Genomic DNA, 72,089 nt, shown 5'->3' with positions numbered 1-72,089 from the left:
GAACATCTAGGAAGCCAGTTTCTAACTGAAAAATCGATCTTTTATGTAAATGTCAGAGCATCCGGTGGATTTGGGATATCTCCAGAAAAAGATATCTGCTAAGGTTATGTGGAATGCAACATTCTGAAAATTAAAGGCCTTTCAGGATAGAGAACGTAAGGACATAAAAACTTGTTTATAATCATACTGGACTGTGCTCCATCTGTGACCTAAGGTTTGGACGAAGACCTGCTTACACTAGTGGGTGGTTCCACCGTGATCCCGCCTCGTCCTGCTTCGACTCACCGGACTACAGTATATAAGCCACTTCTCCGGCCATACGCTGCAGAGTGCAACAGACAAGTGAAGTAGTTGCAGCAGAAACACACACAGGAAGAAGCATTCTTGAGCATCCCCAGCGTTCGGGCTTAATGCCTAAAGCTGGGATGTGGCTCCAAAAGGATCCTGTAGTGCTTGCTACCTTTGCATATCCTGACATCGTCTGCTGTTATGCAGCTGCCCCACCCTTCGAGCCCAGTGTGGGCGGGGTTTGTGGCAGCTCAAGGTGCCTAGCTTCTCCCTCCGAGCCCCGTGGTGGCGGGGAATGGGGATAGGCCTAGGGACAGCTAGTCCCAGAAGATGAGAAGGTATTTGTACCTCCTCCCATGAGACATTGGTCTGATACACTCCCGCGACAGGGAGCGAAGGCCGGGCCATCTCATGGAAAAGGACCAGGCCGGGTGACTATACCGGCGAATCTACAAAGAAGAAGCCATATGCTGTATTTTCTACAAGAGTGATGAACTGAACACATCGATTCCAGGCTGAGGGACTGATTACTTCAAACTCCTCCTCTCCTTACCCTTTTCTGCTTTGTACTGGACAGATGAAGCCACTGTGTGGTGAAACGTTTCCCCCAATAAAGATTCCCATATGTTGCATAAGTATCTCAATCTTCAAATTGTAGGTTTTCAAAACCATTTATCACACAATCAGCTATTTTGTTTACTCATACAAACTTTGGTTGTAAATTGTAAGTTCACTGAACACCTATGAACATAAGAAAGAAGGAACACTGCAACAAGCCTACTGACCTATGCAAAGCAGGTCCATGCCACCCCCTGGCTTAGAACAATGACCACCTAATCAGGTCACTTCCACTTAAGGAAGGACCACGGCACCAGAATTGGTAGCATAAGCTAGTCAGGTCCAACTCGCACCCACCCACACTCACTCATGTATTTATCCAATCTATTTTAAAGCTACACAAGGCCTTTGCTTCTATGATGGTGCTCGGGAGTTTGTTCCACTTATTCACAACTCTATTACCAAACCAGTGCTTTCTTATGCCCTTTCTGAATCTGAACTTCTCCGACTTGAAACCAATTCTGCGAGTCCTGTCTTAGCTGGATATTTTCAGCACGCTATTTACATCCCCTTTATTTATTCCTGTTTTCCACTTATACACCTCAATCATATCCTCCCTAATTTTTCGCCTTTCTAGAGAGTGCAGATTCAGGGTCCTCAGCCTTTGTGATTCTCCTCTATACTTTTTCCAGTGCATTTATATCCATTCGGTAATATGATGACCAGAACTGTGCATCTTAATCTAAATGAGGCCTAACCAAGGATATATAGAATTGAAGAACAACCTGATGACTTTTAATATTTTTACTTCTTGATATGAAGCCAAGGATTCTGTTAGCTTCGCCGATAACACTTATGCACTGTTGTCTTGGTGTCAGATTACTGCTAACCAGAACTCCTAAATTCTTTTCGCAGTCAGTAGTATTAAGATCTACACTATTCAGTTTATAAGTGGCATGGTTATTGTCCTGCCCAATATATAGAACTCTGCATTTGTCTATATTAAACTGCATCTGCCACTTCTCCGACCACTGCATCAGTCTATTCAAATCATCCTGGAGTGGACTAATGTTCTCAATAGAATGAATTGGACGGCCTGTTATGATGTCATCAACAAATTTGCTTATGTCGCTATTTATTCCCTCATGTCGTTTATGTAGATTGTGAACATCAAGGGCCCCAATACTGACCCCTGTGGAACACCCCTCGTGACGTGCCCCCATACTTATTTCTCCCCATTCATGCAAACTCTTTGGTGCCTATTTGTCAACCATGCCTCTATCCAGGATAAAATTTCTCCTCCTATTCCGTGTGCCTTAAGTTTTCTCAAAAGCTTCTGATGTGGAACTCTATCGAAAGCCTTACTGAAGTCTATATACATAATAACATATTACCATGATCTACCTCTTAAAACAGCTTAGTGAAAAAAGTTAGTAAATTCGTAAGACAGGAACGCCCTTTGGTAAAACCGTGTTGAGATTTATTTATCAGTTAATGCCTATCAAGATGGCTACGAATTGCCTTGGCAATTACTGATTCCATAAATTTTTCCACTGTGGAGGTAAGGCTTATTGGTCCATAGTTAGAAGCTAAGGGCCTGTCACCTGCCTTGTAAATAGGTATTACATTTGCCATCTTTCACTTATCAGGCACTATGCCAGTATGTAGTGATATGTTGAGAAGATTAGCCAAAGGTATGCTAAGTTCCTCTTTACATACCTTTAAAGCCCTTGCAAACAATTCATCAGGGCCTGGGGATTTGTTAGGTTTTAATTTCTAAATTTGTCTGAGGGCCATGTCACTAGTTACCGCAATCGTGCATAGTTTATTATCGTCCTGTTCTACATAATTCATTATTTCTGGAATTTCGCTAGTATCTTCCTGAGTAAAAACTGAGAAGTAAGAATTGAAAATTTCACACCTATCCTTATCATTGTCAGTGATATGACCTGAGTTACTCTTAAGTGGGCCAATCTTGTCTCTAATCTTACTTCTGTATACCTGAAAGAACCCTTTTGGGTTATTCTTCAAATCCCTTGCGACCTTAGCCTCATAATCCCTTTTTGCTTTTCTTATTCATTTTTTTATTTTTCTCTCTAATTGAATATATTGATTTCTTAACTGCCCATCCCCTCTTTTGATACGCCTAAAAATGTCTCTCCTTTGACCAATGAGATGTTTTAATCTATTGTTCATCCATTTGGGATCATTTTTGTTAGATCTAATTTCCCTACTCGGAACAAAAGTTGACTAAGTACTTAGAACTATGCTCTGAAAAATGTTATATTGGCAACCAACACCAGCTACCTGACCCTTGGTCAGGTCATCCCAATTTAGCCCACCCAGGTAATTTTTCAGACCCATGAAATCGGCCAAGTGGAAGTCTGGGACAGAGACTTGTTTGCAGTTTACTGGGTAATTCCATGATATATTGAAACTAAGTGATTTGTGATCACTTTCCCCAAGCTCATCATTAACTTCAAGATTATTAATTAGTGATTCTTCGTTGGCAAGAACCAAGTCAAGCAGATTGTTTCGTCTAGTTCTGTCACAAACTGTTCTAAAAAGCAATCCTGAACTGTATCAAGAAAGTCACTAGACTCAAGATTTCCTGTCATATTGTTCCAATCAATTTGTCTAAAGTTAAAATCTCCCATTAACACAACATTTTCATATCTAGAAGCTTTATGAATTTCGTCCCATAGCAGCTTACTGCACTCCCTATCAAGGTTTGGGAGCCTATAAATCACACCCAAAATTAATTTTTCATGCCCCTTGAGAAACTATAGGCAAACAGATTATGTGTCCGATGTTTCTAACACAATTTAAATTATCTCTGACATACATCGCCACTCCACCACCCTTCCTGTTGACTGTCAGTGTGGAATAGTTTATAAACCTGTATGCTGCATTCAGAAGGCATTTCTCTATCCTTCAAGTTGAACAAGGTCTCTGTTATAGCAATAATATCTATTTTACCTGCACTTGCGAGTAATCTTGGCTCATCTATCTTATTTCTTAGACTCCTACTGCTTGTATAGTAAACCTAGTCACTCGTTGCTAGTCACTAGTCACTCGTTGCCCTCTACTATCTCTCTGTTGATCAGTTGCTTTGCCTATACTAGAAACTTTATTTTGAATATTATCTTTTAAACATATCCCTGAGGTATTCTGGTAATATCTGAAGTTTCCAGCAATAATACTGCAGCCTGATTGTTTCCCTCAAACACCCAAACCTCTATTATCTATCAGCTTAAAGTCCTAGACAAGTCATCAATGACCCCCTCAATCGACTTGGCTAATGCAACCACTCCAGCTCCACAGAAATGAACCCCATCCCTTGCACACACATCATGTTTGGCATAGGTTTAAGTTTAGGTTAGACATTTATTTAGCTGATTGAAAAAGATAGTTTATAAGAACATAAGAAAGAAGGAGCACTCCAGCAGGCCTATTGGAATATGCTCGGCAGGTCCGACTCACCCACTCATGTACTTGTCTGACCTATTTTTGAAACTACTCAAGTGACTAGATTCGGATGATTGTTCCACTAATCCCCAACTCTATTACCAAACCAATATTTTCCTATATCAGTTCTAAATGTAAATTGTTACAGCTTGAACCTATTTCTGCGAATCCTCTCTTGGTTAGATATTTTTAGCACGTTACTTACATCCCCTGTACATGAATTGTATGCAATACCGACAAGATGAAAATTAGACACATATGCAACATCTGAGTATCTTCAATGTAGACACTACAACATCATGGAATCTTCGTTCCTTTAGAACTCCTGCGTACAGCTCTTCAGGGCCCGGGGGTTTGTTAGGTTTTTATTTTTCTCTTTCACTAAGGACCTTGTCAGTTGCGACCCTAATCGTGCATAGTTTATTATCGCCCTATTCTACATAATTTATTATTTCTTTGATATCGCTAGTATCTTCCTGTGTAAAAACTGAGAGGAAGTAAGTGTTAAAAATTCTACACATTTCCTTATCACTGACGGTGAGCTGACCCGAGTAACTTTTGAGTGGGCCTATCTGGTCCCTAATCTTCGGTATACCTGAAAGAATCCTTTTGGGTTAGTCTTCGATTTCCGTGCAACTTTAACCTCATAATCCCTCTCTGTTTTTCTTATTCCCTTTTTCATTTTTATTTTTAACTGAATATATTGATTTCTTAACTGCCCCCCTCCTTTTTTGATTCGCCTATATGCCTCTCTTTTGACCAATGAGATGTTTTAATCTATTTTTTATGCATTTAGGATTATGTTTCATCTGATTTCCTTATTTGGAACATAAGTTGTTTGAGCAGCTAGAACTATGCTCTGAAAAACGTCATATCGGCAACCATCACCACCTAACTGACCCAGAGTCAGGTCATTCCAGTTCAGCCCACCCAGGCAATTTCTCAGTCCAATGAAATCAACCAAGCGGAAGTCAGGGCAGAGACTTGGTTGCCAGTATTACGGTAATTCCATGATTATATTAAAACTGAGTTATTTGTGATCACTCTCCCCAAGCTCATCATTAATGTAATAACATTCTTTATTTCTTTCTTGGCCGTGTTTTCATTTCCAACTTCTCTCACAAAGTTAACAAAAGAATATTTTTTGTTAGAATTATTATTCTATACAAAAAAATGTGTAAAAATACAATTTAAAGCTTACTGTGGGCTGTAAGTGATTCTCTCTTCTAAGTTATGTTAAAGCCTAATAATGCTGCAATTCACCTGTACACTAAAAATGACGAATTGATGTATCCATTCACTGAAATTAAAGTGAACTTAAATTGTCTATACAATGAGAAATAAACACCTTTCAGTGCACAGCCAGTGTTCGTGTACAGTTATTATTGAAGCATTTGAATACAGAACTGCTGTTATTTAACTAGAAAGGGAATAGTAACATTTCGTGTTTGTCATTATTAAAATGGCTGTGTTGAGGCAGCTTCGTGCAGCTAATGAGTTAACAGTTTGTTCGTTTTATCATGTTATCTAGTAACACTGTCACCCTGCTTGATGATTATGCTAAAATATTATAATGGTAACTTTATAAAATTGTGGGTAATGTTTTTGTTTTCGCGTGACGTCAGAGATTGACATTAGACCATGTGCCTACTAATTAATTCAGCTTGCATCCCCAGCAGGCACCTCATTCTCAGGCGATACTTGCTTATAATTTCTTTGTAATGAACCCATAACTAATACCATCCGTGATTATAGGGGATATATGGAATAGGTGCAGACGGAAAAACAAATTAGAATTTAGAGTGGCATGTATGAACCGTGAAGACATCCCCAGACATGAAAGCACTCACGGAAACAAAGCTTCCATAGTTGATAACAGACGCGATTTTGTTAAATGTCTATCACATCCTGAGAAAAGACGGAAGGAACAGGGTGGGAGAAGTGTCAATGATTCTCAGGCATGAGGCAATTTCTGTATGCAGTGCGGGGGGTAAAGCGATCTAAAGGGAATGACAGTAAATAAAATGTAGCATGTGGCCACAAAGTGCAGGGAAGCAGAAGAGAAATTCGCCAGCATGGAAAGAAATTAACAGAAGATATAAGTTAGTGAAAATGGCTATAAACTTAGATTGTAATAAAGTTGGTAGAATTACCGACAATATGTAAAGTAAAAGGACACAAGTGCAACTAATGTGGCATTTTATTGTGGCAACGTTTCGCTCTCCAGGAGCTTTATCAAGCCATTACGGTAATGGCTTGATAAAGCTCATGGAGAGCGAAACGTTGCCACAATAAAATGTCACATTAGTTGCACTTGTGTCCTTTTACTTTACATATAAACTTAAGAGTTCTTAGCAGTTTACACGTCATTGAATACTTTTCAAGTATTGATAAATTCCCTCTAAGAAATTCCGGAATCAATCCTCCAGGTTGGGATCTCCATTTTAAAATTTCAAAATACAGAAGTGTGTTGAACACATCAAAGCCAAAACAGATGAGAGAAATGTTACACAGGGGCGAAGACTAAGGATTTACGTGACAAGTTTGATGATAAAACTTTACCGTACTCGATGCGAATTTTAAGACCATGTCTGCAAAAATTATTTAGAGCAGAACAGATGATAAAAGAATCTCGCGAAATAAAATAAAATTAAAGAACAAAGACAACTAAAGGAGACCTGATATCAAAGGATTCTTGCCTAAGATGGATGTTTTCTTTCACACACAACAAGGATATGGAGAAAAATTATGGAAAAGTGGAAAGTTTCAACATTGATACAAGTCAGTAAACATTAAATTGCTTAGACTTTAAGCTGGTTAGTGAAAAAAAAAACTCTGGAGATAGTTTACTAGAACTGCTAAACGTGTCTAAGAAAGTATGGAGGGAAAACATGGTGGAAGAGACACTGAGAAAGGAGAGAGAGAGAAAGCGATTAGTTCATGTCAGGTAACCAGGACTTTAAAATAATCCAACCAGAAATAATTCCAGAATGGTAAAATAATTTATTCAAATGTTCGAAATTTTTCTTAAAAAATTGTCGAAATATCCACAAATTGTATCATTAGAGGGTCAATATATTACCGTTCTGGGTAAATCTTGGTATAATTCCATCTATTATATTACAGAAGATAGAGTTTTACTTCGATAAAACCATTTCAAAAAAGGACTGCACAAGCAAAAATAAAAATGCCCTGACATGAACCATTATACTGGTGCTTACAGTAAACTGGTCGGGATAAAAGTCCTACACAAAAAAATGTATATGCCGAAATTTATTTGCAATGAGAAGGAAATATACTTGGTGCAGTTTATCATCCCCAAAGTAAACTTGAGAAATATATAACCTCTTCCAAGAAATTAAATAATTCAAACAGGTATAACATGTAACTTTATTGTAATAATCTTTCACAGTTAGTAGCTTCAGATGCAGGATTTCATTCAGTTTCATGTGGTATAGGGTAGCATTAAAGGCACTCAATGTGCGCCCCTCTGGTTGCTCGGCAAACATCGATGTGATAGTCCAGTTCGGTCCAGACGCTCTGCAGCATATCTGGTGTTATCATGCGAACTGCTTCAGTGATCGAAATTTTCAGCTCCTCCAGGGTTGCAGGTAGTGGTGGTACGTAAACTGTGCTCTTCACGTACCCCCAAAGAAAGAAGTCACAAACAGTTAGGTCCGGTGACCTCTGCAAGTGGCCTGCGAGGTCACCGGACCTAACTGTTTGTGACTTCTTTCTTTGGGGGTACGTGAAGAGCACAGTTTACGTACCACCACTACCTGCAACCCTGGAGGAGCTGAAAATTTCGATCACTGAAGCAGTTCGCATGATAACACCAGATATGCTGCAGAGCGTCTGGACCGAACTGGACTATCACATCGATGTTTGCCGAGCAACCAGAGGGGCGCACATTGAGTGCCTTTAATGCTACCCTATACCACATGAAACTGAATGAAATCCTGCATCTGAAGCTACTAACTGTGAAAGATTATTACAATAAAGTTACATGTTATACCTGTTTGAAATCAGGGAGTGAGGAGTGGTGGTGACTAGAAGACAAGAATTTAGAGTGGTGTAGAGTGATAAACTTAGGCAAGTTCAGTGATTATATAGTACACACACTAAATATTGGAAGATCCAAGGTAGTAGTGACAGTAATCTACTGACGACTACCAAGCAGAAAATTACAGAGAAAAAAGGAATACAATAGGGCAGTGAGAAAAACGCAGAAGCAGAAACTGTAAACTTCTTGATCATGGGAGTTTTCAACTATACGGATATTAAACGAACGGATACGTGGAAATGGAATCTGTAAGGATAAAAGGAACATGAGATCATGTGTGTCTTCTAAAACACACGTGACTTTTAGGAGAATGCGAAATACTACTGGCCGCATGCAACTACAGAGTATTGAGTTTCGACTTTCTGGCTTAAGAAAATCAGAAGAGAGCAAGAAGATAAAGGAACAGATCAGACTACAAGAGAGAAGATAGATTATGCAGGGAGTACAAAGGGTAAAAAAAGGTTAACATCGAATAAGATGATGGAGCGCTTAGCCTGGAAGTACTGGAAAATTAAGGAATTCGCATTCAAAAGGAGTAGAGGTTATGGAAATAAAGAGGTACAGGGAGCATAACCAGTGAGCTGTGGCTTACGGGTTAGAGAAGTCTTGTTTAAACCAAAAGGACCGAGCGGTATATATGGGCAAGTCTCCTGACACCTGCTGCACATGTTTACCTATAAATAGTCGACTATTATGGGGTCGAATCCATGGGCAAAATAACAAATTATAATAATGGAGACGAGACACGCACTACTGATGCACCTCACCCCTCACCCCTACTAATGTACCTCACCCCTCCTAATGTACCTCATCCCTCACCCCTACTTATGCACCTCACCCCTCACCCCTACTAATGCACCTCACCCCTCACCCCTACTAATGCACCTCACCCCTACTAATGCACCTCACACCTCACCCCTACTAATGCACCTCACACCTCACCCCTACTAATGCACCTCACACCTCACCCCTACTAATGCACCTCACACCTCACCCCTACTAATGCACCTCACCCCTACTAATGCACCTCACACCTCATCCCTACTAATGCACCTCACCCCTACTAATGCACCTCACCCCTCACCCCTACTAATGTACCTAGCCCCTCACCCCTACTAATGCACCTCACCCCTCACCCCTACTAATGCACCTCACCCCTCACCCCTACTAATGCACCTCATCCCTACTAATGCACCTCACCCCTACTAATGCACCTCACCCCTCACCCCTACTAATGCACCTCACCCCTCATCCCTACTAATGCACCTAACCCCTACTAATGTACCTCATCCCTCACCCCTACTAATGCACCTCATCCCTCACCCCTACTAATGTACCTCATCCCTCACCCCTCACCCCTACTAATGCACCTCACCCCTCACCCCGAGTAATGTACCTCACCCCTACTAATGCACCTCACCCCTCACCCCTACTAATGCACCTCACCCCTCACCCCTACATAAGAACATAAGAATGTAGGAACACTGCAGAAGGCCTACTGGCCCATGCGAGGCAGGTCCTTATCAAAACGACCTCTACCTAAAGCTACCCAAGAAATAACTCCCGTACCCAATGACACCAATCAAACCCAGCCCCTCCCACTCATATATTTGTCCAGTCTCTTCTTAAAGCTACCCAAGGTCCTAGCCTCTATCACCCCACTGGGAAGACTGTTCCACGCATCTACAACTCTGTTAGAAAACCAGTACTTACCTATGTCCTTTCTAAATCTAAATTTATCCAACTTAAATCCATTATTCCTGGTTCTTACCTGGTTCGACACCCTCAGTACTTTATTAATATCTCCCTTGTTTATGCCCGTCATCCACTTATACACTTCAATGATATCTCCCCTCATTCTACGCCTCTCCAGAGAGTGGAGATTTAAGGCTTTAAGTCTATCTTCATACGGGAGGTTCCTTACACAGTAAATCATTTTAGTCATTCTTCTCTGTATGTTCTCTAATGAGTCTATATCCATCCTGTAGTAAGGGGACCAAAACTGAGCAGCATAATCTAAATGAGGCCTCACTAGTGATGTATAGAGCTGTAAAATAACTTTTGGACTTCTGTTACTTATACTTCTTGAGATAAATCCAAGTAATCTGTTGGCCTTGTTGCGCACACTAAGGCACTGCTGTCTTGGCTTTAGATTTCTGCTTACCATGACTCCCAAGTCTTTTTCACATTCTGTATGATCAAGCTCTACTTCACCTAGATTATAGCTTCGAGGGTTATTTTCATTACCAAGGGCAAGTACCTTACACTTATCCACATTGAACTTCATCTGCCATTTTTCAGACCAAGACATTAATTTGTCCAAATCGTCCTGGAGTTCATTGATATCCTCCTCAGAGTGAATTATACGGCCTATCTTTGTATCATCAGCAAACTTACTCATGTCACTCGTAATCCCTTCATCAAGGTCATTAATGTAAATTATGAACAAGAGAGGGCCTAAAACTGATCCTTGTGGAACGCCACTAGTGACTAATCCCCATTCAGATTTCACTCCATTAATGGTAACTCTCTGCTTTCTATTGGTAAGCCATGCCTCAATCCATGCTAGAACTTTACCTCCTATACCATGAGCTGCCACTTTTCTTAAGAGTCTCTTGTGAGGTACTCTATCGAAGGCTTTACTAAAATCCAAATAAACAATATCATATTCCTTATCACTGTCAACTGCCTCAAATGTTCTATTGAAGAACGTCAGTAAGTTTGTCAGGCAGGAACGACCTCTCGTGAATCCATGCTGAGATTCATTTATCAAGTTATGCTCTTCAAGGTGACTTCTGATAATGTCAGCTATAATTGATTCTAATAACTTGCCCACTATAGATGTCAGGCTTATTGGACGGTAATTTGAAGGAGTGGACTTATCCCCTGATTTGAATATAGGAACCACATTAGCCATCTTCCACAACTCTGGCACAACACCGGTAAGGATGGACGCATTGAATACACTCGTTAATGGCTGACTAAGCTCCATCTTGCATTCCTTAAGTACCCTGGAAAACAACTCATCGGGTCCCGGGGACTTATTTTGCTTCAGTTTGTCTATCTGTTTAATAACCATGTCCCTCGTGACAGTAATATTAGTTAACTTAAATTCATCAGGAACTAAATAATTGTTAATTACTGGAATCTCATTTACATCTTCCTGTGTAAAAACTGACAAAAAATAGTCATTAAATAAGGAACACATTTCCAGTTCATTATCCGTCAGCTGTCCATTCCCAGTTTTCAGAGGTCCTACTTTTTCCTTCACCTTCGTCCTATACACTTGAAAGAACCCCTTTGGATTAGTCTTTGATTCATTAGCAACTCTAATTTCATAGTCACGTTTAGCCTTTCTAATCGCCTTTTTTACTTCTCTTTTAAGCTGAACATATTGGTCAGTAAGGTTAACCTCTCCTCTTCTGATGCGCCTATAAATTCCCCTTTTCTCCCCTAATAGATGCTTTAGCCTCCTGTTAACCCATTTGGGATCGTTATTATTAGACCTAATTTCTCTCTGGGGAATGTATATACTCTGGGCACTGTGTACATTATTAAGAAAACAATCATAAAAGCAGATCCCTTCATATTCATAAGTATGATTATCGTCAATAAAATCATTAGCTAGATAACCCCAATCAAGATTAGACAGATGTTCCCTAAGTCCATTATAATCGGCAGAACGAAAATCAGGGATTTTTACTGTATTATCATTATTCTTGCATTCCCAATTAATGCTAAAAGTGATGGATTTGTGATCACTTGCGCCAAGCTCTTCAGTGATCTCCAGATTATTCACGAGTGTTTCCTTATTTGACAAGACTAGGTCTAGCAAATTATTACCCCTGGTAGGCTCAGTTACGCTCTGTTTCAGAAAACAGTCCTGAACTGTTTCCATAAAGTCACTGGACTCTAGATTACCTGTCAAAGAATTCCAGTCAATTTGACTAAAGTTAAAGTCCCCTACTATGACTATGTTACTGTGTCCAGAAGCCCTAACAATTTCGTCCCAAAGAAGTCTCCCTCTATCGTGATCCAAGCCTGGAGGTCGGTATATTACACCTAGAATTAGTTTTTCTTGACCCTCCACGAACTCTACCCAAACAGACTCTGTTACTGCTCCATCTATTTTTATACCTGTTTTTATGCAACAATTAATATTTTCTCGAACATACAATGCAACTCCTCCCCCCTTCCCATTACATCTATCCACATTGAACAACTTAAATCCCTGAATATTACACTCAGCAGTCATATCCCGACTCTTTAAATCATACCACGTTTCAGTTAATGCAATGATATCAAAGTTCCCAGCACATGCTACCAAACGTAGTTCATTAATTTTATTTCTTGCACTTCGACTGTTAGCATAAAATACCATCATATGTTTTTTCTTCTGCACATTTTTCCTATTCATCTTTGTTTTTACACAATTTCTGAAATTATCATTACCCAGAGTTACTCCATGACAGTTACTATTAAGATTCTTAATATCAGAGCATAAGTCAATATATCCATACTCATTATTCATATCATTTCTAAACCCATACCTCTAACTAATCCTAGTTTAAAGTCCTAACAACCCCCTCAACTGAGTTAGCAAGAAAACCCACACCTGCCCTGGATAAGTGAACCCCATCCCTGGCATACATGTCATTTCGGCCATAGAAGTTGTCCCAGTTGTCAATGAATGGTACTGCATTATCCTTACAGTGTTTATCCAGCCAACAATTAATACCAATTGCTCTGGACAACCATTCATTACCAACACCTCTTCTTGGCAAAATGCCACATATAACAGGGCGCCCCCCCTTCTTCCTAATTATGTCTATAGCTGTCCTGAACTTTCTAACTAAATCCTCACTTCTACGCTTGCCTACATCATTGCCTCCAGCACTGAGGCAAATAATAGGATTGATCCCATTACCGTTCATGATGTTGTCAAGCCGGCTAACAATGTCCTCCATCCCAGCCCCAGGAAAGCATACCCTCTGTCTCCTACTCCTGTCCTTCAAGCAGAATGCCCTATCCATGTATCTAACCTGGCTATCCCCAACAACAACAATATTCTTACCTTCCTTGTTGTCGTTCGTCGTGACGATCCCAGTAGTCGACTCACATTCGTCGGGTAGCACCGAGAATGCGTTGGAGGTTTCCACAGGAGTTTCCACAGCAGTCTCTTTCTTCTTCATCGTTTCTGGCTTTCCATTCGTCTTCTTGATCGTCAACTTCGTCGTCCCCTGCTGTCCAGCCACTGACCACGATCCCTTCTTGACCTGAGGACTCGAAACAGGAGGACTACTACGAATCCTCTTGTTTTCCTCGGTCAATCGCCGTATCTCCATCTTCGCTGCCCTCAATTCTTCCTTAAGTTGCTGGTAAAGTTGCTCGATGGAGGGCATCTTGGTTCAGTCCACGGGAGCACACAAGACACTTCTTCACAGAGTTAAGTACAGGTCACCACTGAGTTAAGTACAGGTCACCACTGAGTTAAGTACAGGTCACCACTGAGTTAAGTACAGGTCACCACTGAGTTAAGTACAGGTCACTGTATGCACGTGTATGATCGTAAGTGTGAGACATGTATGCTCACAAACTGACAACATTCATATATAAAATGTGGTAGAATTACACACAAGAAACATGTTTAAATGTACCTAACAACATTTATGTATTCTAGGTGGTATGATCACACAGACACAATGAGACACGCAAACAGGAAGAGACACAAGGAACAACAATGATTGGATTCGTAATCCTTAAATAGTGTTTATGATGGGCACGCGCGGGCCGTGCGCCTCTTCCTCTCACGCTAACTTACCATTACATTACTGCCCTCACATGACTTCCTAAACCTTCCTGACTTTACCTCATACCTGTCTCCCCTCGCCGCTTACAGCCTCCAATTATTCCTTTGCCTCTATACCCTTATTCCTTGCCGAACTTCCCTTTTTTCCTGCCACCCTTTGGTCCATAACTACATCCCCTTACTCCTTACCTGCCACCCTTTGGTCCATAACTACATCCCCTTACTCCTTACCTGCCACCCTTTGGTTCATACCTACATCCCCTTACTCCTTACCTGCCACCCTTCGGTCCATACCTACATCCCTTTACTCCTTATCTGCCACCCTTTGGTCCATAGCTACATCCCTTTGCTCCTTACCTGCCACCCTTTGGTCCATAGCTACATCCCCTTACTCCTTACCTGCCACCTTTGATCCATGCTTACATCCCCTTACTCCTTACCTGCCACCCTTTCGTCCATATCTACATCCCCTTACTCCTTACCTGCCACCCTTTGGTCCATAGCTACAACCCCTTACTCCTTAACTGCCACCCTTTGGTCCATACCTATACCTCCTTACTCCTTACCTGCCGTTCTTTGGTCCATAGCTACATCCCCTTACTCCTTACCTGCCATCCTTTGGTCCATAGCTACATCCCCTTACTCCTTACCTGCCATTCTTTGGTCCATAGCTACATCCCCTTACTCCTTACCTGCCACCCTTTGGTCCATAGCTACAACCCCTTACTCCTTACCTGCCACCCTTTGGTCCATACCTATATCCCCTTACTCCTTACCTGCCATCCTTTGGTCCATAGATACATCTCCTTACTCCCTACCTGCCCCCTTTGGTCCATAGCTACATTCCCTTACTCCTTACCTGCCTCTCTTTGGTCCATAGCTACATCCCCTTACTCCTTACCTGCCACCCTTTGGTCCATAGTTACATCCCCTTACTCATTACCTGCCACCCTTTGGTCCATCGCTACATCCCCTTACTCCTTACCTGCCACCCTTGGTCCATCGCTACATCCCTTACTCCTTACCTGCCACCCTTTGGTCCATCTCTACCCTCTCCTTACTCCTTACCTGCCACCCTTTGGTCCGTAGCTACATTCCCTTACTCCTTACCTGCCTCCCTTTGGTCCATAGCTACATCCCCTTACTCCTTACCTGCAACCCTTTGGTCCATCGCTACATCCCCTTACTCCTTACCTGCAACCCTTTGGTCCATCGCTACATCCCCTTACTCCTTACCTGCCACCCTTTGGTCCATAGTTACATCCCCTTACTCCTTACCTGCCACCCTGTGGTCCATAGTTACATCCCCTTACTCCTTACCTGCCACCCGTTGGTCCATAGTTACATCCCCTTACTCCTTTCCTGCCACCCTTTGGTCCATAGTTACATCCCCTTACTCCTTACCTCCTTCCCTTTACTCCATGTCTACCTCTCTTTACTCCATGTCTACCTCCCTTTACTCCATGCCTACCTCTCTTTACTCCATGCCTACCTCTCTTTACTCCATGCCTACCTCTCTTTACTCCATGTCTACCTCCCTTTACTCCATGCCTACCTCCCTTTACTCGTTAACTGTCACTCTTTACTCCACAACCTTCTTTTATCAATCACGCTAGCGTCTCCCACTAAGGTAGGGTTTCCCAAAATAGAAAATATTCTCCATCATCAATTCTTTAGTTTTCTTGTCAGAACTATGCGGTCGTCACACCTCAAATGCTTCTTTGAAGTAGAATATGGTCACACCTCCTTGAGAGTGCAGGCATCGTACTTCTTTGCTTTACCTGTATACTCTCATAAATATTACCTGGATCCTTCTCTAACAACACATCAAATCGTAAAAAGCAATTAGCTTTGCCTGCACCGATCAAACACGCTCGTACATGATTCCTGGGTGCTTAAGATTTCCGGTCTAGTGGAAATATTGAGCGTGTTTCCTTGCACCTGCTGTTTTCGTTTACCAAGCAAGTAGGTACCTGGGTATTAGTCGACCGGTGTGTATGGCATCCTGGGGGATAAGATTGAAGGACAACAACGGGAATAAGACAGACAATACTCGATGACTCACTGACTTTCTTTGGTTATTCTAGGTGCCTAACACTCCGGGTTAAAAATCTGAAAAAAAAAATCTTCTCTTATCTTACCTCTTTAAACATCCTTCACACCCTCCTTCCATCCCTTGATGCGACGTTCGAGACCCCTCCATCCTATCTCCCTAGATTTTTGCTTTTTCTATTCTGTCCCATCCACTCTGAATGTCAGAACCAACTCAGCTGTCCTTCCTCTGACATCTTAATTATATATTTCCAAATTCTCTTTCCTCTTCTTACTCCTTAATTAAGTAGTTCCATTTTCTCCTTACCAGCCTGTATTTACTCCTTACTTGAATCATCTTACTCCATACTTGACTTTTCTTCTCTCTTTCCTCCACTTACTCTTATCTGTCTTCTCTTACTCGTTATCTACCTCTCGTTTGTTACCAGAGTCCACTTAATCTTTAACTATCATCCTTTACTCCTTTCCCTACTCTTTCCTTGTCTCCTTAGTCCATTCTTGCATCCTCTAACTTTTTCCTGCATCGATTTTTAGGTCTATCTTCCCATACTTCTCTCTGGTCCCCTAACTCCTGTATATCTTCCCTTGCTTCCTTCCTCGCTCTTGCCTTGCCTTTTTCTCCATTTGTATTTTCTCTATTACTCTGTAACGGCTCACTTTTGTCTGCCTTCCCTTGCTCTTGCTTTCCTTCTTTTACCCCTGTCAACCTTCCTTAATTAATCCTTTCCTGTCTCCCCTAATTTTGTTTTTCTACGCTTCCACAGACTTCTGCCTGTCTCCCTTTACTTCAGTCTACTTTCCTTTGTTTTTATCATATGTTCCCTTATTCCTATCTGGCGCCTCTTACATTTAGGGATCCGCTCTTTTTTCACTCGCCCAGAAAGATTTCAGCGTCTGCATCTTTCAAGGATTCTCCTGTAAATTTACAATTAATTTTAGTTCTTTTGGAGTGTCTTTTTTTTAGGATTAACTATGTACACATCGTTTTCCTCGGAACTGCAGAATTTCTTCCATAAGTGGATTTTTTTGGAGTGCCAGCTGCATAAATGTCTTAAATCTTTTCTGTCTCCGACACGTATTTCTGCAAATGTATGTTTCATACCTTTAGACGAGCATTTTTACTACAGCCGATTATTATTCATTGACATGAATTTTTTGCAACAGTCTATTGTGAGCCTTCGAGGCGTATTTCTGCACCATCTCTTGATTGTATCCGCGTATTTTTGAACCAGTCCATATATGAGCGTCCACTTTAGTTTTATCAAGCCACTTCAGTGTCTTGATCTTCACGTAGTGTTTTTCCCCGGCTGATATTCCATAATGTGTGTTTTAAGGTAAACTAATGTCCCCGGTGGCGAGTACATTTGTTTACCTCAAGCATCATTTAATATTTTGGAATCGTTTCTCGTCTCATTATTTTATTCACAAATGCTGCAGTATATTCCATATAGGGAGGTCATTCCTTCTTACACTTGGTGGACTCTTGTCGACAGGGTCAGGTATAAATTAAGATTCCTTGGGCAGGATCTTTGACACTTTATGAGAGATAAGAAGATGGTGTGTGATGAAATTATTCACCCTTAGTAGTAGGTGACAGATAAGTATGGTCTACTCTATATGCAAGATATTGAAATGTCATACTATGAGACTTGTCAATCATAGGCTAGGATAGGTTAAGTTTGAATTGCGCAAATTAACCAATTTGTATGTGTAATTAACTGTCAACGTAAAAAAAAAAAGTCCTATGTTATGGAGTTCGGAACATAGGTCAGATAAAAGGAGTGTTGCATCTCAGAGCACCTAAGTTGATGGACGAGTTGTTTATTTACATAATGTACACATTGTAATGTGTGATGTGTGTGTATTAAAATGTGGCACGTGTCTGATAAGCCAAGTGTCTTATACTGTAAGATACGTTATTCACTCTGTAAGACACTTGTATTATTTGTTAAGATACTTATTATAATGCAACGAGACACTACGTATAGCGTAAAAATGTCTCGTGTGACACTTGATTCACACTGTAGGATAACTGTCTTGTACAGTAACATACGTGTCTTTTACTGTAAGACACGCGTCTTACACTATCTCAAAAGTTTTTTCTTCCTGTAACACATGTGTTTTATTTAGTATGATTCGTTTAGGCTAATAAGGCAGATAGTTCTTCAAGTACTGATAAGGAATGGCAAGCTTCGAACAAAGGAATTGAGGAGGGCATATCCCCATGGTCAGGTGAAGAGAGTATCTCCCCTGGTCTGGTGGAGATATTACCTCCCATGGTCTGGTGGAGAGAATATCCTCCATTGGTCTGATGGAGAGAGTATCCCCCATGGTCTGGTGGAGAGAGTATCCCCCATGGTCTGATAGAGGTAGTATCCCCATGGTGTGGTGGAGAGAAAGGTTACTGGGAGAGTATCCATCATGGTTTGGTGAAGAGAAAGACTGGAGACATATAATCCTCCACTATCTAGTAAAAGAGAGAGAGAGAGAGAGAGAGAGAGAGAGAGAGAGAGAGAGAGAGAGAGAGAGAGAGAGAGAGAGAGAGAGAGAGAGAGCATCCACTATGGTCTGGAATACAGTGTGACTGGTGAGAGAATATCTTCCCTGGTCTGGTGGAAACATTAAGTCATTTTATTTTTAATGGAGAACCGCTGAACCAGAGAGTGTCATAGAGCGCCTAGGAACGGTTTATACTTAGATTTATTTGATTTGCAGAAGAGGAGGGTAACTCTAATTCCTTGCATCAGAGTCACCGGTATCAAGGTTTGAAGGAACGTATCAAAATAGCTGTCTCCTGCTGCCGAGGCGAGACAAATCTGAACTATAAGTTTACAGGAACACAAAGCCTTTATAGCTGAATAATGTATTGAATAATAATATCCCCAATTAAGCTATATAAAATGGATAACTCTTGCAGCAGATTTTAAAGCTACTAAATATATATTTAGAAAAGGTCATGCGAATTAATCATGTACAATTATACATTTAAGTCATTAAAATTTCACTGTAGTGATGATACTAACTTTGTGAAGAAAACTAACATTTGTACTTAGTAAGTTTTTTTTTTTAGTTTTGAAGTTAAAGGTGAACTGTAAATTGTTTTAACAAATTTTGTTTATCTAATAATTATATTTACAACAGTAATGAAGTATTTACCGTTAGTGTACATTGCTTGACCTCTGTAGTGTTATTAGTGGTGGCAGATCAGCAGGGTGTGGTGTCCACTGTTGGTATTGTCAGCAGCTGATATTATCAGTATGTCAGTAGCTAGTGATGTCAGCAGCTAATAGCGTCGCCAGCAAGTGCTGTCAGCTATTGGAAGTGTCAACAGCCGGAGGTGTTAGCAGCACAGAAAGTCATCACCACCTGTAGCCACCTTCCACAGGGGGCTATACACAGTCTTTAACCTTAACTCGGGAAATCTAGGCTGAACACTACAATAAACCCTTATTATTCAAAAAACTGAAACCCGTAAATGGAATGGGAATAATAAGAGGTAATACAGAGAATTGAAGAGCTGAATGGGACGTGCGTATCCCCTGACTCCCACCATCACACTGGTCACTTCCCTCTCAGCTGACTACAACCATCCACCCCACCATTTTCCCCTTGGATGATAGCTTCCTCAGCTCACACAGTGAGGGTTCCGGAATCGATCCCGACGCTGCTGAAACGTTAGGCATGTTTCCTTACACCTGCTGACCCTGTTCACCTAGTGGTACGTAGGAACCTGGGAGATAGCCGACTCTTGTGGATAGCATCCTGAGGGACAAGATTAACAATAAGTTCCCCGAAATGTTCTGATTAACCAGGGGCTTTCAGTATGATGTCAGCTACGTTTGTAATAGATGAATGGTTCAGAGAACCGACACGTTGATAAATTAGACACATGTGCAACTTCTTGGGATCTTAATACTTGGGAATTCTTCGCTTGCCTAACCCTTGGGCACGATCTACTTCCACATTGAACAAATGTGACACCACCTACGACTGCTGCACCTCTCCTGCCTACGGTTTATAAGCTACCCAAGAGCTACACATGTCTAATTTATCAACGTGTCGGTTCTCTGAACCATTCATCTACAATCCTGTCAGACACTGCAACTTCTTGGGATCTTAATACTTGGGAATTCTTCGCTTGCCTAACCCTTGGGCACGATCTACTTCCACATTGAACAAATGTGACACCACCTACAACTGCTGCACCTCTCCTGCCTACGGTTTATATGCTGCTTCTCCGCACATATGCTGTATTCTATTCAATATTGATGGACTGACCACATCGACTCAAGGTTGAGGGACTGATTACCACATTCTCCTCCTGCTCTTCAAGTTTCTCCTTCGTATGGACTGATGCGAAACGTTTCCTCAATAAAGATACCCAAGAGTTGCACATGTGTCTAATTTAACTACGTTTGTAATAGTTGTATCATTTACTTGTAGAAGTAATGATTAATAAAAATAATATTATTAATATTGTTCATATTATTATTATTATTATTATTATTATTATTATTGCTGCTGCTGCTGCTGCAAGAGTCCCCCAATTTTAACGTTACCAGCCTCTTCCACCTCCACCAGCTTTCTCCCCTCCAATAAATACACCACAACCAGCTTTCTCCCCTCCAATAAATACACCACAACCAGCTCTCTCCCCTCCAATAAATACACCACAACCAGCTCTCTCCCCTCCAATAAATACACCACAACCAGCTCTCTCCCCTCCAAAAAAGACACCACAACCAGCACTCTCCCCTCCAATAAATACACCACAACCAGCTCTCCCCCTCCAATACACCATACACCATAACCAGCTCTCACCCCTCCAATACACCACAACCAGCTCTCTCCCCTCCGATACACCACAACCAGCTCTCACCGCTCCAATACACCACAACCAGCTCTCACCGCTCCAATACACCACAACCAGCTCTCACCGCTCCAATACACCACAACCGGCTCTCACCGCTCCAATACACCACAACCAGCTCTCACCCCTCCGATACACCATAACCAGCTCTCACCGCTCCAATACACCATAACCAGCTCTCACCCCTCCAATACACCACAACCAGCTCTCTCCCCTCCGATACACCACAACCAGCTCTCACCGCTCCAATACACCATAACCAGCTCTCACCGCTCCAATACACCATAACCAGCTCTCACTCCTCCAATACACCATAACTAGCTCTCATCCCTCCAATACACCATAACTAGCTCTCATCCCTCCAATACACCATAACTAGCTCTCATCCCTCCAATACACCATAACCAGCTCTCACCCCTCCAATACACCATAACCAGCTCTCACCCCTTCAATACACCATAACCAGCTCTCACCCCTTCAATACACCATAACCAGCTCTCACCCCTTCAATACACCACAACCAGCTCTCACCGCTCCAATACACCACAACCGGCTCTCACCGGTGCAATACACCACAACCAGCTCTCACCGCTCCAATACACCACAACCAGCTCTCACCGCTCCAATACACCACAACCAGCTCTCACCGCTCCAATACACCACAACCAGCTCTCTCCCCTCCAATAAATACACCACAACCAGCTCTCTCCCCTCCAATAAATACACCACAACCAGCTCTCTCCCCTCCAATAAATACACCACAACCAGCTCTCCCCCCTCCAATAAATACACCACAACCAGCTCTCTCCCCTCCAATAAATATACCACAACCAGCTCTCTCCCCTCCAATAAATGCACCACAACCAGCTCTCACCGCTCCAATACACCATAACCAGCTCTCACCCCTCCAATACACCACAACCAGCTCTCACCGCTCCAATACACCACAACCGGCTCTCACCGCTCCAATACACCACAACCAGCTCTCTCCCCTCCGATACACCATAACCAGCTCTCACCACTCCAATACACCATAACCAGCTTTCACCCCTCCAGTACACCACAACCAGCTCTCTCCCCTCCGATACACCACAACCGGCTCTCACCGCTCCAATACACCATAACCAGCTCTCACCGCTCCAATACACCATAACCAGCTCTCACTCCTCCAATACACCATAACTAGCTCTCATCCCTCCAATACACCATAACTAGCTCTCATCCCTCCAATACACCATAACTAGCTCTCATCCCTCCAATACACCATAACCAGCTCTCACCCCTCCAATACACCATAACCAGCTCTCACCCCTTCAATACACCATAACCAGCTCTCACCCCTTCAATACACCATAACCAGCTCTCACCCCTTCAATACACCACAACCAGCTCTCACCGCTCCAATACACCACAACCGGCTCTCACCGGTGCAATACACCACAACCAGCTCTCACCGCTCCAATACACCACAACCAGCTCTCACCGCTCCAATACACCACAACCAGCTCTCACCGCTCCAATACACCACAACCAGCTCTCACCGCTCCAATACACCACAACCAGCTCTCACCGCTCCAATACACCACAACCAGCTCTCACCGCTCCAATACACCACAACCGGCTCTCACCGCTCCAATACACCACAACCAGCTCTCACCGCTCCAATACACCACAACCAGCTCTCACCGCTCCAATACACCACAACCAGCTCTCACCGCTCCAATACACCACAACCGGCTCTCACCGCTCCAATACACCACAACCGGCTCTCACCCTCCAATACACCACAACCAGCTCTCACCGCTCCAATACACCACAACCAGCTCTCACCGCTCCAATACACCACAACCAGCTCTCACCGCTCCAATACACCACAACCAGCTCTCACCGCTCCAATACACCACAACCAGCTCTCACCGCTCCAATACACCACAACCAGCTCTCACCGCTCCAATACACCTCAACCGGCTCTCACCGCTCCAATACACCTCAACCGGCTCTCACCGCTCCAATACACAACAACCAGCTCTCACCCTCCAATACACCACAACCAGCTCTCACTCCTCCAATACACCACAACCAGCTCTCACTCCTCCAATACACCACAACCAGCTCTCACCCCTCCAATACACCACAACCAGCTCTCACCCCTCCAATACACCACAACCAGCTCTCACTCCTCCAATACACCACAACCAGCTCTCACTCCTCCAATACACCACAACCAGCTCTCACCCCTCCAATACACCACAACCAGCTCTCACCCCTCCAATACACCACAACCAGCTCTCACCCCTCCAATACACCACAACCAGCTCTCACTCCTCCAATACACCACAACCAGCTCTCACTCCTCCAATACACCACAACCAGCTCTCACCGCTCCAATACACCACAACCAGCTCTCACCCCTCCAATACACCACAACCAGCTCTCACCCCTCCAATACACCACAACCAGCTCTCACTCCTCCAATACACCACAACCAGCTCTCACCCCTCCAATACACCACAACCAGCTCTCACCCCTCCAATACACCACAACTAGCTCTCACCCCTCCAATACACCACAACTAGCTCTCCGCTCCAATACACCACAACTAGCTCTCACCCCTCCAATACACCACAACCAGCTCTCACCCCTCCAATACACCACAACCAGCTCTCACCGCTCCAATACACCACAACCAGCTCTCACCCCTCCAATACACCACAACTAGCTCTCACCCCTCCAATACACCACAACTAGCTCTCACCCCTCCAATACACCACAACTAGCTCTCCGCTCCAATACACCACAACCAGCTCTCACCCCTCCAATACACCACAACCAGCTCTCACCCCTCCAATACACCACAACTAGCTCTCACCCCACCAAAACACCACAACTAGCTCTCCGCTCCAATACACCACACCTAGCTCGCACCCCTCCAATAAAACACAACCAGCTCTCACCCCTCCAATACACCACAACCAGCTCTCACCGCTCCAATACACCACAACCGGCTCTCACCCCTCCAATACACCACAACTAGCTCTCCGCTCCAATACACCACAACTAGCTCTCACCCCTCCAATACACCACAACAAGCTCTCACCCTCCAATACACCACAACCATCTCTCACCCCTCCAATACACCACAACCATCTCTCACCCCTCCAATACACCACAACTAGCTCTCACCCCTCCAATACACCACAACTAGCTCTCCGCTCCAATACACCACAACTAGCTCTCACCCCTCCAATACACCACAACCAGCTCTCACCCCTCCAATACACCACAACTAGCTCACCCCTCCAAGACACCACAACTAGCTCTCCGCTCCAATACACCACAACCAGCTCTCACCCCTCCAATACACCACAATCAGCTCTCACCCCTCCAATACACCACAACCAGCTCTCACCGCTCCAATACACCACAACCGGCTCTCACCCCTCCAATACACCACAACTAGCTCTCACCCCTCCAATACACCACAACCAGCTCTCCGCTCCAATACACCACAACCAGCTCTCACCCCTCCAATACACCACAACCAGCTCTCCGCTCCAATACACCACAACCAGCTCTCACCCCTCCAATACACCACAACCAGCTCTCACCCCTCCAATACACCACAACCAGCTCTCACCCCTCCAATACACCACAACCAGCTCTCACCCCTCCAATACACCACAACCAGCTCTCACCCCTCCAATACACCACAACCAGCTCTCACCGCTCCAATACACCACAACCAGCTCTCACCCCTCCAATACACCACAACCAGCTCTCACCCCTCCAATACACCACAACCAGCTCTCCGCTCCAATACACCACAACCAGCTCTCACCCCTCCAATACACCACAACCAGCTCTCCGCTCCAATACACCACAACTAGCTCTCACCCCTCCAATACACCACAACCAGCTCTCCGCTCCAATACACCACAACTAGCTCTCACCCCTCCAATACACCACAACCAGCTCTCCGCTCCAATACACCACAACTAGCTCTCACCCCTCCAATACACCACAACCAGCTCTCACCCCTCCAATACACCACAACTAGCTCTCACCCCTCCGATACACCACAACCAGCTCTCACCGCTCCAATACACCACAACCAGCTCTCACCCCTCCAATACACCACAACCAGCTCTCACCCCTCCAATACACCACAACCAGCTCTCACCGCTCCAATACACCACAACCAGCTCTCACACCTCCAATACACCACAACTAGCTCTCACCCCTCCAATACACCACAACCAGCTCTCACCCCTCCAATACACCACAACTAGCTCTCACCCCTCCGATACACCACAACCAGCTCTCACCGCTCCAATACACCACAACCAGCTCTCACCGCTCCAATACACCACAACCAGCTCTCACCCCTCCAATACACCACAACCAGCTCTCACCCCTCCAATACACCACAACCAGCTCTCACCCCTCCAATACACCACAACCAGCTCTCACCCCTCCAATACACCACAACCAGCTCTCACCCCTCCAATACACCACAACCAGCTCTCACCCCTCCAATACACCACAACCAGCTCTCACCCCTCCAATACACCACAACCAGCTCTCACCCCTCCGATACACCACAACCAGCTCTCACCCCTCCAATACACCACAACCAGCTCTCACCCCTCCAATACACCACAACCAGCTCTCACCCCTCCAATACACCACAACCAGCTCTCCGCTCCAATACACCACAACCAGCTCTCACCCCTCCAATACACCACAACCAGCTCTCCGCTCCAATACACCACAACCAGCTCTCACCCCTCCAATACACCACAACCAGCTCTCACCCCTCCAATACACCACAACCAGCTCTCCGCTCCAATACACCACAACCAGCTCTCACCCCTCCAATACACCACAACCAGCTCTCACCCCTCCAATACACCACAACCGGCTCTCACCCTCCAATACACCACAACCGGCTCTCACCGCTCCAATACACCACAACCAGCTCTCCGCTCCAATACACCACAACCAGCTCTCACCCCTCCAATACACCACAACCAGCTCTCACCCCTCCAATACACCACAACCAGCTCTCCGCTCCAATACACCACAACCAGCTCTCACCCCTCCGATACACCACAACCAGCTCTCACCCCTCCAATACACCACAACCAGCTCTCACCCCTCCAATACACCACAACCAGCTCTCCGCTCCAATACACCACAACCAGCTCTCACCCCTCCGATACACCACAACCAGCTCTCACCCCTCCAATACACCACAACCAGCTCTCCGCTCCAATACACCACAACCAGCTCTCACCCCTCCAATACACCACAACCAGCTCTCACCCCTCCAATACACCACAACCAGCTTCCATCAACCAACAAAACCTGCCTATTCCTCCGAAGGAAATAAGTCATATTGTTAGAATAGAGAGAGTTTATTCTAGGTTAAATTCAATTCTTTTATTAAATCTTACCGTTACAAAATTTAAATTTGTTTTATATTAACTCGTCGGTCGTCCTACCGAGTCAGGGTGACACGAAAATGAAAAATCACTTTCATGATCATCACTCCATCACTGCCTTGTCAGAGGTGTGCCTACACTACAGTTTAAAAACTGCAACATATCTCCAGGTATACCCCTTCTTCAGAGCACACACACTGTACTTTCTACTTCTAGGACTCAAGTCCGGTTTACCTGGAGTTCGCCTGGAAAGGGTTTCGGGGGTCAACGCCCCCGCGGCCCGTTCAGAGACCAGGCCTCTTCGTGGATCAGGGTCTGATCAACCAGGCTGTTACTGCTGGCCGCACGCAAGCTGACGTACGAACCACAGCCTGGTTGGTCAGGTACTGACTTTACGTGCCTGTCCAGTGTCGTCTTGAAGACAGCCCAGGGGTCTATTGGCAATCCCCCTTATGTATGCTGGGAGGTAATTCAACAGTCTTTGGCCCCGGACACTTATTGCTTTGTCTCTCAATGTACTCGTGGCGCCCCTGCTTTTCATCGGGCGAATGTTGCATCTCCTGCCGAGTCTTCTGTTTTCATAGGGAGTGATTTTCGTGCGCAGGTTTCATGCCAATCCCTCCAGGACCTTGCAAATGTATATTATCATGTATCTCGCCTGCGTTCGAGGGAATACAGATCAAGGACTTTCAACCGTTTCCGGTAGTTTAGGTGCCTTATCGTACTTATGCGTGCCGTGAATGTTCCTTGCACACACTCCAGGTCTGCAATGTCGCCTGCCTTGAAGGGGGCCGTTATTGTACAGCAGTATTCCAGCCTAGAGAGCACAAGCGATTTGAAGAGAATCATGATGGGCTTGGCGTCCCTAGTTTTGAAGGTTCTCATTATCCGTATTATCATTTTCCTAGCGCATGAGGTAGATACATTGTTGTGGTGTTTGAAGGTGAGATCCTCTGACATTATTACTCCAAGGTCCTTCAAATTGCTTTTCCGCTCTAGTGTATGGTTAGAATTTGTCGTATACCCTGATACATTTTAAATTTCTTCAAGTTTTCCATATCTGAGTAGTTGAAATTTTTCATCGTTGAACTTCATACTGTTTTGAATAGCCCATTCGAAGATTTGGTTGCTGTCCGCTTTGAGTCTAGCGGTGTCATCGATGGAGGTCACTGCCATGGTAATCCGGGTGTCATCCGCAAAGGAAGACACGGAGCTATTTCTTACATCTCTGTCTATGTCAGAAATGAGGATGAGGAATAGAATGGGAGCGAGTTTTTTACCGTGGCTGCCTGGGACTTTACTCTGTTTCCTATTACTCTTTGTGTTCTATTTGTCAGGAAGTTGTAGAACCATCTACCAACTTTTCCCGTTATTCCTTCACGCATATTGTATGCTATTACACCATGGTCATACTTGTCGAAAGCTTTTCGCAAAGTCTGTGTATACTACATCTGTTGGTTTAGAAAGACACGTAAGCAAACACTATAACATATTAGAAAACATGGTGACCTGAAGAATGCCATGTTGGGATGAGGAAGGGTAGACGATGAGATCACGTGACTCCCGTGTTGTTAGAAGTGATCAAGGTCCCAGGACCGAAACGTTTTCTAATAAGTATGTTATAGTGTTTGCTTACGTGTCTTTCTAAACCAACTTGTCGGTATTTATTACCAAGGTTTATACCATACTACATCTGTATTTTGTTTATCCTCTATAGCATCCAGAACCTTGTCATAGTGGTCCAATAGCTGGGACAGGCAGGAGCGACCCGCTCTAAACCCGTGTTACCCTGGGCTGTGTAATTGCTTCTTAGAACCCTCTCGAAGATTTTTATATGGGATGTTAGTGCTATCAGTATATAGTTCTTTGCAATTGCTTTACTGCCACTTTTGTGGAATGGGGCTTCGTCTGTTGTTTTTAGTGTGTGCGCGGGGGACCCCTGTGTCCATGCTCCCTCTCCATAACATGCTGAAGGTTCGCGATAAGGGCTTCTCGCAGTTCTAGATGAACACGGATTTCCATGAGTCTGGGCCTGGGGCAGAGAGCATGGGCATGTCATTTATTGCCTCTTCAGAGTCTTGTGGAGCTAGAATAATATCCTTGATTTTGGAGATGACCAAATTCTGGGTTTCGTTGATAAAGAATTCATTTGGATTGTCGTCCCTTAGTCTGGGCAGTTGCTCGCTGAACACTGAGTCATATTGGGACTTTAGTATCTCTCATTTCTTGGCTGTCATCTGTGTATGTCCCACCCCGCCAAAGCAGGGGCCTAATACTGGATGTTGTTTTTCCCATGGATTTGGCATAAGAGAAGAAATAATTTGGGTTTTTCTCAATTTCCTTTATGGCTTTTAGTTCTTCCTGTGATTCTTGTCTCCTATAAAATTCCTTCAGCTTAAGTTCGATATTTGCAATTTCATTGACTAGTGCTTCCCTTCGTATTTCAGATGTATTGGCTCCACTCAGCAGCTCTGTGACTCTTCGCCTTCGTCTGTATAGGGAACGTCTCTCTCTAGTTTACATCTTCTCTTCCTTTTTCTTAATGGAATGAATCTTGAGCAGATCTCAAGAACCAAAGAATTCATTTTTCAAAGGCAAATGTTCGGATCTGTGTTGTTTAGGATATCTTCTCAGCTTGTTTCATTTAGGACATGGTTTACTTGATCCCATTGTATGTTTTTGTTATTGAAATTGAATTTCGTGAAGAGACCTTCATGACTGCTCACATTTTGCTGGTCACGAGACCTGTGCATACATGTCTGTACCTCTATTATATTGCGATCTGAGTGTATTGCCTTTGATACAGTTATATTACGTATCAGATCGTCATTGTTAGTGAAGATGAGGTCCAGCGTATTTTCTAGTCTTGTAGGCTGGTTTAAGGTGAAATTCGTGCACAGATTTAATAGTTCGTGTGTGTGTGAATTTTCATCTGAGCTGCTAAAACATTGCTATACTCAAGCTGTGTCTCGAGTTGAAATCTTCTAGTAGTAAGATGTTTGGGGCAGGAGTGGGGAGATTTTCCAGACAGTGGTCAATTTTCTCAAGCTGCTCCTGGAATTGCTGGGAAGTTGCATCTGGAGGCTTGTATACTACCACAATGACAAGGTTTTGGTTTTCAATCTTTACCACCAAAACTTCAATTACATCATTTGAGGTGTTTAGTAGTTCTGTGCAAATGAGCGACTCTGTGACACTTGTTGCCTGTTTAGTCTGTCGCGTCGGAATAGGTTATAACCTGGGATCCATATTTCGTTGTCATAATGATCCTTTATGCGAGTCTCTGTGAATGCAGCAAACATTGCATTTGACTCCGTGAGCAGTCCCTTGATGTAAGAAATTGTTTTTTGAGGGCTTTAGACCCTTTTATGTTTGCAAAGACAAATGTCATGGTATTGGTGGAATTTAGGGGGGTTTTTATTTGCTGGCTCTAATATCTGTTGTTCTGAAGTAGAGGCCAATGTCCGTGCCTCTGCTCCAGAAGTGTTTTCAGTTGGTGTAGGATTATTTTCATTTCTTGCCAGTCTTTTTTCCTTCCTGGTCCTAAAAAACCTCTGTCCCTGGAGAGGTTGTGGCTTCCCTTTTTTGTTTCCCATAGTCTGGCTGGTCTGTGTCTTCTATTCCACTTTAGATGTTCCTGGAAGTATGCATTGTAGCATTTTCTTTCATGGATTGATGAGTGACACATTTCTGGATGAAATAAGTTACAGTAGAGAAAGTTGCACTCTCCTGTTCTGTGGGTGCGGCATTTTTTGGGATGGTCAAAGGTGTATGGACCATCTGTTTTACCAGATATACCGTGCCTGCAGATACCCAAGGCATAGTATTTACATAGATTGTAATTCTGTTTGCTAGGATTTATTGTAGCTGCATTCGCTGCTGGTGCACTTAATTTTCCTGTTTCCTCCCTATCTTTCACCCCTGTATGGACATCAGTGTTTCCACCAGGATTTGCTGGTAGTGTGTTGACACTGTTCCCTGAGGCATCATCCCATTTTGATTCATCTCCAGCAGTATCTCTATTTTGAACCTCTGTGGACTGAATAACGTTGTCTTCACTGTTCTCCAGGACAACACTAGTACCCTCACGAGCACTGTCTTCTAAGACATCACTAGAACCCTCTGGAGCACTTTCCTCCAGTACAACACTAGAGCCCTTAGCACTGTCCTCCAGGACAGCACTAGCACCCTCAGGAGCACTGTCGAATACAGTTAACAGGTTTCCCTGAATCCCTTCATAAATGTTTCTTTGTTCACACTCCAACAGCACGAAAATTCATAAAAACCATTTGCCTCAAAACGCTCCTATGTAACACGCTCACAGATGCTTGTTGAAAGTCCAAGTCCCTCGCACACAAAACCTCCTTTACCCCCCCCCCCTTCAACTTTTTCCTAGGACGACCCCTACCCCGCCTTCCTTCAGCTACAGATTTAAAGGACCTCCATCTTTTCTAAATGTCCGAACCACCTAGACAATTCCTCCTCAGCCCACTGGATAATACTTTTAGAAACCCCAAACCTCCTCCTAATATCCAAGCTACGGATTCTCTTCATTATATTAACACCACACATTGCACTCAGACACGACATCTCAACTGTCTCCATCCTTCTACTTGTTGCAACATTCACGCCCCATGTTCACATCCATAAAAGAGCGTTGGTACAACTATACTCTCATACTTTCCCCTCTTTTTTCCATAGATAACGTTCTTTGTTTCTGCAGACTCATTTTTTCCCTCAACAATTCTATGGTTCACCTCGTCTTTCATTGACCTATCTGCTAACAAGTCCTCTCCCACATATCTGAATACATTCCTTTCCTCCATAGTTCCTCCCTCCAGTGTGGTATCCAGTCTTTTCTTACCTAGTTTTTATGTTATCCTCACCATCTAACTCTTTCTTATGTTCACATACCCTCCCAAACTCGTAAACCATCCTCTGCAACTTCTCTTCAGAATCTCCCAAAAGCACAGTGTCATCAGCAAAAAGTATCTGTGACAGCTCCCACTTTGTTAGTTTTTTATGTTTGTATTCCGCACCTCTTGCCAACACCCGAGCATTCACTTTTCTTACTTCACTTTCTTCAGTTGTGACATCACGCATCCCTAAGGCATAATTTTATTGGGAAATAATCTCCCAGTTTCCTACATGCTCTAACCGGAGCCTCACTACCCTCGTAAAATCTTTTACCTGCTTTCAGTTACCTACCACATCTGCAGTATTGCTCCCCTATCCACCCTATTATATAACTTTTCCAAATCCATAAATGCAACGAATACCTCTTTACACTTATCTAAATTCTGTTCACTTAAATGCTTCACTGTAAACATTTGGTCTGCGCACCCTCTACCTTTCTAAAGCCTCTATGATCATCTGAGATCCTGATCTTCGCTTTTCTCTAAATTATTTCATTGATAACAATGCCATACACCTTACCTTATATACTCAACAGGCTTTTCTCCTATAAGTCTTCCACTGTCTTTTGTCCCCTTTATGTTTATACAAAGGAACTAGTCAAGCTTTCTGTCATTCACTAGGTACCTTCCCTTCTTTAATAAATTTATTAAATGAAAGCAACAACAATTCCAAAACTATATCCTCACCTGCTTTTAACATATTAGTCATGATCCCGTCAGTTCCAGCAAGATTATCAACTTTCATTCTACCCACAAACTCACGCACCTTCACCCACACAGACATCTGGCTCTTCGTCACACCTACAAGATGTTATACCTCCTTGGTTAATACACAAAATCATGGCTTTATGTATGAGGCCTAAATATAAACTTAGCAGGTTTCAGACATCCACAGGATATATGCGCCAAGAGGTGTATGTCTCTCATTCTGTATACGCTGACATGTTATTTTAATAGCTATTTTAGAGATTATATTATTCTTGAATGGTGGGGAACAGGTTACATGAAGCCTTAATGAGCCTCGTGTAGTGATAAGCTTTAAACATTATTGTCTAAGCATTTCATTGACCTCCAGCTATAACGCAACTTTTCATTCACCCTCACCAACTTTTCTTCAACCTTCCATTCCCCATACCAGTCCCAGTCTACCACAAAAGCCTCACATCCATTCACCCCACGACACTAATTGACTTCCCAAAATAAAACTTATTTTTAGGTAAACGTCAGATTACGTTTATGTATCATAAAACGGTGATTCTAAAAACTTGCAGAGAAAATAAATTGAACTTGTGATTAAGTAGAGGCATACAATTAGAGGAAGTTACGAGACTCGCCAGTGCTGGCCGATCATTAACTGACGCCGTGACCATGGTAACAGGATTACGAGCTTCAGTGCACTGCTAAACTTAATTCTGTTAAATACTCTAATAATAGCAAGCGTTTTAATAATTATCTCTGCACAGACTCTTCCACCTAAACGTAACTTTCATTGCCCGCTCTCTCTCTCTCTCTCTCTCTCTCTCTCTCTCTCTCTCTCTCTCTCTCTCTCTCTCTCTCTCTCTCTCTCTCTCTCTCTCTCTCTCTCTCTCTCTCTCTCTCTCACACACACACACACACACACGCACACACGCACACACATGCACATATGAATATATTTTAAGAAATGCCCTGGGGATGCTTATCCTCAGAGAAGAGAATAAACGTACTTATTGAAAACTCAAGATTCTTCCTGGACATGTTTGTGGGTGTGTTATATATAATATATATATATATATATATATATATATATATATATATATATATATATATATATATATATATATATATATATATATATATATATAATGTGTGTAATATTGTAACCACGAACCCATGTTGCATTGGTCCGCCATTGTGAGCGAGAACCACATGACGCCTTAACCCACAGGACCACCGTACTATCCTACAAGAGCCAAGTACCTAGCCAATCTAGGTGTTACTCTTGGTCCGAGGACATACGGAGGTGTGGGAGCTTTAGGATTGCGTGGTCCTGCGGGTTAAAGCATCATGTGGTTCTCGCTCACAATGGCGGGCCAGTACAACATGGGTTCGAATCCTTGGCTAGCACAGTGCTGTTATTGATCAATAACACTCGTTCGTGGTTACAATATATATATGTGTATATATATATATATATATATATATATATATATATATATATATATATATATATATATATATATATATATATATATATATATATGAGCTAAAGGAGTAGCAATAATGTTGAAGGATAAGCTATGGCTGGAAAAGAGGGACTATAAATGATGTATTAATTCAAGGATTATGTGGAGTAAAATAAAGATTGGATGTGAAGAGTGGGTTATAGTAAGCGTGTATGCACCTGGAGAAGAGAGAAGTGTAGAGGAGAGAGAGAGACTTTGGGAAATGTTGAGTGAATGCGTAGGGAGTTTTGAATCGAGTGTGAGAGTAATGGTGGTTGGGGATTTCAATGCTAAAGTGGGTAAAAATGTTATGGAGGGAGTAGTAGGTAAATATAGGTCGTCCCTTCACCTTCCTGACGCCCATGAATAATTATTTTCCTTTATTATTTTCTATATTAACTTCTGGACACTCCAGTGGCCTGATATTACTTCTGCAAGAGACTCTGTAGTTCCTTCCTTTCCTTGAGTCCCCTCACTGTCTATTGATGTTTGCATTTCCACCAACTTCCTCCTTTCAATTTCCGCCACCTTCCTTCCTTCCTTCTTTCAATAACCAGAAATGAAAGGCTCAACCGAGCCTTTCGGTTCTGGTGATTCGTTTGTCCTGTACATGGATACAGTGTGTCTTTAGGTCATTTGAGAGACATTCCCTTGTATGCCACCCACTGATCTCCAAACTCCGAATTCTCTGCATAATATTCACAACACATATTGCCATCTACACAGTATCTCTACTGCCTCCAGCCTCCTGCTCTCTGCAATATTCTCATCACCTTGCTCTGTCCTGTGCTTTTATTTTACTTCTATGTACCCTTTCAAATTCGGTCACCAATCTTTGCAACTTTTCTTCCGAATCTTCCAAAAGAACCCTGTCATCGGCAAAGAACAACTGAGACAACTCCCATTCCGCAAGCCTCACCTAGCAATCACTCTTTTATACATATGTTAAACAACCATGATGATATTACGCATCCTTGTCTAAGGCTTCCTTTTACTGGAAAATAATCTCCTTTCCAACATACCTCAACCTACGCTTCGGTAGCTACAAAAGCTATTTTCTGTTTTAAGTAACCTACAGTCTGTTCCATGTATCTACAACATCTGCCACATTGCTTCCCTATCCACCCTATCATATACCTTTACTAAATCCATAAACGCTAGGTTCATTACCTATATCTAAGTATTGTTTATTTATGTGCTTCGTTGTAAACTCTAGGGCTACACATCTCTTACCCCCTCTAAAACATCCTTGATCTTCTGTATTGCTTATAATTCTTTCAGTAATAACTCTACCATTCATGACTCGCCAAATCGACATAACACGATTGCAAACAAACCGTTCCTTACATTTTTTTCTCCCCTCAAGGAAGGTTCCTTGATGTTGGTGAGGGGCTCTTGATTTAGGGAATTGGATCTGTGCTCCAGTTCCCCGAATTAAGCCTGAATGCCTTCAACCCCCCCATCCCAGGCGCTGTATAATCCTCTGGGTTTAATCATACATTTTTTCTATGGAGGTTTGGTTCACTTTATCCGGTATTTCACCTGCCGCATTTCATGATAATTCATACACACTCTTTTATCATTTTTTTTCTCTTTTCAAAGGAACTATGCATACTCTTTACCAATTCTTAGGTACCTTCTGCCTCCTTTGACGACTATATCGAACAAATACTCCTACTACTTCTAACATTCCTGCCACAATCCCATCTGCTCTACCACCTTCCATTCTACCCACTGCTTCCATCACGTTTCCTCTCATAGATCTGGCTCTTCTTCACCTGAAAGATGTTATTCTTCTCTGCCCAATGCATGAAATCACTTGCTTCTTTCTCCATCAACATTTATCAGCTCCTCAATTTTTTTCCTTCTATCTAATGACTGTTAAACATATTTGTTCCCTAGGCTTTCTCAACATGTTGATTTTGCTACAAAACTTTTTCTTATTCTCAGCAGCATTTGTTTATGAAACCTCACCTACTCTTTCATTAACTCTCCTTATATTTTCCCTTACCAGTCTTTTACCCTCCACATACTCCTTTCTCTCTCAATATGTCACTTCTCTTTTGTTAAAACTTTTCATATGTCAGCTTTTTCTCCCTTATCACTTTCTTTACCTCATCGTTCTTCCAATCACTCCTCTTCCTTCAACCATCCAACCTACTGTATCCACAAATTTCTGCTGCACACACTAATACTGCATTCCAAAATCTTCCCCCGTACCTCTTCGACCTTCTTATCATTACCTGTAATCTATCTAAACCATATTTCTCCCCGAGTAGTTCATTATATCTTATGTTAACTGTTTCCTCCAACAATTAATAAGATTTCACTTCTCTCTTACCTACAGGTGAGAGTTTCCTACCCTATTTACCTCTTTAACTACAGCTACTAAATAATGATCTTGTACATAGGTTGCCCCTCTAAAAACATGTACGTCCAGATGTCTTCCTATTAGGTATCTGGGAAATTTCAGTCATTAATCGCAATATAATCTCTCTTATATTTTTATATCACCTTAAATAAATACGTATTACCTATTCTATTTCTATACAAAGTTCATTTAAATTTCCCCATTATCATTTTCCCTTGGCACCACAAACTAACCTACACTCCCTTTATAACAGTTTCACTTAAGTATTCAGGTCCTCCATAATAATTATTTTCTCACTTGGTTCACAAGTCCCTAAACTCTCGCTTAGCGCATCCCAAAATCAATCTGTCTGCCGGTCTCTCTCTTTACACAGGGGTTTACAAGTTACGTTAAGGTTCCTAACCTTATTTACAAGCTAAGAGTGTTACCTACATCAGCTCATTTGAAAGCCTTTTTATTGTTATGAACCGTACAAATAGAGAACTGGGGCCAGCGATTTTATTTGATCGTTTGATCGTCGATGTCGTTATGATGTAATTCTATAAAAAAATGACCTCAGATAAAGTGATGTATTTGAGAAGGGTATAGACAGAGTGTAGCAACTGTTTGCTACCATTCTTGTGTAGAAGCTCACTTCTCGCTGTCTGCAGAGTAGAGCCAAGTGTGGTAATTTGACAATATTAACCTTTTACATGATAGTAAGGCTACCCCAATCCCTGCTGTGTTGAAGGCTCTACTGAAATGACAGATCTATCCAGGCTGAGTCCAGGCGAGAGACTAGTCTTCTTTCTTCTTTATTTTGTCAAGAAGTCGCAGATGAGACCAGGGACAGACAATTCAAGAAAGTGGAGCATAATCAAGGTGTGAGTACACATGTGCCTGGTACGGAATCTTGCAACCTCTACTGTCAAGCAGGTGTGAGATATGTTTATGTTATATAAGGTTAATAGCAGCTTTGTTTGCAAGATTTATAAAGTGGTTGTTTATAGTCAGTTTGGAGTCAAATTTCACCCCAAGGATATCAACTTCTCAGGGTACCAACACTCTCTTGTTCATTTCAACATTGCCATCATGGTGCCTAGAGACCTCATAATTTGTTTCTTCAGAAGCAAATGTATTCTACCAACATTTTCCCCAAGCTGATAGAGCTGTAAGCTGGTAATAGCTGTAACACAGCAACTGGCATTTCCACTCCTGTATTGGTAAATGTCAGTACAGTTGTTTGCATATGCTAAGAAGGCCATTAAAGTAGACATTCCATAACAATGGCCCAAGCACACTTCCCTGTGGAACACTTGCACCAGTAGTGTGTGTTGTTGACTTTGCGCCATTGAGAAGTACACTTAGAGATCTACGTTGAAAGTAATCACTGATGAGACATATATTGCGGAGCCGGCGGCTCTTAGTTTTGCCAAGAGTGCTTGGTACCATACTTGATCGACAGCACCAGCAATATCCAGTGCTACTACACAGCTGACCTTGGATTCATCCAGTAACTTCTGGCCATAAGTAGAGAGCTTTAACAGCAGATTAGCAGCAATATCGATGGTAACAATGAAGCGAGGGGTAGTTGAGAAACGTTGTCATCTTCCCTGAGATTGTCACTATAATCTTCCCAGTGATTAACAGAAGTAACACTGGTCTGTAGTTGCTGATTTCCGCTCTGTTCTTCGTTTGGTGAAGAGGGATTACATTTCCCTCTTTCCACAGAGAATGTCATTTACACTGCTAGGCAGTGCTGATAGATCTGACTTAAGAGGTACCGTTAGCTGGTCTGCACATATACTCAGCAATCTTTGGCTCACCTTATCTGGGCTCACAACCTTTTCTTGGTTCAGCTATTTAGGCAGATACATTTCAAACTGTCTTATTGTCACCACTGGCAACTTTGACAGTTCTTGCGGCTAGCAAAGTAGGTTCCCTTACTGCATCAGGAACTTGCATCCTGGAAGCAGTGATCGGCAAAGGCGTCAGCTCTCTCTCTCTCTCTCTCTCCTTTACGCTCCTATCTTCTTCGCATCCCACCATTATTTTAATTCACGTAATCCTCGAATTTATACATTTATATTCCCTTTTTTCTTTCCACAAATGACCATTTGATAATGCTGCTTTTTCTTCCTAAGCTCAGATTTTCTCAGATATGGCTGACTTAATCTCTTCATTGAAATTCTCTTACCGCTTTAAGTTTTGTTTCCCTTAGTGCTAGCACATTCAGCTATTTTTTTATTCATAACTTTTACAATAAATTCATTCTTATCATTCGCACTATACCCATGCACATTCAAATATTCCAACTTTAACATTTACTTATTTCTTTTAGTATGCTTCATCCAAGAGAATGAATTACTAGCATTTTGCTACCGGCATTTTACTCACCTCTTGTGACACGCAAGCTTACGGAGGAAGGATTCTTTCCCACTTTCCATTGGAGGTGAAATAATATAAGAACAAGAACCAATAAGAAATTAGAAGAAGACTCAGATGAGTGTTTATATACAGACATACATAACTGCATGTGCCACATGCAGTTATGTATCTGTCATTTTGTGTGAGCAACAGACGAGACAGGTTTACGTTTCGCTCTCAGTACCTCCCTGGGTGGCTGCTGTCTAACTTTTCTGTTCTTTGTTTAGTTTTCCCTAACTTTTCTGTTCTTTGTTTAGTTTCCCCTAACTTTCCTTCCTTATTTAGTTTTTCGTGTATGTGACACATTTCCACAAGGTTTTTGTTTACCAAGGTTATTATGATGTTACTTCCACATTTTAATTCATTAGTGACACCTTTTCTTTAATCTTTTGTTTAATAACATTATTTTTCTTGTAGTTAGTTTATTAACCAGTTCAGTGCACTTTTTCCTCATTGCTCTCGATAACTCGTGTCGTATTTAAAAAAGTGTCACATTCATCTTATACAATCATTACAAGTATCATAAATATTCATATAAACTATTATCCTGTTCAATATTAAATACTCAGTTTCATATATTACCTTACACTGTATTATGCTTATGATTTATTATATTAACATATTCCCAGTAATTTTCCAAAATATAGTTCATTGGCATTCTGTTCCTAACATATTTTTTCCTGTTAGCAACATACTTTTATTGCATTTCTTTATATTACGCTCCTTACAATCATGTTCCTTGCATATTTTACCCAGCTATTCATATCTTTTGTTAGTATAACACGACTTTTTTTTGTAACTAGTTAATATAATGTTCCTTGCTTTTATAACCTACACCTTTTATAATTTATTTACTATAGTACTTCTATTCTTACTTACTATATTTTAACTTATTTTTAATTATATTATTGGTAGGTTTTATAATTATTTTCTACTCTGCATTTTTATATTGCCATATATCTAGTTTTTGTAGGATTTATCAAAACTAATACCACCTCTCAGACTTTTATAATAATGATCATTTTACAGCAGACCATGATTGCAAGTGTTATACTTCAACCTAAATAAAATCTTTAGTAACACTAACAACGTCTTAATATTCAACTACAGTGCCAAATCTCAGTCAACACTATACTGACATCACTGCAATCCTTGAGGCACTAAATGCTAGTCTAACCTTCATTATCCCAACAGAAACCTGGCTAAAAACCTGGCACAAGAAACATCTATAAGCAATCTTTGTACACAGGTATTTATAACTACAAATCCAAATAAAATACAGGTGATACTGCAAAATATTTTCCCAGTGAGATGCAATACACTCTATGTAACAAGAACGATTATTGGGATTACATATTTGTACAATTTAAAGCAAAAAATCTTAAGTGCCCCGATAACAATAGTTGTATACAGATCTCTGTATATCATCATAGCCACTTTTTGGAGATAATCTTATACAAAATCATAAACAAACTAAACAAATTTTGGTACATAACTGCCGATGACTTTATCATTAATTTCACTTCGGCAGAGGACTCGCAATTAACTGGATTCCTTAACAACATGAATAATTGCTTACTATTACCCTCGCTAAACAACCCTATGCGAACTACTTGAGACATCTGCATCTTCACTTCACTAAGAGTAGGCATAATCACTGACAATATAACTCAACGTCTCTGAACCTTCCTAGTTAGCAACATAACCAAATCACCAATCGACACTAATACGATCTTATCCTGGCTCCACGGTGAGGTATCTGTAAATAATTTTATCATAGTAGTAACACTGAAGTTGGCAGAGAGTATTCAAAATCATCAAATTATTCAATTATGTGTCCAAATTTCCTTTAAAAAATATAATGCCTCTATAATAAGAGTTCTTAAAAAAAAAAACTAGTCAGTAACCCGTAGGTAACCAACGTCATCCTCACATACATTGTCAAGAAACGTAACTATGAAAAACATACAAAGATAAATAAACAGTTGTAGAGTGCTAACTGGCTTTAAGAAATAAAGGGCGATATCAAAAAGAAACGGGAAAAAATCTCTCAATTTCTGAACTTCACCTAAGATGAAAAAAATTATACTGACTAGACCTAAGCATCCTCCTCTCGAAATTGCTTACACAGTAAATACTCTTAAAAAAAAAAAACTTGTTCTTAGCTATACTTACTAACAAATTTCCAAATTCCATTGCCCAGTTTAGTGACTACCTCAGTAACGATTATAAAGGCTCCTCCTACCTGTCCCACCTAATTCTTCAGAGGTAACGTCAGTATTAAACACATGAAAAACAAAGAAAACAATTAACCATATACGTATAAGAAAACTGCCCATGTGTTATGAACATTCATTACAACTTAGTTTAGTAAATCTCTTGAAACCAAGACTTTCCCTTATATATTTGATCTAGCAGGTGTTTTCCACGATCCAGAAAGGTGAACATCCACCTAAAATCAACACCTATAAACTAACAACGCCCATACCTGTTTATTATTATCTAAATTATTTGAAAAGATAATGTATGAGCAAATATACTCACAATATTGTTAACCCTTGCCAATTTGGCTAAAGACCAGAATAAAATATTAATCATGCTATCATAAAGATGCTAGACTTTGTTTATTGTTCAACGTAAAGCTTTTGATACAGGAGATTACGTCTTGTTTAAACCAGAACTTATAAGAACATAACGTAAGAAAGAAGAAGCACTGCTGCAGGCAGTGTACTGCCTACTGCTGCACTGCTGTACTGCTGCATGCCTACTGGTCCAAGCTATGCATATTCAACTCGCACCCACCCACACCCACTCATGTACTTGTCTAACCAATTTTTGAAGCTACTCAAAGTTCTAACTTAAATGGCGTTATTCCGGAGTTTGTCCCACTCATCCACAACTCTATTCCCAAGCAAATGCGTTCTTAAATTCTTTCTAAATCTAATTTTTTTCCAACTTGAACCCATATTTGCGGGTCCTGTCTGGTTTAGATATTTTTAACACATTATTTACATTCCCCTTATTTACTTTTGTTTTATATTTATAAACCTTAATCTCCGATGTGGAACTTTATCAAAAGCTTTCCTGATGTCCATATACACATAGTGAAAAAGGTTAGTAAATTCGGAAGGCAGGAATGCCCTTTTGTAAAGCCGTGCAGAGAACAATTGATCAATTTGTCTTTCAAAGTGGCTTCGAATAGTCTCGGCAATTACTGATTCCATCAATTTTCCCAAGATGGAGGTTAGGCTAATTGGTTTATAAATCAATGCTAAAGACCTGTCTCCTGCTTTGTAGATAGGTATCATATTTGCTATTTTCCACTCATCTGATACTGTGCCAGTTTGTAGTGATACGTTGAAAAGACTAGCCAACAGTTTGCTAAGTTCCTCCTTACATTCCTTTATATCTCTTAAGAACAGTTCATCAGGGTCTAGGGATTAGCTAGATTTTAGTCTACGTATTTGTCTAAGAACCGTGTCACTAGTGACTTTGATCGTGCACATCTTATTTGCGTCCATATCTACTTATTTTGTTTTTATTTCTGGAATTTCTCCATATTCCTTCCTAAAAACTTAAGAGAAAATACGTGTTGAAGACTGTACACATTTCTTTGTTACTGTCAGTGAGCTGACCTGAATAACTTTTAAGTGGGTCTATCTTGTCTCTAATTTTGTTCCTAAATACATGAAAGACACCGTTTAGGTCAGTACTCGAATTCCATGCGACTTTAAACTTCATAATCCTTTTCATTTTCTCATTTTTTTTATTTCTCTTTTTTAACTGAATATATTGATTTTGTAAGTAACTCTCTCTTCTATGAGATGTTATAATCACCTGTGTATCCGTCTGAATAATTTTTGTTTGATCTAATTTTCCTGTTGAGATTTTTTGGCCTTACCTGCTGTGTTTAAGTTATTATAAATATAAACACTTAGCTGATAAATGACAGCAAATCGTCTACACAGCCGCCCCTGCAGACGAGGTCTAGAAGCTGTCGAAACCATCACAACAGTGGGCTGTCAAGAGATACAATTTGTAAGTATAAATTACCCCTAGGGGGTGTTATGCCAGCATATTTCATTCGATGATGGCTGACGAAATACTTACTTGTTTGGACTCAAAAGTCCACACCTTACTGCCGATTATAGGTTGATTACAAACTCCTTGTGACTCAAGAATTGCGCAATCCCCCGATCTACAAGAAATTCGTAACATACCTTGCTCTTTGTAACGTGAGCTATGGTGTTCTCAACACCTTCGACAGATATCGGTGACTTGATAGAAGCTGAAGTGTCCTTGGATGTCCACGTCTTCCATTGTCTAGGAAACGCACACTGGTACACTATGTTCCACAAGATTCGTCTTTATTGTTCACAATGTATCACAAGAGAAGCTGATCACACTTCTCTTAAGAGTTTATTGTGTTTTGTGAGACACTTTATTCACACTAACGCACAGATCAGTGTCCTTTGCTGGTTATCCTGGCGTCAGTGTCTCGTAGTAGAGTCAAAGTTAGTCTCCCAGACGCCCCAGCGCTCCATGCCGTCACTGCCCTAATACACAAAAAAAAAAAAAACGCTGACCTAGTACCTTGCATCCTTGTCACCTCCTCGATGAAGCAAAGCAGAATGTTTGTTTCTTGCTGTCTTAAGCGTAGACAACAATGTACACTATTTTTACTATGGTAATAAAGTGGGAGCAGGATTTTCCTTAATTGTCCTGCTAAGTAAGAGATGTATTGTCTCTTATAAAAATACACGTTGCAACACCGTTGCAAGGAGCAGAGGTCACTTGATTACATGGCATAGCATCTGTGATCAATTACTCACTCTAGCAGTAAACAAGACGCTCGCCCCTTCTGAGTGGCCCCTCAGGGCTGAAAGGGCTGAAGGGGGCTGAAGGGGGCTGATACCCCCCTCCTGGAGAAAATTTCTCCACATTTCCTGTTTGGAACGTAAGAAGTCTGGGTAGATTGAACTATGCTTCGAAAACTGCCATGTTGGTAACCTTCACCACTTACCTGACCGACAGGATTAGGACCAATCAGACCACACGAGTTTACCTCACCCAGGTAACTTCTCAGTCCTATGAAATTGGAAGTCGGGGACATTTACTTGGTTGTGGTTATTAAGGTAATTTCTTGATATATTGAAACTGAGTGATTTGTGATAACTTTTCTCAAGCTCATCATTAACCTCAAGATTGATAATTAGTAATTCCCTGTTGGTAAGAGCCAAGTTAAGCAGGTTGTTTCCTCTAGTTGGTTCCGATACAAACTGTTTTAAAAAGCAATTATGGATCCTATCAAGAAAGTCGCTAGACTCAAGATTTTCTAAAGTTTAAATCTCCCATTAACACAACATTTTCGTAACGAGATGCCTTGGGAGTTTCGTCCATAGACGTTTACCACGTTCCCTAACAAGGTTTGGGGGCCTCTAAATCACTCCCAAGATGAAGTTTTTTTCATTTCCCTCCAGATATTGTAGCCAAACAGATTCAATGTCCGTTGCTTCTAATTTTATATCTTGTCTAATGCAAGCGTTTGAACTATTTCTGACATGCATCGCCATTCCATCACACTTCCTATTGATCTTAACGGTGGGGAACAATTTATAGCGTTGTATGTGACATTCAGAAGGCATTTCACTATCTTTCAAGTTAAACTAAATCTTTATTATAGCAATATTATCCATGCCTCCTGCGCATGCACTTAATATTTGCTCATCTATCCTGTTTCTTACGTTCCTACTATTAGTATAATAAACCTTATTTAGGGAGCTAACCACCCGCTGCGCTCTACTGTCTCTCTTTGTTTACCAGTTCTATTGCAAATTTTATGATGAGCAATGTCTTTTGAAGATATCCTGGCAATTTTTGCCGCTTTCATCCCTCATACTTTAATCTAATTGTTTTCCACACACACCCATACTAAGAAACTGTGCGCTGGTCAGTGATTACTGGCGAAACATGATGTTGACTTGAATACACATAACTCATGCCACTTGAACTCGTGTCTTTCAGTTGCAGAAAACAGAGAAGGCTTTCCATGATAGTCTCCCTGTCTTAAAGTCCATATCATTCCTATGCAGGTTTTGATGAGTTTAATGGCCATGTCACTCTCCACAGAAGGTCCAACCTATGCGCCTGATCATTATATTAAATGTTCTTTTGTTTCTTAAATATCAAGGGCTTCAAGGGTTTGTCTGATGGCTACTTCAGCTGTTACAGTGCACCTAGGCACTGGATCGTTTTTCTTTACTCCTGACGTTATCGTTGCAATGATGTCCATCCAGTCAAATGTAATTTACACTGTAAGAATCGTCTGTCCATTATCATTTTCACTGAAGTATTCAGTGACTTTCGGAAATGCTTCTTCTTGATGTGACTTTATGAGTCGACACATTTGTTTCAGTGCTGATTAGCCAGTAAAACACTGATTCTTTAGGGGAATCTGTTTTCCAGGTTCTGAAATTGATGGTGCAGTCATGGTGGTAGACGGAGTCTGCACTCTGCAGATCTTTTGTAAATTCATCTCTGCTGCGAAGTTAACAGGCTAACTTTTCCTCACGTTCTTCAGTTCTTGATGAAAGTTACGACACATGTGCATCATCTGGGTATCTTTATTGTAGACGTTTCGCCATCCAGTGGCTTTATCAATATAGATTCTAGGGTAAAGCCACTGGATGGCGTAACGTCTACGATAAAGATACCCAGATGTTGCACATGTGTCTTAACTTTCATCTTGTCGGTATTGTATACCTTTCTTGCACAACTTCTTCAGATCTTCTCAACGGTAGCCTAAAAATCTGTTTTCACATGAATGGCCACTTTGCCCCTCAAACCGTTCTTCTTCCCTGTTGGTTAGACAGGTTGAGCACAAAACAAGTATTGCTGACGGAAACTAAACACAGGCTGCTGTGAACTAAGTGTACGGCCTTTATTGTAGTGGTTGTGCCTTAAGATCACGGCTAATAACATTTGTATTGTTGTAGGTGAGTTCGAGAATAGTAAAAGGAGGCCTTGAATGAATACACTTCGGCTCTCTCTTGGTTTATTGAGGAAGATCGACGAGCCTGCCAGCCGTGTGTACTCTCATCTAATATCTACATTTAAACTATCGTTTGCCTGCAGGCGGTGACCTGCGCTCGTTATCCACTCAGGTGCAGAACTATGGTATGATCTCATATAGGTCAGGCGTCATTGACATATGAGTGACTCGGGTGCCAAAATCCTCTAGTTAATGGTCTCATACATTAACATACTTGACATACCGCTGAGACTATTACAAGAATCTTTTTGGCACTTTTGATGCACAGACTGCTCAACATATGCGTACAATGCAAACAATCAAAGACAGGCGATCTTAACTTAGTTTACATGGAGAGGGTTCGGGGGTCAACGCCCCCTCAGCTCGGTCTGTGACCAGGCCTCATGGTGGATCAGGACCTGATCAACCAGGCTGTAACTGTTGGCCGCACGCAACCCGACGTACGAACCACAGCCCGACTGGTTAGGTACTGACTTTAGGTGCCTGTCCAGCGCCTCCTTGAAGACAGTCAGGGGTCTATTGGCAATCCCCTTTATGTATGCTGGGAGGCAGTTGAACAGTCTTGGGCCCCGGACACTTATTGTGTTGTCTCTTATCGTGCTAGTGGCACCCCTGCTTTTCATTGCGGGAATGTTGCATCGTCTGCAAGACAGTGTTTGTCTTGCATATGTCTACAAGTTGTCTACCCACTGTTCAGAACCATTTTATGACACCACTGTTTCCTTTTCCACAGTGAAACTGTTGGTTGTGTAGTGGTCAAAGACTGGTTACATAAACCATTATCCACGTCTGTTACGTGTTGAAACCTCTTCTCTGACTTCGCAGGGTTTTTAACATATATTAGATAAAGAGGTCTTCAAAATAATTAAATGATCATGTTACTCCTCAGATGTTATGTTCAATTCTGAAACTGTTATCTAGTGTGAATAAAAAATATTTGTGTAAAATATTTCGAAATAAGCATGGGATTCATTGTTTTAAATAATTTTTAGACAAGTTTCCCCACTTGGGCCTAGATTGCCTGGATTAAGTGAGGATATGGAGCTGATTTGAAAGTGGTGGGGCGGTGCCCTTAGAATAGTGGGGTGGTCCTGGAGGTTATCGGGATGTATTGGCCTGGGAGTGTTGTGGTGTGGGAGATTGGTATCGGGAAGGGTGGGTTTACCGGCGTCGGGGTGTTTGGGTCCGGCCCAGGGGTGGTGGTACTGGGTGAGGGTATGTGTGGCGCGGCCAGGAGTGTGTGTCAGAACGCAGTGGGGTGTGAAGCAAGGTCGGGGGTTGAGGAGTGTTTCATCAGTGCCCCGGGAAGAGGGAGAGCTGTGCATGGGGGGTCGGCTAAGGCACACACCACACGAGTGCCTCACACCTGTCAGGTCGTCACAAGAGGTAAGATGTGTTCATACCTGACGCTTCTCTCTGCTTGCATAACCATCACAACAGTACACTAGTAACAGTACTGCTGCATCATTAGTACTTACACCATCGCTGCTGCATCACCAGCACACTTGTGCCATTCCTACTTTATCACTTGTACTATTCCATTAGAGTGTTATCATGGCAGGCGTTGTTACGCTGATTCATGTTCCACGTTATTCCCAACTTGATGCTCAGAATTGCTTTCAATATTGTATATAATTGTTCATATTGTAATTATTATATGAATAGTCGTCTTCGATTCGTTCTGTAAACAATGGTAAGATATTAGATAAAATTTTTTGCTTTATATTTAGTTTTAAATACTGTTTAGTCTTTTACCGTAACATGCTCACTATTTAGTTAAAATCGTAATATCTCTCGTGTCTGTAAGGTAACAGTCTGGTAAACGGCAGTCATCCAGTGACAGTTCCTCAGTACACACTATGTTCTTATTCACTGTTCTTATTCATTTAAAATTCCACTTGCATTTGAAGATTCTGGTCTGAGACGATGGGGCAGAGGCACAGTGATGTGACAGTAACACTAATGGGATCATCCGATCACTCTCATTATGACTTACAGCGAGGCGCTCTGAAACTTTTCTCATCAAGATCTCACATCAATGAAAAGTTTTATAAGACGTTCTGGAAAAAATGAAATAATTGCCTTGATCTTCGTCTGATCCGACCTAACTAAATGTTGTCTTCTAACCGAAATTCTTAATAACTGAGATATTAATTTACAGAAAGATTGAAACGATAAAGGAGAAACAAGCATGTATTTCCATTAATACGGCTTGCTAATTTTTGCTAAGAGATTAACTCGGAACACGAATAATTATACTTAAATAATTTGTCAGATAACTAAAGACTGTCCTTATGAGAAAAAAAAATTAAAAGTAATCGAAGGCATAAATTACTTGGTAAGAATAAACAATTTGAGGCAGCTATCAAATCATCTCATCTTCACAAGTGTTCTCAAGCAGCCACTAGACCCGGGCCACACAGATTGCAGTTTAGAATTACTGGATCATTTTAATATTAATATAAAAATAAGGAGTCCTGTTAACAAGATCATGGTAAATAAAAATTGCGTTCAGTCAAAACAAAAGAAATTGCTTACAGGAGTTTAAGAATGACTTTATTTATTATGTAAATATTTCAAATATTTAGACGAGCAAGAATATATATCTCTAATATTCTTTAATACATATAAATCTTTAGAAGTAAAAAAATAGATTTCTAGGACACTGATTAACTTAGTATTATCAATATTTAGACTTAAAGTAACATCGTTCTACTTATTTAAAAATAAGTATTTTAGGCCTCTTAACCAGTGATTATGAGATTTCTGGTACACAACAACTAGATTTTGGTTATTAACATTTATCCATTGTTCTATGATTGCAGTGACATCTAGTTTTTCTATTCATACAAAAGTCCCTATCTCATTTTTTTCTAGTACTTCGTGTGATGTATCTACAGAGTCCGTAGATACAACATTCCTTTTTTCCATACTCAGACTACTTACTAGTGACGGACCTACATTTTTAGGGCCTTGAAGCTTGAACTGTTATGGGATCTCCTTCGCAACCAGCAACAGCTACTCGAACATTACACATTAATAACCTTTTAATTGTCATTTTAACTATTATTTTATATTTAATTACACTATATTATTTTTTAAAAATCCCTTCTCATACAGTAGACTCAAAATTTTTAAGCAACATGGACTAAAGTCCCTTCTGGGGCCCATCCAGGATTAGGGGCCCTGAAGCTTAAGCTTAATTAATTTCATAGCAGATCCGCCCCTGCCAATACTAATAATTTATTGACTGAGAAATCCTAACAATAGCCAATTTTACTGAGGAAGTTAAAGATGTAACCGTTGCCATGAAAGAAGCATCCCTAACATTGTACATATTTATGCTAACAATATTTTTTGGACCACTTGCTAATGAATGAATTTGCGTTGTCGTTGCAATGTTTGCTCAGAAAAATGGGGTTAGTTTAAATTACAGGATATTAAATATATATCAGAGTAAGCCCCCTACCTCAGACCCAGGAAAACACATCTTTCTTGCCAGGGTATTAAATTCTCTGTCATTATATCTGAAACTTTGACTCGAATCATTGTGGTCACCTCCTTCCTTCATACTGAATACTTCCTTCATACTGGTTACTTCCTTCCTACCTTCATACTGGTTACTTCCTTCCTACCTTCATACTGGTTACTTCCTACCTTCATACTGGTTACTTCCTACCTTCATACTGTTTACTTCCTACCTTCATACTGGTTACTTCCTTCATGCTGGTTGCCTCCTTCCTACCTTCATACTGGTTGCTTCCTTTCTACCTTCATACTGGTTACTTCCTTCCTACCTTCATACTGGCTACTTCCTTCCTACCTTCATACTGGTTACTTCATACTGGTTTCTTCCTTTCTACCTTCATACTGGTTGCTTCCTTCCTACCTTCATACTGGTTGCTTCCTTCCTACCTTCATACTGGTTACTTCCTACCTTCATACTGGTCACTTCCTACCTTGACAATAGCCGTCTCCTCCCTGCCTTCATCTTGATAACATCATACCTGCCATTGTACTGGTTTCCACCCATCTGCCTTCATACTAGTTACCTACTTCCTACCATCATACTGATCACCTTCCTGCCATCATAGTGTTCACTATCTTCCTGACTTCATATTGCTTGATCCCTGCCTTCAGCCTGATGACTTTCTCCCTGCCTTCATCCATCCTTCATACTGGTTATCTCTTCCCTCCCTTTATTTTAGATATTTTATCCTTGCACTCAAACAGGTCTTCTCCCTGCCTGTAAACTTGCCACTTTCTGCTGTCACACTAATCGCCTCTTTCTTATTTTCAAACAAGTCACCACCTCACTGCCTTCAAACAAGTCACCTCCTCACTACCTTCAAATAAGTCACCTCCTCACTGCCTTCAAACAAGTCACCTCCTCACTGCCTTCAAACAAGTCACCTCCTCAATGCCTTCAAACAAGTCACCTCCTCACTGCCTTTAAACAAGTCACTTCCTCACTGCCTTCAAACAAGTCACCTCCTCACTGCCTTCAAACAAGTCACCTCCTCACTGCCTTCAAACAAGTCACCTCCTCAATGCCTTCAAACAAGTCACCTCCTCAATGCCTTCAAACAAGTCACCTCCTCACTGTCTTCAAACAAGTCACCTCCTCACTGCCTTCAAACAAGTCGCCTCCTCACTGCCTTCAAACAAGTCGCCTCCTCACTGCCTTCAAACAAGTCGCCTCCTCACTGCCTTCAAACAAGTCGCCTCCTCACTGCCTTCAAACAAGTCGCCTCCTCACTGCCTTCAAACAAGTCACCTTCTCACTGCCTTCAAACAAGTCACCTCCTCACTGCCTTCAAACAAGTCACCTCTTCACTGCCTTCAAACAAGTCACCTCTTCACTGCCTTCAAACAAGTCACCTCTTCACTGCCTTCAAACAAGTCACCTCCTCAATGCCTTCAAACAAGTCACCTCCTCACTGCCTTCAAACAAGTCGCCTCCTCACTGCCTTCAAACAAGTCACCTCCTCACTGCCTTCAAACAAGTCACCTCCTCACTGCCTTCAAACAAGTCACCTCCTCACTGCCTTCAAACAAGTCACCTCCTCACTGCCTTCAAACAAGTCACCTTCTCACTGCCTTCAAACAAGTCACCTCCTCACTGCCTTCGAACAAGTCACGTCACTGCCTTCGAACAAGTCACGTCACTGCCTTCGAACAAGTCACCTCCTCACTGCCTTCAAATAAGTCACCTCCTCACTGCCTTCAAATAAGTCACCTCCTCACTTCCTTCAAACAAGTCACCTCCTCACTTCCTTCAAACAAGTCACCTCCTCACTTCCTTCAAACAAGTCACCTCCTCATTTCCTTCAAACAAGTCACCTCCTCACTTCCTTCAAGTCACCTCCTCACTTCCTTCAAGTCACCTCCTCACTGCCTTCAAACAAGTCACCTCCTCACTGCCTTCAAACAAGTCACCTCCTCACTGCTTTTAAACAAGTCACCTCCTCACTGCCTTCAAACAAGTCACCTCCTCACTGCCTTCAAACAAGTCACCTTCTCACTGCCTTCAAACAAGTCACCTCCTCACTGCCTTCAAACAAGTCACCTCCTCACTGCCTTCGAACAAGTCACGTCACTGCCTTCGAACAAGTCACCTCCTCACTGCCTTCAAATAAGTCACCTCCTCACTTCCTTCAAACAAGTCACCTCCTCACTTCCTTCAAACAAGTCACCTCCTCATTTCCTTCAAACAAGTCACCTCCTCACTTCCTTCAAACAAGTCGCCTCCTCACTTCCTTCAAACAAGTCGCCTCCTCACTTCCTTCAAGTCACCTCCTCACTGCCTTCAAACAAGTCACCTCCTCACTGCCTTCAAACAAGTCACCTCCTCACTTCCTTCAAACAAGTCACCTCCTGACTGCCTTCAAACAAGTCACCTCCTGACTGCCTTCAAACAAGTCACCTCCTCACTTCCTTCAAACAAGTCACCTCCTCACTTCTTTTAAACAAGTCACCTCCTCACTTCCTTCAAACAAGTCACCTCCTCACTTCCTTCAAACAAGTCACCTCCTCACTTCCTTCAAACAAGTCACCTCCTCACTTCCTTCAAACAAGTCACCTCCTCACTTCCTTCAAACAAGTCACCTCCTCACTTCCTTCAAACAAGTCACCTCCTCACTTCCTTCAAACAAGTCACCTCCTCACTGCCTTCAAACAAGTCACCTCCTCACTGCCTTCAAACAAGTCACCTCCTCACTGCCTTCAAACAAGTCACCTCCTCACTGCCTTCAAACAAGTCACCTCCTCACTGCCTTCAAACAAGTCACCTCCTCACTGCCTTCAAACAAGTCACCTCCTCACTGCCTTCAAACAAGTCACCTCCTCACTGCCTTCAAACAAGTCACCTCCTCACTGCCTTCATTTTGCAGTTCCAAGAAGTTCACTCTTTCCACGCCTGCTTTTTCACTCTTCTTAACGGTATCATCAATCCTCTTCTGTTTATTTACCTCATTGTAATTGTTGTTATTTTATTCGGCGGCGGAGGCTGCTGCTGCTTCTGCTGCTGCTTCTGCTGCTGCTGCTGCTGCTACTGCTGCTGCTTCTGCTGCTGCTGCTGCTGCTATTACTATTACTATTACTATTACTATTACTACTATTACTACTATTACTACTATTACTACTGTTACTATTACTACTGTTACTATTACTACTGTTACTATTACTTCTATTACTATTACTACTATTACTATTACTATTACTACTATTACTATTACTACTATTACTACTATTACTATTACTACTATTACTATTACCACTATTACTATTACTACTACTATTACTATAACTACTGCTACTGCAGTTTTGCTACGAGCTTTGCCTCAGCTCTGCCTCGGTTCTCCTGTAAGATTTGTCCCAGTTCTGTTTCAGTTCTGCTCTCAACGTTGCTGTATGTCGATCATCATTTCAATTTCAGCTCAGTCTTACCCTCTGCTTTCTCAGTTCTGGCCTCACCTTTGTCTCATCTCGGTCCTAAGCGCTGCCTTAAGTCTTCCTTTGCTCTGTCTCAGCTCTACCATTTGGTATGCCTCAGCTCTGCTAATAACACTGCATCAACACTGCCTTAGCTTTGTTTCAGCTCTACTTTAGTTCTGCATCAGCTCTATATGAGTTCTGCCTCTGTTCAGTCTTGGTTCTTCCCTCAGCTCACTGAAGAGTTCTTCAAGAAGTTAGAGGTTCCAACTTACGATCTCCGACAAAGCTTTGTTGCCGGAAAAAAAAAAACACATTAAGTATAAATAACGCCTTAGGTTCGAACCTTAAACTCTGACAATGGACATAAGAGTATTGTGGTGGTAGTGGTAGTAGCAGTAATAGTAATAGTAGCAGCAATAGTAGTAGAAGTAGCAACAGCAGTAGTAGTAGTAATGATACATTACCTAAGAATTCGCTATCTAATCTCCTTTGAACAGCAGGTAGATCACGTGTAATGAGTGTTGTAAAGATCTACCAATTCTGCAAGTGTTTCCAAATTTGTTTACGTAGAGACACAAACAAAATGTTCAGTAGGTCTCAGTTGCAAGGATGCAATTGTTTGCAGTATTAGTTAACATTCTGAGTAACACACGAATCATATTATTGTACATAATTATTTAGATTCTTATGCCTTGGTGCTAATACAGTCAGATACTATTATTAAGTGCGTCATGGGAGTCGTATCCATTCAATCGGATGAAGATTATTAAATTTCTACCTAAATTAATTAGTAATCGGACTATGTCCAGCAGGTGACACTTCCCGGGTTGTTAAAGTCACGAAACACTTTAAATCTTAAATGTATTGAAGCTTATGTAGCGTTTCTTATAATTCAACAGCAAAAGAATGATTTTATATGAATTTTAAAAGAAATGTTTTATAATCTTTCCTCTCGTTCATGGCTTAGATTTTTATTATTTCTACTATATTTAATGTAATATGAAAAATCATTTGAGTTAGCCTCGACTGATGGTTATAACTAAGGATTCAGACTCTGGAGATCAAGTCGTTAGTGACGTAATAAAGGGATCTGAAATAAAATATCGTACACAGAAAAAATTCTTACCGAAATATCTTGGTTTATAAAATTTAAGGTTTATGTTAAGGAAGCCAGAGTATAATTATGGTCATTAAGATCAATCAGATTCACATTTATACAAATTACAGACACACATCAAAGTAATCAAGAAATTTGGGGTTTTACACACATTAATTTGTCACGGGAGATATAAACAATAAAAATGCAGTTCTCAAGACGAATTCTTTGGATAAGATTTATCAGGAGGACGATAACTCGTGGAATAAAACCTATGTATTAGTGTATGTATAAAATAAGATTGAAAGGTCACCGTTACAAGTGGAATTGCTTCCACGTGGCTCTTATGCAGGGACGAGCGGCTGGTAGTCTGAAGCTCTTGAACTCTAAACTCTTTATCTTAAAAACCTTGAGCACTGATTCAGCAACTTATACCCACCTCTAAAGTAATAAATCTTCACGGTTTGAACACGACATTGTAATTTTATTTACCCTATTCATTCAGCGTGGCCAGAGGGTGGAATGAGTCATTTGCTGTACTACCGAGACCCTACATTTAACTGTCTTGTTAGATGTAACATGTTCTTTTGCAAAATATACCCTCGGTTTAGATTGTCAGGGCTTCTGATAGCTGCCTTTTCCATATAGCCCCCAGCAACATGTACCTCCCTCAGTATTTCTTCCATTAAATTCCAGTAATTCGCAAAACACCATTCTTTTGCTGCTGATTTCAACTATATAAGTAGAGAAAGCGAAGTTAAGCACACTACTACCACCCAAAACAAAGAGTTTACTTTGAACCAACTATATAATGATCAGTATATGAGTGAGTAGAGTAAACTTGTGTGTCACTTATCAGTAGCTCAGGTAGACATGTTATTAATTCTTGATAACCACAAGAGACAGCCTGGCGGAGGAACTGATAAGACCGACCTGTTGTTGAGGCTTATCTGTAGTGATGGTGGGAGCAAGTGAGCCCTCTTGCCTCATACTGGCTAACACTAATCTCAACATGCACGTGGGTACTTGCCTATTTCTTTTCTCCTATTTATGGTTGCTGAGATCGAGTTTCACCTCTTGGCCCCACTTCATAAATGGCTGTTAGCAGGTTCAGTCCCTCCTAGCCCCTGGGGCTCTACGATCATTATTTTGAAAGCAATATATGGAGCTTACTTCCATTACCTTGTCATCCAGGTCATTTCAGTTTCTGATCACATCGGCTGATTAAATATTTGCTAGCATAACTGTGATTCACTGGTCAACACTCGTTTTCTGGCCATTGATATTACACCGATTTTAGAGTAAGTTTGTGGTGCTGATTCCGAATATGTCTTAAGTTTTGCTTGATTGGCTCTAGTGTTTGATAAACTTGGTATCCCATTGAAAAACATAAAAGATGTGAAAAATTTGTTGATCGGGCGGGGCTCACTTACGAACCACATTGATTTTTTTTTTTAAGATCATGCGAAAATCAAATTAAGTAATACACTCTACCACTTCATTCTGTATAATAACAAATTAACATAGTAAAATAATTCAGATACCACTAATTTCTGCATAAGAAAACGTTTGTAAGATTTTCTTCAATATTGGTTACCATTGTTCAATAACACACATATCAAGCTTCTAACAGAGCTGTCTATAAACAGCTGCCAATCTCCTGGTCGATATTCAAGTCCCATTCGAAGAAGTCCGGGGATGTTATTGCAGTATACAAGTTTTTGTAAGAGCTGCTGGTGTGTTGAAATGCTTAATATTCACTTCCAGTGCTATCACCTGTGTTACATCCTAAACTCTGACATTGGACAACAGTGGTATGGGAACGTCGTCGCTGTGTCCCACAGGACTCCTTGCTGACTCCAAATCAGGGTATTCCCACTTGACTTTCCTCTATCAACTGAAGCTTTTCACATTCACCATATAGAAATAACAGTCGTCGTGGTATTTTTCTCATCTCTCCATACCAAAGGCACAAAGTTTAAACTTTTCCTTTGCTTATTTTTTTCACTGTCATAAACATTCTACATGGGTTTTGCATTCCATATGGTATGCTTGGAGAGCATGACTTATCTTGTTCTCTAAACGCCACTCCAAGATAAGTAAGATATGTTTGTTTTACAACATCTGTGATGTTTTTCTTTGTTTTTGCAATGCGTATTCGCCATAAATGTAGCAAAATACATTAGGATTGTTTAAGCAGGTTCTTCGTGAAGAACTGATATTGATCTGGAAAAAATAACAAAATGAAGGTTGCAATATTGTCACGTCGTTGTTGTTGATACAACTCTCGTTAAATATTAAATTATTTAAAAATAAAATTCTAATCTTTGTTAAAACTATCTGTATATACAAATTGTCTCTATATATACATATGCACACATTATGGCTAAGTTCGCTGTTAACTGAGGGTAGGTATGCAATATCTCACAAACTAGAGCCAATTTGAAACAACTACTGCCATTTTCGAGTTTAGCAACCCGAAAATATCCTAAATAACTTTAGATACCTTTGGCAACGAATTTTGTTTTTTGTCGACCAGTTATTACAACTGAATCCTAATATACCCATTTAAAAATCTCTTAACAGCGTTCTCCCTGTCCACCCTATCAAGTCTTAGCGCTTTTCGTTATCATATTATCTCTGGTATTACTAAGCTCTAATTTTTATATTTACTTCCTTTGGCGATTCGAAAAATATTTTTTTATTATCACACTGGCCGATTCCCACCAAGGCAGGGTGGCCCGAAAAAGAAAAACTTTCACCATCATTCACTCCATCACTGTCTTGCCAGAAGGGTGCTTTACACTACAGTTTTTAAACTGCAACATTAACACCCCTCCTTCAGAGTGCAGGCACTGTATTTCCCATCTCCAGGACTCAAGTCCGGCCTGCCGGTTTCCCTGAACCCCTTCATAAATGTTACTTTGCTCACACTCCAACAGCACGTCAAGTATTAAAAACCATTTGTCTCCATTCACTCCTATCAAACACGCTCACGCATGCCTGCTGGAAGTCCAAGCCCCTCGCACACAAAACCTCCTTTACCCCCTCCCTCCAACCTTTCCTAGGCCGACCCCTGCCCCGCCTTCCTTCCACTACAGACTGATACACTCTTGAAGTCACTCTGTTTCGCTCCATTCTCTCTACATGTCCGAACCACCTCAACAACCCTTCCTCAGCCCTTTGGACAACAGTTTTGGTAATCCCGCACCTCCTCCTAACTTCCAAACTACGAATTCTCTGCATTATATTCACACCACACATTGCCCTCAGACATGACATCTCCACTGCCTCCAGCCTTCTCCTCGCTGCAACATTCATCACCCATGCTTCACACCTATATAAGAGCGTTGGTAAAACTATACTCTCACACATTCCCCTCTTTGCCTCCAAGGACAAAGTTCTTTGTCTCCACAGACTCCTAAGTGCACCACTCACCCTTTTCCCCTCATCAATTCTATGATTCACCTCATCTTTCATAGACCCATCCGCTGACACGTCCACTCCCAAATATCTGAATACATTCACCTCCTCCATACTCTCTCCCTCCAATCTGATATCCAATCTTTCATCACCTAATCTTTTTGTTATCCTCATAACCTTACTCTTTCCTGTATTCACTTTTAATTTTCTTCTTTTACACACCCTACCAAATTCATCCACCAATCTCTGCAACTTCTCTTCAGAATCTCCCAAGAGCACAGTGTCATCAGCAAAGAGCAACTGTGACAACTCCCACTTTGTGTGATTCTTTATCTTTTAACTCCACGCCTCTTGCCAAGACCCTCGCATTTACTTCTCTTACAACCCCATCTATAAATATATTAAGCAACCACGGTGACATCACACATCCTTGTCTAAGGCCTACTTTTACTGGGAAATAATTTCCCTCTTTCCTATGTACTCTAACTTGAGCCTCACTATCCTCGTAAAAACTCTTCACTGCTTTCAGTAACCTACCTCCTACACCATACACCTGCAACATCTGCTACATTGCCCCCCTATCCACCCTGTCATACGCCTTTTCCAAATCCATAAATGCCACAAAGACCTCTTTAGCCTTATCTAAATAATGTTCACTTATATGTTTCACTGTAAACACCTGGTCCACACACCCCCTACCTTTCCTAAAGCCTCCTTGTTCATCTGCTATCCGATTCTCCATCTTACTCTTAATTCTTTCAGTAATAACTCTACCATACACTTTACCAGGTATACTCAACAGACTTATCCCCCTATAATTTTTGCACTCTCTTTTGTCCCCTTTGCCTTTATACAAAGGAACTATGCATGCTCTCTGCCAATCCCTAGGTACCTAACCCTCTTCCATACATTTATTAAAATAATTGCACCAACTTTCTTCTTCTCTTTTTTAGTAAATGTCTACAGGAGAAGGGGTTACTAGCCCATTGCTCCCGGCATTTTAGTCGCCTCATACGACACGCATGGCTTAAGGAGGAAAGATTCTTTTCCACTTCCCCATGGACAATAGAAGAAATAAAGAAGAACAAGAGCTATTTAGAAAAAGGAGAAAAACCTAGATGTATGTATATAAATATGCATGTGCGTGTCTGTGAAGTGTGACCAAAGTGTAAGTAGGAGTAGCAAGATATCCCTGTTATCTAGCGTGTTTATGAGACAGAAAAGGAAACCAGCAAAATATCTGTCCATTTAGATTTGGAACTAATCATGTTGAAGGCCTCTGCATTTATTCCAGTTGCTGGACAGGTAAGGGTTCAAAGCAGGTGTTGCATACTAGAAAGTGGGTCTCATAAATCTCATATTTAGTGTCGTAAATGTCATTTTGTTGAGATTCTTGAAAGCTAATCAGTGATGCGCAAAAACACATTTTGTGTACGAATGGTATATAATACCGACAAGATGAGATTAAGACACATGTGCAACATCTGGGTATCTTTATTGTAGACGTTTCGCCATCCAGTGGCTTTATCAATACAAATTCTAGGACATAACTTGAAGACAGTAGAACTATGTACAGAAGATGAGGTAATCAGTCCCTCAACCTAGGAGTAGGTGCGAAGAGCACCATAGTCGTGGAGATTCTGAAGCAGAAGAAAGGATCCTGGCGCTTATATAGTAACGTCAGGTGTAGCAGACGAGGGCATATTCACTGGTAGGCGGGATTCCCCAGTGGAAGTAGGTCCTTCCCAAAGAGATGGGTTAGTTGTAGTAGTAGTTGTCGTAGTCGTGAAGGTTATGTACATGTCCTCAGAATTAAGATTCCATGATGTTGCAGTGTCTGACAAGTTGTGTACGAATGGTATATACACAACTTGTCAGACAGTGCAACATCATGGAATCTTAATTCTGAGGACATGTACATAACCTTCACGACTACGACAACTGCTACTACAACTAACCCATCTCTTTGGGAAGGACCTACTTCCACTGGGGAATCCCGCCTACCAGTGAATATGCCCTCGTCTGCTACACCTGACGTTACTATATAAGCGCCAGGATCCTTTCTTCTGCTTCAGAATCTCCACGACTATGGTGCTCTTCGCACCTACTCCTAGGTTGAGGGACTGATTACCTCATCTTCTGTACATAGTTCTACTGTCTTCAAGTTATGTCCTAGAATTTGTATTGATAAAGCCACTGGATGGCGAAACGTCTACAATAAAGATACCCAGATGTTGCACATGTGTCTTAATCTTAGTGTACTGTTGATAAGACAGCAGAGAGTTTGCATTAATGGGGAGAAATCAGAATGTGGGCACGTCACAGGTGGTGGTCCACAGGGGTCAGAGTTGGGCCCCTTGTTCACAGTTTACATAAACGACATAGATGAGGGAATAAATAGCGACATAAGCAAATTTGTTAATGACACTAAAATAGGCCGTCCAATTCATTCTAATGAGGACACTAGAGCACTCCAGGATGATTTGAATAGACTGATGCATTGGTCGGAGAGGTGGCAGATGCAGTTTAATATAGACAAATGCGAAGTTCTAAATGTTGGACAGGAAAGTAACCATGCCACATATAAACTAAATAATTTAAATAATGGTTAGCAGAAATCTGAAACCAAGACAATAGAGCATAAAGGAATAAATAAAGGGGATGTAAATAGTGTTCTGAAAATATCCAGCCTAGACAGGACTCACAGCAATGTCTTTAAGTTGGAAAAATTCAGATAATAGAGTTGTGGATGAGTGGAACAAACTCCCAAGTACAGTTATAGAGGCTAAAACGTTGTGTAGTTTAAAAAATAGGCTAGATAAATACATGAGTGGGTGCAGGTGGGTGTGAGTTGGACCTGACTAGCTTGTGCTACTGGGTCAGATGCCGAGCTCCTTCCTTAGGTGAATGTGACCTGACCTGACTGGGTTTGGGCATTGGTTTAAGCCGGTGGGAGACTTGGACCTGCCTCGAATGGGCCAGTAGGTCTGTTGCAGTGTTCCTTTTTTATGTTCTTATGAGTGGGTGTGAGTGAGACCTCACTAGCTTGTGCTACTAGGTCTTATGCTGTGCTCCTTCCTTAAGTGGAAGTGACCTGACTAGGTGGGTCACTGGTATAAGCCGGGGAGTAACATGGACCTGCCTCGCATGGATCAGTAGGCCTGCCGCAGTGTTCCTTCTTTCTTATGTTCTTAAGACATGTGTGTAACAGTTAGGTATCTTTATTCCGAAACGTTTTGCCTACACAGTACGCTTCTTCAGTTGAATATTGAAGCATCAGAATCAGTAGAAATGTGAAGATGATGTAATCAGTCCATCATCCTGGAAGACGTAGATTTGAGGTGATCAGTCCCTCAACCTGGAGAAGAGTTCTACTCCTTAGTCTAGAACAGTGTGAAGCTGAAGCAATTGAATAGAGATTTATATAATGTCAAGGTGAGGTGGAAAATATCTAGACATAAGAGACGGGGCACTAGCAGAAGTAAGAAGGTAATCATTAAGAAGAAGCGCAGCAAACCTGCTGTATACCATTATCTTCACATTATCAGACACTGCAATGCACAGGACATTTTAGAGACAACTTTACTGCCTGACCACAAGTTACGAGTGAGAAGGATTGAGAGGGACCTTCCCAGTAGGTTTGCTGCACTTCCTCTCAGTGATTTCCTTTTTACTTTTAGTGGCCCCCGCCTCTTATGTCAAGATTTTCTCCGCCTCACCTTGAAAGTATATATTCTCTTTCTTCAGCTTCTCATTGTTCAAGACACTGGAGGGACTGATCACTTCAAAGCTATGTATTTTAGGGAGATGGACTGATTACACCATTCATACAGCTCTACTGCTTCTGCTGCCTCTATATTCGAGTAAAGAAGCCTACTGTGTAGACGAAACGTTTCGAAATAAAGATACCTAACTGTTGCACATAGCTTACTGATCAACTTGTCGGTATTATATACCATCATATTCACATTTTTAATCTATTGTTACCTGTCTGTCCTTTTTCTAGATCGTTCGTACTATTTTTGCTATCTGTCACATCTGCTAATAGCTGTGTGTGTGTGTGTGTGTGTGTGTGTGTGTGTGTGTGTGTGTGTGTGTGTGTGTGTGTGTGTGTGTGTGTGTGTGTGTGTGTACGTACTCACCTAATTGTACTCGCCTAATTGTACACACCTAATTGTGGTTAACGGGGGTCGATTCAGAGCTCCTGGCCCCAGCACTGGTCGCCACTAGGTCACTCTCCGTGGTCCATGAGTGTGTGTGTGTGTGTGTGTGTGTGTGTGTGTGTGTGTGTGTGTGTGTGTGTGTGTACTCACCTAATTGTGGTTGCAGGGGTCGAGACTCAGCTCCTGGCCCCGCCTCTTCACTGATCGCTACTAGGTCCTCTCTCTGCTTCCTGAGCTTTGTCATACCTCGTCTTAAAGCTATGTATGGTTCCTGCCTCCACTACATCACTTGCTAGGCTATTCCACTTCCTGACGACTCTATGACTGAAGAAATACTTCCTAACATCCCTGTGACTCGTCTGAGTCTTCAGCTTCCAATTGTGACCCCTTGTTTCTGTGTCCCCTCTCTGGAACATCCTGTCTCTGTCCACCTTATCTATTCCACGCAGTATTTTGTATGTCGTTATCATGTCTCCCCTGACCCTCCTGTCCTCCAGTGTCGTCAGTCCGATTTCCCTCAACCTTTCTTCGTAGGACATTCCCCTGAGCTCCGGAACTAGCCTTGTTGCAAACCTTTGTACTTTCTCTAATTTCTTGACGTGCTTGACCAGGTGTGGGTTCCAAACTGGTGCTGCATACTCCAGTATGGGCCTGACGTACACAGTGTACAGTGTCTTGAACGATTCCTTACTAAGGTATCGGAACGCTATTCTCAGGTTTGCCAGGCGCCCATATGCTGCAGCAGTTATCTGGTTGATGTGTGCCTCCGGAGACGTGCTCGGTGTTATGGTCACCCCAAGATCTTTCTCCTTGAGTGAGGTTTGCAGTCTTTGTCCACCTAGCCTATACTCTGTCTGCGGTCTTCTTTGCCCTTCCCCAATTTTCATGACTCTGCATTTGGCAGGGTTGAATTCGAGAAGTAAATTGTTGGACCACGTGTCCAGCCTGTCCAGGTCTCTTTGTAGTCCTGCCTGATCCTCATCTGATTTAATTCTTCTCATTAACTTCACATCATCTGCGAATAGGGACACTTCAGAGTCTATCCCTTCCATCATGTCATTCATATATATCAAAAATAGCACTGGTCCTAGGACTGACCCCTGTGGGACCCCGCTCGTCACAGGCGCCCACTGTGATACCTCATCACGTACCATGACTCGTTGTTGCTTCCCTGTCAAGTATTCTCTGCTCCATTGCAGTGTCCGTCCTGTTATACGCACTTGATCCTCCAGCTTCTGCACTAATCTCTTGTGACGAACTGTGTCGAAGGTCTTGCACCCCAGGAAAACGCAATCAACCCACCCTTCTCTCTCGTGTCTGCTGTTACCTTGTTATAAAACTCCAGAAGGTTTGTGATGAAGGACTTGCCTTCCATGAATACGTGCTGGATGTCGTTTATAATCATGTCCCGTTCCAGGTGCTCCACCACTCTCCTCCTGATAATCTTCACAATGGCTTTGCATACTATACACGTCCGTGACATAGGTCTGTAGTTTAGTGCCCCGTTTCTGTCTTCTTTCTTAATGATGGGGACTACATTTGCCGTCTTCCATACCTCAGGTAGCTGCCCAGTTTTAAGGGATGTATTGAAGATTGTGGTTAGTGGCACACACAGCGTCTCTGCTCCTTCTTTAAGAATCCACGGGGGGATGTCCAGACCCCTCGATTTTGAGGTATCGAGGTCACTTCGCAGCTTCTGCATCTCCTCCGTTGTTTGTACGCCATCCAGCACCTGTTGGTATATTTCCTGTTTGTGTTCCCCTCTGCTGTCTTCTCAGAGCCATTCCTGTCTCTACTGTAAATACTTAAATATCATGCTGAGCTCCTCGCGTACCTCGTGATAGTTTCTTGAGAGTTCCCCACCTTTCCTCAGCCTGATCACCTGGTCTTTGACTGTTGTCTTCCTCCTGATGTGGCTGTACAGCTGGGCCTCCCTCCTTACCTGTGCACACTCGTTCCTGGCTCTAATATTCTTATATTCCTGTGTTCTTCACCTTCTTTACTTTTTCCATTCTCTGTTGCACTTGGCTTTTTTTTCTCCTTACATCGTCGGGTAAACCAGGGGCTAGTTCTGGTCTTCCCATTATTTCTGTTGCCCTTGGGAACAAACCTTTCCTCTGCCTCCTTGCATTTTGTTGTTAGGTATTCCATCATTTCATTTACCGGCTTTCCTACCAGTTCTTTGTCTCACTGGACCTCTTGCAGGAAGTTCCTCAAACCTGTGTAGTCCACCCGTTTATAGTCTGGCTTTTACCATTCAACTCCTGTTACCCTCTCCACTTGTAACTCTACTATGTATTCAAAGCACAGAACCACATGATCACTAGCTCCCAGGGGCCTCTCATATGTGATGTCCTCAATGTCTGAACTGCTCAGGGTAAACACAAGGCCCAGTCTTGCTGGTTCATCCTCCCCTCTCTCTGGTAGTATCCTTAACATGTTGATGCATGAAGTTTTCCAGTGCCACATCCATCATCTTGGCTCTCCATGTTTCGGGGCCCCCATGTGGCTCCAGGTTTTCCCAGTCGATATCCCTTTCATTGAAATCGCCCATCACCAGTAACTTTGCTCTGCTTGAGTGAGCTCTTCTTGCCACCTCAGCCAGTGTGTCCACCATTGCTCTGTCGCTGTCTTCATATTCCTCTCTTGGCCTTCTGCAGTTATGTGGTGGGTTATAAATAATTGCAATGACTTCCTTATGTACCCCAGACCAAATTGTACCTACTATGTAATCCCTTTCTCCATTCACATCCATGCCTTCCATTTCCTCAAATCCCCATCGGTTTTTTATAAACAGTGCAACCCCTCCTCCCCCTCTGCTCTTTCAATCTTTCCTCAGGATCTTTATTCCATTCGCATTCACGTACCTAACCTTCAACTTCTTTTCTAAAACTGTGGTTCTGTTAGAATATTGGGGTTGGGGGAGCAGGAGCCCTGGCGGGGGCCTATGGGGGGTTGTGATGGGGTGGGGTTTGTGATGAGGGGGGCAGAGTGCCCATATGGGTTGCTGTAGGTGTGGGGTTTGTGATGTGGGGGATGGGGACAGAGGGAACAGTGTGTGGGTTTTGGTTTGGAGTGTTCAGTTGCATTGGGGTTGTCGTAGTTGGAGTCCTTCTGTGGGTGTTTCTGGAGGATGTGTTTGCTTTTCCACTTACGTCTGAGTTCTGCTCATCTTCATAATTGCCTCTCGTTCCTTCTTTCGTCTTTGCACCCTCTCTTATAGTATCGTCCTTTTTGTGTTCTGCCTCGAGTGAGGTACATTCTCCTGTACTCCGGTTGATCCCTCAGTCATGCTTTCTCCTGCAGGATCCTGGATCGACCTGATTTTGCCTTGAAGCTTACTTTGACAGGCCGTTTTCTTCCACTTGCAAACAACCCAATTCTCCGGAAATTTGTCACCTGCGTCATGTCATCCTCACGTATTGCTCTCATGATGCCTTCAATCGCTTTTTTCCTATCCTGTTTTCTTTCATCATAGGTTTCCCCCTTGACTTCCTGGAACCCATAGACAAAAACTGACCTTCCCTTTCGTCCTCCCACTGTGTCTTCCTTTGCATCCCCTGAGATGTTTTAGTTCCTTCCATTGAAGCGTTCTTGCCTTCGATCCCTTCCCTGGCTGAAGCCCCTATGCTAAGTTGTCTGTCTTTCCTGTTCAGCTGTTCCTGGCCATTGCAGTTGTCTGTTAGTCTGTGAATAGAGCATAGCTCCTTCATTGCCTTCAGAACCCTCATTTGTTCTTAGTGTGCTCCTTGTCCTGGGCCCCATATGGGTCTGATAGGACCTTCGCATACAGTATAGTTCCTTTACTCCCTACAGGCCCTTCGTCTGTAACTGATATAGAAGTCGCTGATGTCATGGCTGTGCTGTTCTTTGGTTCTCTAGGCTGTTTCGGGTTTTTCAGTTCCTCTTCTGTGCACTGCATTTTAGCTTCTGCTGCTTTGGCTTCTAGCTCCCATTCTTACTCTCTGCAGTTATCCTCTCCTCCATTTTTTTGCCAAGCTCTTCTAGCTTACTTCTCCTCTCTGTCCCTTTTTGTGAGCTCTACCTCCCAATCTTCCCTCCCAGATACATCCACCAGACCCCTGGTTCTCTGCCTTGCTCCTTGGTAATTCATTTGTTTTTTTACCACAGAAAGAGCTTATGTATCCTCAGGAGTGAGTGCATGTAGGTGTGAAGGTGGGTGTTTGTTGTAGGGAAGGAAAGGGTAAGGGAGGTAGGGAGGGGGTGAAGGATATAGAGTAGGAGGGACGACAGTGACAAAGGGAAAGATGGATTAGGGGTACAAAGGGGTACAAGGAGTGAGAGGGAAAGGAATTGATGGGTAAACAAGGGGGAAGAGGAGGAGAGGAAGAAAGATGAAGAGGGCGTGGAGGAGAGTGTGTGTGTATATGTGTGTTTGTATGTGTGTGTGTATGTCTGTATGCGCGCGTGTGTGTGTGTGTATATATGCATGTACGTACCTGTGCGTGCGTGTGTGTGGAGGTGGGAGGGAGGATACACTGGCAGAGGGAAAGATAGGTGGGGGGAGGACAGGGGGGTGCAAGGGGAGGGGGGAGAGGAAGGGAGGGAAAGGCTAGGGTTGAGAGGGAATAGGGGGAAGACAGGGGAGGAGGAGGAGGAGGAGGAGGAAACGGAAGACAGAGAGAGAGAGAGAGAGAGAGAGAGAGAGACAGACAGACAGACAGACAGACAGACAGACAGAAAGAGGTGCACTAGTAAGTATGAATGGGAGGGTGTTGGTATCTGGATAAGAAGTTGATTTCCTTGGGGTGATATTTGACTCCAAACTGACCATGAAGAACCACATTGTAAATCTTCCAAACAAGGCAGCCAGGAAGCTTACAACACTTCTCCATATTTCACATCGGCTTGACAGTAGGGGTTGCAAGATTCTGTATGAGGCACAAGTACGCTCACACCTTGAGTATGCTCCACTTTCTTGGTATGTCTGGCCTCCCTCTCATCTGCGACTGCTTCACGGAGTAGAGAACAGAGCAAGACGTCTTGTCTCTCGCCTTGACCCATCCTGGATAGAACTGTCATTTCAGCAGAGCCTTCAACATAGGAGGGATGTGGGTGGCCTTACTTTAATGTACAAGGCCAACATTGTCAAAGTACTACACTTGGCTTCACTTCGAGGACAATGAGAAGCGAACTTCTATACCACAAGACGAGCAGAAAGCAGCAACTTCACTCTGGCTGTACCCTTCTCCAGAACATCACATCATCTAAGATTATTTATCCCCAGGATTACTCGAGTCTGAAACACATTTGTACAGCATTATGGTGTCAACGAGATATAGTCAGTTGATCAAATGAAAATGTTGGCCCACATATGGCTCCAACTTCATCCTCTTCTCTACTTGTATATTTCATAATAAAATGATTTCAAATGAGCTGATGTAGGTAACAGCTTTTAGCTTGTCAATAAAGTTAGAAATCATTAACTTGTATTTAGCTTGTCAATAAAGCTAGGGATCCTTAACCTAACCTTGCCAAATCCTGTGTAAAGACAGAGTGAGAGAGAGAGAGAGAGAGAGAGAGAGAGAGAGAGAGAGAGAGGATAAAGAGGGAATGGGGCGAAGGGGCAGGGAGAGGGGAAAGATGGGTTTAGGGTGTATTTGCGGTCAGTTTACACGAGCCAACTGGCTGTTCATGTATGTATGTGCATACACACAACTCAATCGTGCATGCGTGTGTACTGGCTGTGTACTGTCGACCAGAGCCTTCTTATCCTCGCTACCTTGATTTAAATAAAATAAGTCACACTGGGTTATCCTAGGTTCTCTACACGTATGCTCCTATGTATGATAACCTATACACTGTACTTGTGTATACCTGAATAGCTTTACTTACTGAATAAACCATGTTAGTGTATTTTGTCTGACCTTAGCGCCTGTGAGCACAGTCGTTGTGCCTCTTGGTGCTCCCACTTAAGTCCCTCCCCACTATCTCTGCTTTATTAAGTGTTAAATGCTCTAAGTATGATATTCAGCTCTCCAGAGCAGGGTTAATGACCTTCAGCTATCAGTAATTCAGAGCCAGGCCCAGCTCCCTCATGGAACCACAAAAAAGGCTATGTACATTACATCTAGCAGAACTGTCGTCTGGATTCCGCTCATGCAGCTGCACGATGCTTCACGATTTGGCTTCTGCTTTCTCTTCTGTTTCTTCACTGTATTCACTAACTCATCTATCCTTATCTCTTATCTCCCTGGCTTGGGTCGCACTTATTCTGGTTGAATATGCTGGTCCTCCTCTTCGCTGCTTGCTACTATACATCCATTCTCTCCCTGCGTCAACAGTCTGGTCCTGTCTATACCACTTCATTCTCCGAATTGTTCCGCTTCCTGAAAAAATACATTCTACCAGCCTTATGATTCATGAGTTTTCAGCTTCCAGTTGTGCCCTTTCCATATTTCTCATCTGTGAAGCATTCTGTTCCTGTTTGCTTTGTCATTTCCTCTCAATATTTTGAACATCTTTATCATAATTTCCCCTAGTTCTCCTGTCCTCCAGCGTCATTAGGTTGAGTTCCATTAACTTTCCTTCATAGGACATACCCCTTAGTTCCGTGAGTAGCATTGTTGCAAACTACTGCACTTCCTCTAATTTTTTGTTGTGTTAGTCAAGGTGTGGACTCCATACTGATGCTGCTTATGTGGAAAATATCAGTATTTTCAAGAATCCGTTACACGTACCCTCAACTGCGGGAATGGGGACGTAGGAGAGAGAGAGACGACGTCTAGAGACAGGTTTCAGTTCTGTAAATACTTAATGCTAAGAATTAGCCTCGTAACTCCTAGGCTAATTATACACTACAGTAACTACATTACTACTTCTAAGTTAGAGATAGTCGTTAGCTTACTGTAGTATTATATATCCCATACATTAATTAAGCCGTAGGCACCCTCAACCCGCCAGTTTGAGGGCCCACAGGGTAGGCTTAGCCGACGGCGAGTCAATTACAGTTCAGCTGTGAGAATGGCGTCCTTCCCCTCTGTGTCCTTGTGAGGTGAATACATTCATGCACCATACAATCACCAAGGGCAAGGGACTCGCTAGCTGGAGCAGGCAGTTGCGTGACTCACACAGGTATTCTCAGTTAACCCCCCCTCCCCAAACACTACCACGTGAGTATTGGTGACTGCATTCAGGCGTACACATGTGTAGAGGTGGCACTCCCACGACCAGAGATTACCCTATCAGCTGCCTATCACAGTCACACTGCCTTCTGTGAGGAATACAGGTCAGTACCCCATTGAATTACCCTGGCACAGAGAGGCAGGTTTCACACTGAATTCACAACTGAACCAGGGACCAATAACCTGGCTCAACTGTAACCCCACAGCCTACTGAAGTTTAGGCCTGACATAGATGTCCCGTCATATAAAAAGAAAAATTTTCGTTTCTCTAATATTGTGGGAGACGGAGAGTGCGTTAAAAGAAATAACTTATTACTGCGATTACCAATGAATTTTTGAGTTACATACCATTTCTTCCCTAATAATTTGATGTTTAGCTGGAGGCTAAAACTGCCCGGTCACTGCACGGAGAAGACCCGGACCGTGACCCTTTTCGGTGACCCTAAACGTACGCGGGGACTAAAAGCTTACTAAGTTGAATATACAGATATCAAAAATTTACTAAAAAAAACATTTATGTGATAAAAACTGATATTGATCCTACATATCTGGTAGGCTCAAGTTACCATGCATGACTTTTTTTTTTACGTCTAAATTGAATCGGGATAATTTTAGTAAATTAAGGCCTACATTTATTAAGCCAGTAAATGTTGGCCTTCTATTTAATGACGAAGAAAACAAAAATCTCGGTTCTTTCAATCATCGAATCGACAATTGATTACGTATCTTCTATATAAAAATTGTTCGTAATGTTAGACACTTTATAAGTCATTTTTTCACGAAACTAAAAAGCATTTTGCAACACCATCAACTTGGGAATTCGTGCAATTGTTAAACATGAATAAACGCTCATTTACTGCAATGGTATAAACCTTTGTAATAAATACCAACAAGTTGGTTTAAAAAGACACGTAAGCAAACGCTATGACATGTTTATTAGAAAACGTTTCGGTCCTGGGACCTTGATCACTTCTAACAACACGGGAGTCACGTGATCTCATCATCTACCCTTCCTCATCCCAACATGGCATTCTTCAGGTCACCATGCGTCACTCACACCTCATTCTTCAGGTCACCATGCGTCACTCACACCTCATTCTTCAGGTCACCATGCGTCACTCACACCTCATTCTTCAGGTCACCATGCGTCACTCACACCTCACTCTTCAGGTCACCATGCGTCACTCACACCTCATTCTTCAGGTCACCATGCGTCACTCACACCTCATTCAGCAGGTCACCATGCGTCACTCACACCTCATTCTTCAGGTCACCATGCGTCACTCACACCTCATTCTGCCGGTCATGCGTCACTCACCTCATTCTTCAGGTCACCATGCGTCACTGACACCTCATTCTTCAGGTCACCATGCGTCACTCACACCTCTTCAGGTCACCATGCGTCACTCACACCTCACTCTTCAGGTCACCATGCGTCACTCACACCTCACTCTTCAGGTCACCATGCGTCACTCACACCTCATTATTCAGGTCACCATGCGTCACTCACACATCATTCTTCAAGTCACCATGCGTCACTCACACCTCATTCTTCAGGTCACCATGCGTCACTCACACCACATTATGCAGGTCATGCGTCACTCACACCTCATTCTTCAGGTCACCATGCGTCACTGACACCTCATTCTTCAAATCACCATGCGTCACTCACACCTCACTCTTCAGGTCACCATGCGTCACTCACACCTCTTCAGGTCACCATGCGTCACTCACACCTCATTCTTCAGGTCACCATGCGTCACTGACACCTCATTATTCAGGTCACCATGCGTCACTCACACCTCTTCAGGTCACCATGCGTCACTCACACCTCACTCTTCAGGTCACCATGCGTCACTCACACCTCACTCTTCAGGTAACTATGCGTCACTCATACCTCACTCTTCAGGTCACCATGCGTCACTCACACCTTATTCTTCAGGTCACCATGCGTCACTCACACCTCATTATGCAGGTCATGCGTCACTCACACCTCATTCTTCAGGTCACCATGCGTCACTGACACCTCATTCTTCAAATCACCATGCGTCACTCACACCTCTTCAGGTCACCATGCGTCACTCACACCTCACTCTTCAGGTCACCATGCGTCACTCACACCTCTTCAGGTCACCATGCGTCACACCTCACTCTTCAGGTCACCATGCGTCACTCACACCTAATTCATCAGGTCACCATGCGTCACTCACACCTCATTCTTCAGGTCACCATGCGTCACCTCATTCTGCAGGTCATGCGTCACTCACACCTCATTCTTCAGGTCACCATGCGTCACTCACACCTCATTCTTCAAATCACCATGCGTCACTCACACCTCACTCTTCAGGTCACCATGCGTCACTCACACCTCTTCAGGTAACCATGCCTCACTCACACCTCACTCTTCAGGTCAACATGCGTCACTCACAGCTCACTCTTCAGGTCACCATGCGTCACTCACACCTCTTCAGGTCACCATGCGTCACTTACACCTCTCTTTATGTCACCATGCGTCACTCACACCTCTCTTCAGGTCACCATGCGTCACTCACACCTCTCTTCAGGTAACCATGCGTCACTCACACCTCACTCTTCAGGTCACCATGTGTCACTCACACCTCAATCTTCAGGTCACCATGCGTCACATCTCATTCTTCAGGTCACCATGCGTCACTCATACCTCTTCAGGTCACCATGCGTCACTCACACCTCTCTTCAGGTCACAATGCGTCACTCATACCTCTCTACAGGTCACCATGCGTCACTTACACCTCTCTTCAGGTCACCATGCGTCTCACACCTCTCTTCAGGTCACCATGCGTCACTCACACCTCTTCAGGTCACCATGCGTCACTCACACCTCTCTTCAGGTCACCATGCGTCACTCACACCTCACTCTCCGCCTATATATAATGTCTTTCTACCTCTGTATGTTAGAAGTGATCAAGGTCCCAGAACTGAACCGTTTTCTATCAAATATGTCAGTGTTTGCTTAAATTTACTGCAATAAACAGCAATTAAGCGAAATGGGATTTGTTTAAAACAATTGACCTGTACGCGTTTTTGTAGTTTCAGTAAGTGGGAAAATTCTTAAGGGTAAAAAAGCCTTTAAATGTAATAAGTTAAGAGTAACAAGCAAGAAGATATCCAGTAGAGATAAGCTACAATTTTGTCACCAATTGCTTTTAGCTATTTGTTTTTTGTTTCCCTTAGCTTCTTATATAGATAATGATTGTTAATGTTAAATATTTTCATATTCAAACGAATACAGTACTTAGATATCTCCATAATATGAGGATCTAAATTTCGTGCTGCCAACAACAGTGACAGAAAAAACACACATGGAAGAAAAAGCCTTTAATAGTATTGATCCTTAATAAGAAATAAAGATGATACAATATACATGCACATTTGTCTGAATTTGGCATCTTATGTATGGTTTGACAAAAGACGAATATAATTGAAATATTGATAGGTTAAAAACTGGTTCTGCGTTTTCAATCATTTGTTTTGCGCAGCCAGACTGCAAAAGAACGGGATGAACATTGAGTAATTCAAGTGGATTTACAAATTACCAGGAGCAGCTACGGAACAACAATGTGGAACTTCGTGCGGATCATCTTAGCAGGCCAGGTGCTGCTGACGGCGGTGCTGCTGACGGCGGTGGTGGCACCTACACTGGCAGAGGAAATGGAGCCACCGGGGGAGGTGGAAGAGGCTGAGCATTCAGTGAAGGTAGCTGATGTACCAGTGGTGAAGACGATCAACGGTAAGGTGTCAGGTGTAAAGGAACAATCCATCGGAGGCAAAACATTTTACTCCTTTC

The 72,089-nt window shown here is 42.3% G+C and overlaps 1 long non-coding RNA gene across 1 annotated transcript; it reads left to right on the top strand.

Moving 5' to 3' along the window:
- The first annotated feature begins 46,641 nt into the window (after positions 1-46,641).
- Positions 46,642-72,062, top strand: LOC138851751 (uncharacterized). The gene is made up of 2 exons (XR_011391382.1): positions 46,642-46,886; positions 71,842-72,062. It is a non-coding gene; the product is annotated as an uncharacterized lncRNA (long non-coding RNA).
- Positions 72,063-72,089: the final 27 nt, after the last annotated feature.

Source organism: Cherax quadricarinatus, unplaced genomic scaffold (assembly GCF_038502225.1).
Source record: "Cherax quadricarinatus isolate ZL_2023a unplaced genomic scaffold, ASM3850222v1 Contig1928, whole genome shotgun sequence".
Classification (NCBI taxonomy): domain Eukaryota; kingdom Metazoa; phylum Arthropoda; class Malacostraca; order Decapoda; family Parastacidae; genus Cherax; species Cherax quadricarinatus.
The sequence above is the reverse complement of the archived record's forward strand: the minus strand, read 5'-3'. Positions and strand labels throughout refer to the sequence as shown.